General features: G+C 46.3%; 1 protein-coding gene across 3 annotated transcripts; it reads left to right on the top strand.

Moving 5' to 3' along the window:
• Nucleotides 1-2887: 2887 nt before the first annotated feature.
• Nucleotides 2888-61434, top strand: FBXW11 (F-box and WD repeat domain containing 11). Of its 3 annotated transcripts, XM_042024610.1 has the most exons (15): nt 2890-2989; nt 5327-5434; nt 10816-10917; nt 31750-31812; nt 32874-33099; nt 38568-38754; nt 39521-39611; nt 50167-50304; nt 50862-50980; nt 51506-51755; nt 52816-52934; nt 53457-53567; nt 54100-54178; nt 55608-55796; nt 59104-61434. In XM_042024610.1, the coding sequence occupies exons 3-14, from the start codon at nt 10867-10869 to the stop codon at nt 55767-55769; spliced, it is 1596 nt and encodes a 531-aa protein (XP_041880544.1). In that variant the 5' UTR covers nt 2890-2989; nt 5327-5434; nt 10816-10866; the 3' UTR covers nt 55770-55796; nt 59104-61434. The 3 variants fall into 3 exon arrangements, with proteins under 3 accessions (XP_041880552.1, XP_041880544.1, XP_041880560.1); XM_042024618.1 differs by lacking the exon at nt 5327-5434 and having other exon boundaries at nt 2888-2989; XM_042024626.1 differs by lacking the exons at nt 5327-5434; nt 10816-10917.
• The last annotated feature ends 1866 nt before the right edge of the window (nt 61435-63300 follow it).

Here is a 63300-nt window from a genome sequence, read left to right as displayed (position 1 = left end):
CATTTCATTTCATTTCATTTCATTTCATTTCATTTCATTTCATTTCATTTCATGTTTTCTAAAACACCTCTGCTGCTTGTTAAATCATCTTGCTGTGTGTCTCTTGGTGTGCTGGGTTTATTGCCATGCAGTTTAGAGGTCACTGGTGCTTTGGCATTTCCAGTTGCCCGTCCCTGGGCAGCTCGGAGTGCTCAGGGAGATTGCTGATGGCTTTCAAATGAAATGGATGTTGCAGCAAATGTGCCAATGCGAGAGGAATGATGTGTGGGAGAGAACAAGAGACTGTGCTTATGAGAGGGCTGCTCCGTGACAAGGATTTTTTTTTTTGTTGCAAGGCAGAAAATGAATTGAGGGGAAATGAGAATATTGACTGAGTTGTTTAAATTAATGCTGATGGGTAACAATCCTTTCCTTCCAGCTTTTTTCTTGGGCGACGTCTTCTTTATATGAATGCCACTGTTTATGTTGTTACATAATCTGATTTTGTGGTTTGATTTTTATGGCATCATTATTCACGGAAAATCCACTTTTTCTGGAAAATCCCTTGCTTCCCCAGTTTATTGATGTATTTATGAGCTCAGTGGTGTGACATCTGACAGCCTACTCCGTTTTCCTGTACCACTTCCACTCGTTTCCCAATATGAGTAATGCATGACTGAGAGCAGATAATGCAAAAATAACGCAATGCCATTGGTGTTTTAACAACGAAAAGCACTGGCTCTTTCTGAAAACTTAATTTGCTTCTCATGCAGGCTAAATTAACAACGGGAACGTTTGAAGGCATGTCGTTTCTTTGGTGCTTTGTTAATCCACATCCCTGCAGGACTTGCATCCTTGTACTTCCACCCCAGGAAATTAACAGTTTTGTTTAGGATCAAAGAGTAGTTCAGCTTCCTGGGCCTGTTTGTAGGATGAATACAGATGGAAATTTGTAAGATGTAGGTAGGGACCTACTTGCTAGGAATAGGGAGTGATGTGCTTTCTGGGTAAAATGGTGAAAAAAGCTTTTTGGGTCAACTTTAAGCTGTGGCAACACTACAGAATTTTGGTAGAATTTTCTTATTGACTTAGAGGAAAGAGGATAATCACTCTGTGTGTGTATGTAATTATATCTGTATTCAGTGTTGCAAGTTTGTTCTTAGTTTCATTCTATTGAGGAGTTCCTGAGTGTGGAGTTTTGGTACAGAAGTTGTGACAGTGTGCACTGTTTGCCTTTTTGAGAGGTGTGATATTGTATTTCAGCGTGGTTTGCACGATGGGGCTGTTTTCAAGTCTTCCAACCTTTGCAGTGGAGCCAATTTTTGGTTTTCAGACAAAAATGCCTCAAGCTTTTTGAAAACATATACTCAGAATTTGCAAAACTTAGTAAGTTCCAGCTTGGACTTGACAGAGAATCTTGTAGGCAATTCTCTTAGGGCAGGGGAGGACTAGCTAGGGAAACTTGTTATTCAGGCTGTCTGCAGAACACCTGTCCCTCTGGAGACAAAAATCAGACCTGTGCTGTTACACTTGCAAATAGTGTTAAGGTTTGGCTTCATGGAGAAGTGCCTCTCCTTCCAGCACCCTGCTGGCTCTGCAGTGACTTAGCAAATCGGTACATTTATATAATTTGATAGCTGGCTTCTTGCTGAGCTATAATGTACTCTGAAAATTCTGAGTCATATGCCTTGACATCTTAGCACTTTCCTTGGCAGCCTTAAAAATCATGCATTGGTCATGGTACTGGGCCTACAGCGCTGCTTTGTCCTTGAAACGCTGCCCTAGAATTGACCGGCTTTGCCAGTGGCTGAAAAGCAGGAGATCGCCCCACCATGAAGATGCTGCTTTCTTTGGGGAGCTGTGGGCAGTGAGGGACAGTCCTGTCCTCATGGAGATGGTTTCTTGGCAGAGCTGGGGACAGTGGCAGTTTCTCCACCCTTCTGTGAGTTGCTGGAGCTTGAGACTTGGGGCACAGCAGTGGAGGCTGAGGTTCAGCTCTCTGGAGGGGCTGGAGAGCAGAGGAGAGAGAGGGTGAGAGGTGGTGGTGGCGTGTTCCTCTGGGGATGTTGTAGCATTTTGCTCTTACTGCTGGCAGGGGAAGTTCTGCAGGCCATGGCCCAAACTTTTTGAAGATCTTGGTGGAAGTTGGATGTTTTGGTCTCTGTAGGCTGAGCTTTCTGTTGCACGTGTAGCGTGAGTTTTCTGCAGACCCCATCTTCTCTGAGGTGTCACTGTTCCAGCTGCTTTAAATTAGTCACACTCACTGTGCTGCTGACAGGACTGGCTTGGAGGCCTTTTATCTCCCTGCTTAGCAAGAGGTGACTGTTTCTTGTCTCAGGAGTACAGTGTCTTACACTCTTCTGGTTCTAGAGTGTTTTCCAGAGACACAGCAGTACTGAAAATGTACTGAATTCAGTGCTGTTGTTCAGATCAGGAGTGTCTTGACAACTCCATCTTTGTGCTGCAGACATGTAAGGCAAATGAGCCTGGAAAAAGGGAAATAATCAGTGTAATAAAATGCTTTAGTGGATGTTTATGGCAGACTAGGAGAACTGCATTGAGTTCTGTTGTGCAAACCTGTGTTCCTGGAGCAGGCCTGCGAGGTGTGAGCTGGTGGTTGAAGCTTTAGGACTTGCTTTGTTATTTGCTTTGTAGCTTTTTCTCATCTTCCTTAATCTTGGCAAGGTGAGCTGTACCCCAAAACACTTGTTTGGGTGACCCAGGGTAGGGGAAGGAGCAATTTCTTGTCTGTAAATGCGTTTCTCTGTCTTAGATCCACCAATCCGACGACCCCACTAACGTAGTTGGTCCTGGGCTGGGCAGGTGCCTGGGCTGCCTTGTCTCTAACAGCATTAGCAGTAATTGGGATTTCGTTCAAGAAAGAAGTAGATACACCAAGCTGAAGATGATTGGCTGCTCTCTTTTAACAGACAAGTCTGAGAAGGAAAACCCATTCGAATCCCCTTTCATTCTGGATTGGTGGATCTGAAGCCCAGAAACAAAGTTTCAGGTAAGAAGTCACCCTGTACTATGTCTTGCTGCTTCTGCTTAGATGAGTTTGTCCGCACATTCAGTCTCTTGCTTTAACTGCTTCATGTCCCCCAAGTGTGAGGGCACAGGGAATCAGCTGCTGAGCTTACAGTCAGACAGGGCATGGCCAGGAAATACAGGAGCTGTACTGGAGAGAATTGCCGGTCTGCTGTGAAACACAGGCCTGGGAACACGAGGGGAACTGGTGTGTGCAGGAATGGGCACGGAGCCACTGGCTGCCACATCCTGCTTGTGGAAGCAGAGAGCAGCCTTGCCAGTGACTGCCTTGGGCTCTCCATGGAGTTCAGGGAGGTCACAGCCCTGAGTTCTGTCCCTGTCCTCTGATGGGTCCATCAGAACTGGAGAGAACTTCTCTGGCTGTTCCTAGGACAAATTCCTGTAGCTTTTCCTGCTGAAATGCCATTTGAAAGTCTGTTGTGGGCAGCACTTGGAGTCAGCGTCTTAAATCCTTCCTGAGATGTCAGTGTGAAGGTCTGGCTGCAGCTGTTTTGGGACAGGTGTAGGGCGGGGCTGGCAGGAGGAGCCTCACAGTGATAATAGGTTTATTTCAGAGTAGGGGAGAGTGGTTGTACTTTGAGTCACAATCATCTGAGGTTTGGGAAGCCTGCGAAAGGCTACAACAGGTCATCTTGGAGATGGGTTTGGAAGGTGTTTGTGTGCCTCAGGAAGGCAAGCTGGGTCCCTGGCTGGCAGAAAAATAAAGTTATGTAAGTTCAGTATCGTATCTGGTGTGAATGGGAGAGCTGCACCTCCCAGTGCCCAGCTTTACTGTAAGTTGGTGCCAATGTACCTGGATTCCTTTGGACAGTAACAGCAGTAATGCTAAGCCTTTGTGTGTTCTCCTTTGTAGGCAGTTACAGTAGTGAATGGTGAGGCCTCAGTATTTACCCTCCTGTAGCAGAAACTCCTGTAGGTGCTGTTGATCTCATGCATTGTTTTAGTTCTGCGTTTGTTTTGCTGGTGTGGTATTTTGTGCCGAAGTTACATTTGAATTCAATCGATAAGTAATTTATAATGAATTACTTGTGCAAAGGGTGCTGTTGTTTCCTGGTTTGATTTTTCAAGTAGTTGAGTTTTATTTGGTTAGGGTGGAGAAATCTGTTTTAGTGTAACTCTTTAAAAGAAACCAGAGGGAGAATCTAAGGGAAATACTTATTAACCTTAGACTGACACATTTCTTGCATTCTCATCTAGTATCAAATTGAATTTGTTCCACACACCCATCAGACTCACTTTGGAGTTAAAACTGTAAAATAACATCTTTCTGTGGAATATTTGCTGTTCAGGGTGTGCCTTCTTCTAAAATGAGAGAACAGGGAGGCAGAAGTGAACTTGGCTTCTTTAGTGATGAAAACTGAAAAGAGGAAATAATTTAAAATACACTGAGCAGGGAAAAAAAGGGGAAGCATAAATGAGTGCCCCTGCTGATCAAGATCCTCAATGCTATTTAATATTGCTTAACTTTTGGAAACATGCACCAGCCCTACAAAGGCTGCAGTGGAGCTGAGCAGGTTGGAGGCTTTGCTCTTGCCCGTGTTTTGAATGTTACATTTCAGAAAGTACAATGTGAGGCAGCTCTCAGAGCTGTGGCAGTGTTCCTCTGCATCCCCTGCCTGTGCATCCCCTGCCTGGGAATCCATGGTTTGTTCCTGGCAGCCCAGGCTCCACAGGCATCAGAAGTTGTCAAGTGCTTGTACCCTGCCTTGGCCATAGTAGGATTTACTGTTAGCTGTGTTAGGCCTCACCCTTAAAAACTTAATACAGAGGAGTCTGAGACAGCTTTTAACATGTTAGACAAGTTTCAGCCACATTTTTCTACGTGTTTGACTCCCTGCAAGTTTCTCCTGTGTGATTGGCAATGCTGGGTCTGTGTTTCCCAGTCAGGATGTGCCCTGAGCTGCTGGCTGGAGATGTCTGTAAACCCCTGTCCTGCTGCAGGAGAGCAGAAGAAAGTGTTTGCTTTAGAAATGGCCTTTTCAGTGTAACACAGGGGATGTTAGTGCAGAAAGGTGTATCACACTTAACTGTGGCAGTTGGGGTGAATGTACTTGAAGGAAGCAAGGGCTAATCTAAATGCTGTGTATTTTGGAAAATTTAGGTTATTTCAGTTAATGTTCAGAGTGACTTAGGCAAACATCTGAGGATTTTCTTCCCAGTCCTTTGTATCTTCCTGAAAACGAGGTGCTGCATCTCATGAGTCTTATCCTGATGAATAAATTATAATGGAGTAAGATGGTTATTCTGTTCAAAGAAAGCATTTAATCTTCTCTCCACTGAACCCATATTCCTTTTGTAGCATTGAGTGTGTGTAGCAAACACACACTTTGATCTTCAGGAGCAGAGTGGGACAGCGTTATCCATCAGCCTCCTGTGAATTCAGTGTCCTATCTAGAGCATCGCTGTGGTAATGAGGAGAATTTCTCTGATCAATTCTTTTCCCTTGTCTTGCTTTAAATTTCCCGATTCCTCACTTAGTGTTTTTCCCCAAATGCAAGAACTTAATGCAGGTCTTGAATGGCTGTTGGAGGGTTGTTCCATTGAGCAGTCTTTATTGTGAATGGCCATCATTTGGCTAAATTGATTTTCCTAATGGCACTGTGACTCAGCTATTGGTCCTGTATTTTTAGAATGATCTGATGGCAGTAAAAGAATAATCAAAAAATTTTCACAAGTTAAATGTTTGCCACTCTGTGGATATTTATTTTTGAGAAATTCACTTTTGCATTTGTAGTTCATAGAAGGACAGAAATAAGTGCAAGAGTAAATTACATCTAAAACAACTTTGTTGACCTGGGAGTACAGTTCTGCTAAAGCTGAAGCAGATTGCTGGAATGCACAAGTAAAACTCCACGGAGTGTGGAAATCTGTTGTGTGGATGGTACTCCAACAGCCTTCCAAGTCACCCAGGCCCAGTGAGGTTGCATTTGGCCATGGAAAAGGCGGTGATGTGATGGCACCAATTCCAACAGACTTGTGTGGAGCATGTGAGCACAGGGCACCTCCCAGGGCACAGCCTGGCTGTGGAATGGCAGTAGGAGGAGTCCAGAGTGCTTCTGTTGGTCAGACAGTTGTGTCTGTGCCTCCAGAGCTGTGCAGTGTTGTACCACAGGTGCAGGGACTGTCCCCTGCCAGCCGGGCTGTCCCTGGGGAACTTGTGTCACTGCTCCCTGCATGTCCCACAGAGTGTTCACACACAGACACTTGGATGTTCTGCTTTCCCACCTGTGCACACACTCGGGGCACTCACTCCCAGCCCAGGGATCCACCCCTGCCCTGCTTGGCACTGTTTGAGTAAAGCCCTTACGGGAAAAAGCACCAGGTAAGATCTGGAGGAAATCCCAGTCTGCAAACTGGGAGGGAGTTTGAGTTGGCTGCTGTTCCTGCCGAGTGTAAAATAACACTGAAGGCCTTGAAACAGTGTTACTGCTCATATTTTTTATGTCTTATTGTGGTTAATGCTGATTTTTGAGGAGATCTAAGTTTGACGTTGAGTTGGAGGTGGGAGCATAAGGCTTTCCCAGACTGTCAGACTGCCCTCGAATCCAAGTTGGCTTTTCAGAGCACCCCTTGGGCTGCATTAAACTGAGTCCCCAGCCATGGGAGGAGTTTAAGTAGCACCACTTACCCATAAAATCATCAATATTAAGTGATGATGGAAATAAAGAAATACCAGTTGTGTTGGTCCAGGCCTAAATCGATGTAAACTAACCAGGAAATCACCAATGTTAAGTAGCATGTGAGTTTCTTATAGTTAAAAACCTGAAAAAATTCACAGTGAAGGTTAAAGTTCTTTGGTTGTACCTTTTTTGCCAGTTGAAATATCTGTTTATAGCCTCATGGACATCCAGAGCATGAACTAACCTTACGGAGGAGCTTCCAGCTTTGCTGTCACAAGAAAGCTGGAAAAAGTATTTAGAATTTATAAACTTGAATGATTTTTTAGGTTTTAATGTTCAAGTTAGTTTTGTAATAAACTGCATAAGAAAAAAGGTGTTGCAGGAGGAGTGAATTAATATAATTAGCCATGCTCCTTGGAAAAAAATTGAGTGAATTAGCTCTTTCATTTATTTTACTCTACTTTCCTTTGAAATTCTAAAGAGCCTCTCCTTGCCAGTCTTTTTTGGACTCTGTCTAGAAACTGATTTTCAAAAACAAGGATATTTTTGCCTTACGACCAGAATTTCCCAAGCTGTAAACACACCAATAAATTTGGATTCCTTAAGTTATCTTGTATAAATAAAATGAAAGCGGTGAAAAATTCCGAGGTCATAATTTTAATATTTTATAAAACTTGCAGCATAAATCTGGGTTATGTAAACGTTGTCATTCTTGATTATGACACTGCAATATTGCCATGCCTGGCTTGCAGAGTGTTCTAATTCCATCAGGAATACAGGCTATAGGCATTTTTTGAGCAGTTTAATGGGCTTTAGAGGATAAACGGGTGATGGTTTTTCTAAGGGATAGAGAAGTGTGAGGATTTCTGTGTGACAGTATCAGATGTGCTGAGAGAAACCATTTCTGGGAATTTTGCACTGCTTTAACCAGACTGTGCTGTAACCTGGGAGAAGTCCAGAGTGAAGGAAAACTTTGGATGGTTCAGGGCCTGAGAGAGTGTTTTTAATACCTCCATCCTAAAAGTTCCCACCTACAAAGTTGGTTTATTGGATGCACACTGCTGTGTGCTTTGCTATTAACATAAGAAGTCCTTTACATCTAAGCCTTAAAGACATTGAAGCATCTTCCCTTGTTACTGGGGATTTACAGGTTTCACTGGGAATGCAGCGTTTTGTATAGGCTGCTTAAATTTGAGATTTAAGATTGAAACCTAAAGCTTGAGATGCAATTCCTGGGGTAGACCACCAAAGCAGCTCTTTGTGTATGGAATTAACATCAGTAATCTAATAATAAAATTAGAGTACGACTCTTTCCAAGCACAAAGCATTGAAGAGATCAGAATAAGGGTTTCTGTGTCTGTTCCCTCCTTGCCCTGGAGCTCAGAGCCCCTCTCAGCTCTGCAAACTGGGCCTCCAGGTGATCCACAGCCCTCAGAATGTGAGGCAGTTAAAGCTCTGCATTACTAGTTAACCTTATTCCTTAAAATCTGAGTTTCAGTTGGCTTTCCCTTAACCTGTGCAGTTCTGTTCTCTGTGTTCTCATTTAATTCTGTGCCTGTTGGCCACTGGCGTTTTCCCCTTCCCAGACTAGTGCTGCATCTCCCTGGGCTGCTGGCGAAAGCAGGGCCAGTGCAAAGTGAAGGCCTGAGCTGAGGCTCCTGCTATGCTAAGTGGAGTCTTTGGAAACCTGTTAAGCTTTTATTCATGGCAGGGTCAAGCAATAACATGTCAGGGAAGCACACAAATATTTGCACGTTCCTGTTTTGGTGTGAAGTGGGATGCAGTATTGAATTTGTAGTGTTGTGCAATATCAGTGCTGCAGCTGAGTGTCCAGGGAGTTTTATAAACCCTTTCATGCAGGGTTTCGTAATATTGTGAAAAGGTTTTTGTGTGGCTTAACTAACCTTGGCATGGAAATGGCCTCGGTGTCTAATGCATTTTGAATAAAATTTTTAAAAAATGTTTTCAAGTTACCCATTTTTCTCTTAAGTGCTTAAAATTCAGTTTATTTAGCTAGAGTAGTTCCTAAAATGCCCACACATAATAACCTCGAAACCAGTGATTTTTAGCTTACAATTTGTGGACACCTGTAGATTCATTATAAACATTGTACTCAGCTTTGTACACCTGAGCTGAACATCTCAGGAGAGGAGTTTGCTGTGCTTTTTGTCAATGACTTTTATTAAGTCATGTGAGCAAAGTGACTTTTTTTTACCAGGCCTAAATATTTAAAAATGTGTTTGGGCTTTAATCAACACCTGAAGCAATACCTTGAATTTTGATGGTTCAGTGTTGCAGACACCCCATGCAGATATTGTCCTAAATAGGAGTAAAGAATGAAACAGATTGGAAAAGAAGTTTCTTGAATCATACACTCTTGTTTTGAAAAACAGACCTGTAAAAAGTGTGTATCTTCAGTCAGTGGGTTTTAACAGTACATCCCATCTTTTTTGAAAATATGAAAACCTCTTTTTTTTTTTTTTTTTTTTTTGGTGCCTTGCTGAAGTTAATGTAGTTCCCCTGTTGTCACTGGTTGACTTGTCTTAGAAGAGTCTTGGGAACTAAATTTCAAGTGTTAGTATGAGGACCTGTCAAAGTAAATTACTGAAAAGGAGTTGCAGATATACTGGATTAATTACTTTATAGCTAAATCCCATTTCTCTAAACTTGAAATAAACTTTAAAAAACTTCTAATAATTGAAAACTATGGTTTTATTTTGCTATTAAAGAAAGAACAATACAATAAAAAACATAAATATGACTATTTTTACCCCGTCTGTAAGATATATGCTCCCACTCTTCCCATGCCAAGTGCATAGCACAGGACATCCCTATGGAATCAGCACCTTCCTGCTGGGTAAGAGAGGAAATTTCAATGCGTTTTGATGCTGCTAGGGGCATTCTTGTGCTGGTTTTCCTTTAATTTCTCTCCTTAGCATGGAGAGGAAAAGATTGTTTTATTCGTAAGATATGAAACCAAAAAAAGAGTTTTTATCCCCTTCAGGTGCTCTGGGCTCTCTCCCCCTCCTTGATCCTGGCACAAACTGCTTTCTGTGAGGCTTCACCTCTGGTTATTCCACTTTCAGCTTTGACCTGTGTGGGGCTTTTCTTTTAAAATTTTGATGTTTGTTGTAACTAAATTGGAACCTTGTGTGGAAAATAGTGAAAGCTCAGTCTGTGCCAATTATTGGAGCTGGGTTTATGCACTGCTTCATGCTGAGGAATTGAATCCTTTCCCCTAGCCTTATCTGGTATATGTACTACTCTGTCCTTAAAAGGAACTGGGAAATAGTATTGGGGAGCTACAAAAGTTTTGGAGAGTCTGTCTGCATCAAATTTCTTCAGCTTCAGAAAAGAAACAAAAGGGATCTCCAGACTTTTCCTAGCTTCTTGTGTCAGCAATGGGGAATTTGGTAGTTAAGCTTGGGAGGCAGGTTGAGTAACAAATGTAGCCAGGGGATAATTTGTCTTTAGGATATCTTCAACTATAATTTCAGCATGTCCCCCCAGTTTATTAGGATACCTTGACTATGACTAAGCAGAACTTGGTCATGCAGTTTGAACTTAGCTAAGTGTGGTTCCTCTCTAAAACATGCTCCCATTGTCAGGTTGTGTGTCCCAGTGCAGACTGGGACCTCACATTTAACACCAGCTTTGCCGTGGGAATGAAGAACCACAATTTGTTTGAGAAAGCTGAGGGAGTGGGGAGTACCAAACCTTAATTCCCAAAGCTCCTCCAGGTGGATCCTAAAGCCTTGCCACCCCAATGGCACCTCCTGGTCTCCTGTGTAGGGGACAGCTGGGCAGGGATTTTGGCCAGGCCTGTTTGCTGGGTGAGGCCTCTGCCTCAGAACGTCTGCCGTGGGCAGCAGTGTGTGGGTGAACTAAAACTCTCCTGCTGCTGGGAGTAAGTTAAAATGTTCAGCTGGCACTAAAGCCACGAGGTTACAGATATGGGGAAAAGGAGCTCAGGCCAGAGGGATGGCTTGTCCTTGTTTGCTGCGCAGGCTCTTCAGTGGTTATTTTACCCTTGGCCGCTAACATGTGATGAATGTAGAAGTAACATAGATAAGTACCCACGATAACATACTAATGAGTTGCCTGCCTTGAGTGATTTGTTGTGGCATCTAACTGCTTCTTCTCTTCCTTCCTTTTTGTCACCCTGCAGTGTTCTGTGCCAAGGTCTTTGTGGCTAGGCTGCTCCAACCTGGTAGAGAGCATGTGCGCACTGAGATGCCTGCAGAGCATGCCCAGTGTCAGATGTCTCCAGGTGCCTTTCTTCTTTCTTGTTGTAAATGTTATGCTGTTGAACTTGTGTTAAACTCTCAGGACTCTGTTTAATCAAATTGTTAAGTCTGCTAAATGTTTTTTTGTGCATCCTTTTCTGAAATCTTCTACTTAACTGCATTGTAGGAGTGACTCTTTAAGGGCTTTCTGTGCAGTAGGGCTGGGGGTTGAGCTGTTGTGTTTTATTGCCTGTTTACTGAAGTTGTGATACCAGTAGCATAGTTCTGCATGTTGCCTGCTACGTTTTGCTTTCTCGTTTAACTTAAAAAATAACATAATGAGCTTTGCCATTTCTCTTAAATTTGCAATGAACTGACCAGCCTGTGATATTTGTGTGATTTAATTTAGAAAGGATAAGCTTTTTATTTGCTCCTGAGCGTGGTACTGGGTGTAGCCTTACCGCACGTGTTTTAATGCAGAATAGTGAGCATGGAGTCCTGGGGTCTTTGGGTTGCCCTGTTAACTCAGTTTTTTAACTGTTAAGAAGTGAAGAACAAGGGATGGGGGGGGGGGGGGGGGTGTTGCTCTGCATAGAAAACCACTAAATCCTAAGTTCTCTGTTGTTTTTCTTCTAGTAAGCTGTTGGAGCTGAGCCTGCATAATTTATAGATGGGGAATTGCTGCTTCACTGGTTTGAGAGGGATTGAAAATGATGAAAAGGGAGCTTCTGGGACCAGTTAACAATTTTGAACTCCCAGGGTATTTACCTTGGAGGGAAAATGCTGGACATGTGTAGTAACTGTGTGGCACTTCCTGAAATGTTTCTGAATGTAACATTTTTTAGCAGAACACAAGGATTATTTAACATTAGTCTGTTTTGTAACATAAGAGCATTATTCAGTGATTCAGTCTTTCATGTGTATGAGTACTTAAAAAAAATTGCTTTTTTGTCAATGAAAATGAACAACTGAGTTTTGTGTGTCACTCCATTTGAGGTCAGCCACTGGACAACATCAGTGTCTTACCTTAGAGAGTAACCAGTTATTTCAAAACATCTCTCACCTGCAAAATGTGGCCACTTGAAATCCAGCAAATCTGAATTTCAGAACCAGAAATTCCTTCAAAATTTCTGTTAAAATACAAATCTGTTTTTCCATTTGAATGCTTTGTTTCCAGGTTTGAAATACTATTCGAAGAAAGGACAAAAACTCATGTCCAAGACAAACTCATAGATGGATAATTCAGTTTTATAGAAATGAACAGTCTAATGGCCAAATAATGCTTACAGAACATGCCTACAGTCATGTCAGGGTGGAGTCCCAGAGGTTTGGTGTCTGTCTTGGGAATATTTGCAAGCTCCTTCTAATGTGAGATCTCCCTGCTCCCTTTCCTGGTCCTCAGCATTGACCCTCTCACTGGAAAAAAACCTTTATTTCAGTGGGAATTCTGAATTTCCTTTTCTCCCAGGATCTGTTCTGTCAATGGCCAAAGAGCATCTCAGAAGATGTTAGCGAGTGGTTGTGGTTGGTTTTAAGGTGGCTGGTGATGTTGGGAATGTGGTAGGAAGGGCCAGGGTGGTTTCGAGGCTGCTTCCCCAGCCCTGCTGAGGGTGAGCAGTGGCTGTGGCACAGCTGCTCCTGGGGCTGTTCTGTGCAGAGCCAGGGCTGCCATCCCACCTTGAGAACTATTTCAAGCCAGGAGCAGTTGTGCTGTCACTGATGTATTTTGTGTGGTTGGGATAGATCTTGCTTTCCTGGAGCGCAGCCTTGGGCAGGGCTGGCTACTGGACCTCCCCAGTGGTTTCCAAAAAGCCTCTTCAGGCCAGGGAGCTCCTTAGCAAGTTCAGGCCCTGCAGGGCAAATTCCTGGTTTGGGAATTGCCCAGACTCCTTAGTGTTAGATCTGAGAACTTGGATTATCCCCGATTTCTTACAAATCAACTCCACTAGGTGCATAAACTGTGAATTGAACAGGGGAGAGCTCAGCCCAGGCTGGGATTTGGTTAATTGGTGCAGAGTATGTTGTATTACAAACTTCTGTTGGTAATACTGATGACAGGATAAAGTACAAACTAGTTTGTTCATCAGTGTGCTGCTTTATAGATGAGATTTGGGGGAACCTGTTGCCACACAGTTATGGTGTCATATAGTTAAAATGCAGGGCCAAGGCAGCTCTCGTGTAAGAATGTGACACTTGGAAAAATTTCTCAGACCTGTTTTGTTTTCAGGAATTGTTACAGCTCCGTCAGCTTTCATGAGAGCCCCACTGAAGTACCAGTTAATTTCTGTAAGGCTTTTCTGCTCCGTGTGCTGGTGGGAATTTCACAATCTCAGAACATCTGTAGCCCTATAATAGTAGCACTTAGGTTAACAAATTATGAAGTACATCCCTGCAAAGGCAAGCACAGTGTTCAGGCAGGTGGAGTTGCTTTGAGGCTGTGGGAGCTCAGGGTGTGGAAGGAAACAGTGCTGAGTGTCCAGCCTGTTGCACTTCAGGAGTGACTGAGGAGGATTCCACCAGGCCTTGGCTCTCTGGTGTTGCTGGGCTTGTGCTTTGCTGCTGGTGCACCCTCCTGATGGATTGTCCAGGGAACAAGAGGGAGGAATGTCCTGAGCAGGAGAGACCTGGGACACCTGTGCTCCAGGGGACAGCACTCTCAGGGACAGGGTGGGATTGCTGGGGTGTTTGCAGGGCCAGGGGTTGGACTTTGATCATCCTTGTGGGTCCCTTCCAGCTCAGGACATTCTATGGTTCTATGAAATATTGTGCCAAAATAAAAGCTTTTTCTTTTTATTAAGGTTTGATTGTTTTTGTAGAGCTGCAACCAGAAGAGGCTTTGAGACTTTTGGAAGTGTCTGTGAAGGATTATTTTTTTAAAAAAGTTCTCCTTTTGGGTGTGTGACTCAGTGATGCCTGAAGGGGAACTTGGAAGCAAAAGTGGCACCAGCTGCTTTCCCCATTTATTATTTCTGGCACTGTGACTTGCCCTTCATTGTTTCCTGAGCTCAAAGCCCACAGAGAAATCAGGTGGGGCAGACACCAGGAGCTCTTGGTTCTGTAGCACACATGTGGTTAGGGTGAAATGGTTAAAAGGAAGTGCAGGGGGGGAAATTCAGAAGCTCTTGGGTGATTCACAGAAGTTACCTGGGAGTTGTATCTGTTGTGTGTGGTGTGTGTAGAGTAACCAGTGAACAGGCCAGAGAGAGGGAAGAGCAGTCTTCAGTGTGGAGCCTTGGACAATCTCTTCAGGAAGCTCTTACTCAGTCCTGGGGCTTTTTCAAACCTTTAGGCTTCAGCAGTCACCTGCCATCCACCTAAAGGAAGAAAGCTCTGCCTTTCTGTGATGTTGTTAACAATCATCAAACCTAACAAGGCTGTTTAAAATCAAGCTGTAGCATTTCAGCTACCATGGATGGGGAGGTGTTCCCGTTCTCAGTGTGGGTGTGTATTCTGTGCTTTTCCTCATGCAGTACAATTCCTTCATAGTGCCTGCAGTTTACTGGAGAAGTATTTGCTTTCTCCTTTCTGTGAGCTGTTGGTGAATGCAGAAGAGAGACAACTAATTTATTAAAAAATACTTATTCCTATTTGTGGTACTTGTGGTTTGCTCTCATCTACTCTGGCTTTTGGTTTAATTGATATTATTAGGAAATAAAGTCCCTGACACTTAACACTTGTTTCTGTTGCATGGAGAAGCACATACTAAATGCCAGTTCATAATACTTGAAACTGCTACAAGGCCTTAGTTTTAACTGCTTAATTATCTTTAATGATGTTTTTGTACATGAATGCACTGGTATCTAATAGCTCCTGTTTTCATTTGCTTTGATACGGATTTCTCTGCAAGATTAAAACCAAAACTCTTGTTTAGGTCTTTAGAGAAACTGGTTCTGTTACCAGTTAAGTGATGCAACCCTGTGGATACAGCACCTTCCATGGCCTCATCCTTGGAGCACTGCAGGGTTTTGAGTGTGTTTTGTGGTGCTGATTTGGGAAGTGGCTCCAGCAGGGCTGCCAGGCAGAGACACGTCCAGGATTCTGGGCTCTGTGAGTAAACATCTCCAGTGTGGAGTGAACACTGCTCATTAAGCAGCAGAAGATAAGAGCCCAGGCATCACTTTGAATTATTGCATAATGTAGGAGGTGATGAAATAAGTCTTGGGAAATGAATTATTAGAGAGATGTAATGAAATTAACCCAGTAACCAAATACTGCCCCACCAAGTTTCTTCCCTGTCTTCAGTTACACTTTTCTTTCACTTCTTTTTTAAAAGAATAATTTTATCCCTCTTCTAAAACTCTGCTTAGGTTTCCTCATGCTTATTTACGTCCTCCCAAGGTCTTTGGGGTTATTAGAAAAAGTTTTTTCCTACACCTTTCCATCTATTCTTAAAGTTTTCAGCTTAATTGCATATAGTGCCCTGCTCCTCTTTCCCTTTGTGTTCGCACATGGCGTGTGTGGCCTGGAAGCTTTACCAGTGTTCACTGACTGCAGGAACAAGAAATGTCTCACTTCCTGAGCTGCCGGTGGGAGATGTCAGCTCCCTCCTGTGTTCCTCCACAGGCCAGATCTTAAAACTCATGCAGTGGCTTTTTCAGACTTGAGTCTCCCCTGACTCCTCCCAGCCTGTTCTCCCAGTACTCCAGAGGCTGGGGATAGCACCCTTGGCTTTACCTGTCCTTTGTACTTGGCTCCTGCCCAGCGGGATGTCCGGCTCTGTAGGCACTCCTGGATCTGCATTTTCCTTTTCATGGAGTCCCCATCCCTGGAGGTGGCACTCAGTGCTCTGGGCTGGTGACACGGTGGGCATTGGGCACAGGCTGGACTTGATGGTCTGGGAGGACTTTTTCAGCCTTACTGACCCTGTGATTCTCACAGCACATGTCCTGGAGGTGGACAAGCAGTAGGAATGTGACATTGACTTGGTTCTTGCTGCTGTCATTCCTGCTTATGGTTGACAGGAGTCTATCAATTGATCCTCCATAAGTGGAAGCTGTCTTCACAAAAATGGGGCTCTTAAAATCCATTTCAGTTGGGCAATTTGTAATTTATTACTGTTCTGGAGAACCTATTTGCCAGTGGCAGGTGGAGTTCTGGAGCATCAGGGTGTAGATGTTTATTCCCTGCTCCAGCACTCACTGCAAAGGCAGTTATTTGTTAGCAGAAGGGAATCTCGGTGCTATCACAGCTGAGCTGGGGCACAAGGAGTCCCCGAAGGGTTTGGGTTGGAAGGACCTTAAAGCCCATCTCGTTCCACCCCCTGCCATGGGCAGGGACACCTCCCACTGTCCCAGGCTGCTCCAAGCCCCAATGTCCAAGCTGGCCTGGAACACTTGCAGGGATCCAGGGGCAGCCACAGCGTCTCTGGGCACCCTGTGCCAGGGCCTGCCCACCCTAACAGGGAAGAATTTGTTCCGTGTATCTAACATGAATTTCCCTTCTTTCAGTTTAAACACAGAAGTTTCCAGAAGGAAGTGTATCTTTCTATTTATTGATGTTACAATTTAGCCTTAACTTGCTTAAGCTTCTGTTTGTTTTTCTTTACTAATTTTGAGCTGCTGTTGATGTTTCTATTCTGATACCAGAAGGAAGCACAACAACAGAAAGTGTAGTTGGAAAAACTTGTAGTTGAAAGCTAAGAACTGAACATGAAAACTTCTTCATCCTCTTTCCCCAGTACAAATTCAGGCACAGACACGATGCAGTTTTCTTGGAACGACAGCGAGTGCCAGAGATGGGCTCTGCTCAAACCTTCTCCTCTAGAGCATGAAATCACAAATGGGAAATGATGAGTGGCCTGTCGCTCTGGAGCCTGCATCCCTTTGGAAATGTTATTCTCTGCAGCTGTTAAAATGAGTTGTCATAACCAGACAACTGCCTTGCTGCTTCTGTTAGGTCTGAAGTCATTTACAAATACCTCTTTGACATGTTTTCTGGGATTTTGCCTCAAAACAGTGGAACTGTTACCATTGCTTTTTGGAAACAGTCCAAGAGATCCATTAAAAAGAAATACAGATTTGATTCCATTTCTTTAAAGGAACAGAATGTTCTCTCCAATATCTGAAATATTTGTGCTTGTCCCTGTGTTTAAACAGACTTTTCAGAGACGGAGCTTTCAGACCGAGGCCAGCAGTGTAGAAGCAATTAAAGCTACCCGTGGTAGGTCTGGGGGCAGTGTGGGCAGGGGAATGGCCTGGATTCCCCAGTCCCTAAATCCAAGGTAAAAATGGCCAATTTTCCCTCTGGTAATCGGCAGCAGTGCTTTCCAGTGTTGTTCCTTCTGGCTGGAGTCTCCTCTCAGTGAAAAGTAATATCAGTTTGGGGTTTGTTTTCAGCAGTTCCTTGTAATAACTTTTTTTTTTTTAGTTCTCAGTGTGGGTGTTACAGCTTTTGAGGCCTGATCCGACAGCTCAGTTTTTGGTAGTTGCACACACTGCAGCTATTTTGCAAAGGGTAGCATTGCATTTTATTCCCCGCGGTGTTCCTGTGCTTGGCCATCCTGGTCATCCCCACCATACCCCAGCCTATTTTCTTTGGAGTGCCCAGACTGGGGTGAGCACTCTGGATGCAGTCTGGGAGGCCCTTACAGTCACAGCAGCTTCTTGTGGTGCTCCCTGATGGTGTGGCTTGGTGCTGGATCCAGGCTCCTGGAGGATGGGGAAATGTGAAATGCAGGGATTGCTTTTGTGAAGCATGATGTATTCTCTGAAGGGAGGGGTTCTGATAAGCACTCCTCTGTTGTCCTTTGTGTATCTGAGTGCTTCTGGCTTTATGACTTTAATTATTAACTGAGCCTGTTCATTCTTAGGGGCAGGAAGAGACTTTCTCTGTATTGGGTCAGTTCCTAGTGTTTGTTTGGAAGTGGAAGTGAGTGGTTACTCACTGGAGCAAATCCCAGGACTGAGCTCTGAGTCGGAGCTCTGCTCTTTACTTTCCTCAGCTGAGGAGCAGAAATGTGTCCCTGATGTGTGAGAACCAGCAAATGGGGTAAATATCTGTGAGTTTTGGTTCCTCATTTGCCTGGCACATGATGTACATCTGTCACTTGTAGCTGGCTGTAGCTTGTGCTGAGGATTCCAGCTGTATTCCCTGTGGTCAGCAAAAGGGGGGAGCAGCCTGTGAAACCATGTGGCAGGCTGGGGTCTCCTGTGGTGGCCACCCCTGGCTGGCACCATTTGGGCGCTGCCAACCACTGACCTTTCTGCTTGTGGGGAAAGGGTTTTGCTGCTACAAACAACTTGATACACACGAGTGCTTATTTTGGACTTTGTTGTTTTCAGTGGTTTTTGGAGAGCACTGAAGGTCATACACTTCATCCTCAGGCTGCCAAGTGTGCTTGAACAGAAGAGTGGCCCTTTTCAGAAGCCTGATCCTCTTGGTGGGCAGTTCTCTCATCTTGGTCTTCTCTTCAGAAGTTGTCAGTATTCAGCAGTTAGTAATTGACTTAATCACTGATCTTTATGAGCGAGATGAGGAGGAAGTGGTGATATGAGTTCCTCTTGGATATGCCACTAAGCTGCTGCTGCAGGAGGGACTTGAGAACACAGAAAAAGTCATGGGAGCTTAGAGATCCAGTCCTTTCTCCTTTGGGTGCCTTGCTGGCCTGCCTTTTGCTAGTGTTTCTCGCCTGTTCCATGCAGAGATCCCAATCTATGCTCTCCACACTGGGAAGGATATGTCCCTGTGGAGGCAGGTTCTCCATGGTGAATTCATGGATCACCACGAGGTACTGCACCTTGCCTCAGCAAATGCGGTGCCCGTTGCTCAGAGCTGCAACAGTGAGTGTAATGTCAGACATAGATTGTGTCCCTCAGAAAGCTTAACACAGTCCCACTAAGCCTGAGAGATTTCACAAGTGGTGGGCAGGAGCTGTTATTCCTGATGGCTCTTCTGAAGCATCTGCAGAAGGGATGGTGTTAGCCTCAGCCTCGTGTTGATGCTTTCTCAGCCTTCTTTGGAGAGAGGATTTTTTCTCTGTCTGATCCTGTTACGGTGAAAAGAAATGTGTTAGGAAACGTGCCTTGCTCCCTGCCTGCCTTCTGGCAGTGCCATGCTCATGCTGGCAGGGATGGAGGAGGGAAATCTGACTGAGGAGAGGAGGAGCTGCAAAGGCAGTCTGTTCTGGGTGTATGTGACACAGTCCTCTTCCTTGCAGGTGTTGTCTCTTTCCCATAGAGGAATTTTCTAGGAAACAGAAATCTATAATCAAGTATTTCCCACCAAGGTTGAAACTCCATTTGTGCAGTGTCTTTGCGCTGCAGGCTCCTCATCAGACCCCCCTGGCAGGAGGGTGGGTCCCTTGTCCGGGGGAATTCAGCTGCTGTTTGGTACCTGTGTTGATGGTTTTGCTGATTCTGATGGTGCCACTCTGAGTCATCATCAAAAGGACACTTATCCTTTCCATGTGACAGACTCCTGGGTGCTTAGCAGGCTGCCCATTCCCAGCTTTCCCTGAGCCTCTGTGATTTGCATCTGATGAGTTGTTTTGTAGGTCTTCAAGACTGACATTTAAGAGTCTTCACAGAGGTGGTTGGTTTCTTGTGGTCCTTTGAAATGGTGGGAGAGTCCAAATGCATCAAGGGAGGCACGAGAGTCAAGGGTAGCACAGCTGGCTACAGCCGCAGCAGGGGATTGAGCAAATTGTACCAGTCCCCATCTGGCAGGGCTGGAGGAAGTGGTACAGCAGAGAAAGAAGGAACTGTAAACTGAGCTTTTTACTCCTCTGTGTAATATTTTTGTGGCAAAATAGTCCTGTTTGGGAAGCCTCCCTGCGGGAAGGCTCAGCTTTCTCTCTGGGACTGTCCCTGTGTTCAGAAGTGAGGGCAGCAGCTTTCCTTCCTCAGTGCCATCCTGCCCAGGCCTGGGGAAAAGGATGCTGCTGGCACTGCCACGGGCGCAGAGCTGGGGCTGGGCTGCACCAGGGGTTGGTGCCAGCTGGCCCTGGCTTTGGTTTGCCGTGCCACAGCTCTGCCACCTTTCTGTCACACAAGAAGCTGTGCTGTGACATCAGGCACTGATGAGTACGGACAGAAAATAATCTTCCAAACGCAGGAACCTGAGACTTGGGGCAACTGTTCCTGTTGTTCTCAAACCCTGTTCTGTAGAGTCTTACAGTGAGGTGCTTTTTGTATTCATCAACTGGATCTTGAAGTTGTGGAGAGAGAAGTGGTGCCGACCTTCCAGGTCAGGAACATTTACCATCCATTATATAAATCATGTGAAATCTAAATTACGCAATTGCACATGCCTTTGAATAGCCAGATAAAATCAGCACTCGAGTGCAGAGTGTCTGCCTAACCCCAGGCAAGGCTGGGTGGATATTTAAAAAACTGATTTGAGTATTTTTTTACATCTTGTATTACTGAAGGCTTTTTGCTTTAGCTGCAGTTAGGCTGCAGCCTTCATGGAGATAAGGTTTTCTCCAGGTTCTGGGTTGCTTGGATATCAGCAGTTCCAAACCCACACTGAACTTGTGCATAAACAAAAGCTTGTGTTCCAGACAATTAGTGAGTGATTAGAATTTCCCGAGCAGTTGTGAAGATTGATACACTTTCATGAGCTCCCAAGTCTGGAGTACAATGCCGTACATCTCTGGAGAAACAGAGGTGAGCTTCGAACAGGACAGGATTCTTCCTTGGGGTAGCTCACTGGTTCTAGGCTTCAGTTCTACTGAATTTTCATTGCAGTGGCTACTTTTTCTGTATTTCTTTTGCGTGCAAATACCTTCTATTTTGCAAAAGATCAATAATTGAGGGTTGCTGCATGTTTAGTATTTCATACTGTTCAGTGGCTTTGAGTAACCTTTGTGTAGCTTTTACTGTAAAAGTTTGTATAAAAGCCTGTTCAAAACCTGCTTAAAGTTTTGCTGATCCTTGGGGAAGAAGAGCAAAACCCAAAGAATGAGAATAAATTCTTGAATAGTCCTGGTGCCAGGGCAAAGCAAGAAGGGATGTAAAAGAAAGTACTGGATGTTTAATTGAAGTAAATAACTGGTTTTGGTTCTCCAGTCCTAGTGTCTTAGTATTTAATGGCAATGAATTTGTGGCTGTGGGCTTGTAGTTGTTTGGAGCTCCTTATTTTTTAATTATTCTTCATTTATCTGTGCTTTGCTATGTGCTATTTGTTGTTCAGCCACTTCCTCAGGCTGCAGGTTCATGCCCACTGCTTCTCTTCCTTCAGTTCCATGTTGTTTTCCTTGAGGGTTAGAGGGCTGCAGGGCTTTTCATGGAATGGTTTGGGTGAAAGGACCTTAGAGCTCATCTTGGTCCGTCCACCCTCTGCCATGGGCAGGGACAACTTCCACAATCCCAGCTTGCTCCAAGCCCTGTCCAACCTGGCCTTGGACACTGCCAGGGACTTTCTGGACCTCGGAAAAACAGAAGTACTGAGCAGTAGTGGATATGAGGAAAAAACAAGATCAATCAGGTTTGGAAAAAATGGCTTTAAGGATTGGGATCTTTCCCTGGCTGCAGTGTCTGAGGCTCTTGAGTGTCCCCTCCCTCTCACAGCTCTTCAAACCCCTCGTGCTGAGGGTTGTGCTTTGGGCTGGCACTTCGAGGTAACTCCCTTTGGTTTGATATGGAAACAGCAGGAGAGATCTGAACCTAAATTCCCTCTGGGAAACCAGGAATAACCTTTGAAGTATTTTAACTTTGCACCAGGCAGCCAAGTTGCAAATGTGTAGTTCATCTTAGCAGAGGCTGATTTATTTTTGATGAATTTGAACTGATCTAATTACTAGCTTAGCCTGAAATTTGCTTCCCAGATGTTACTTATCCTACCTTTAATCTGGAATACTGTTAACACTTATTAATTGTGTGGGGAAGAGTGGTGTTTTCTGCCTTGTTTACCCATGAATGTGGTGCAGAGAAAAATGTCCAACTTTTGGAGCTTTTGGAATTTGATTTTGCCTTGCCCTGGAGTGAGGGTGTCCACACAGCACCTGGGGTTTTTCAAGGATGCTCCATGGGAGATGCAGGGCTGTAGGAGGTGATGGGGCAGGTTCTGGGCTGTGAAACAGCAGTGCTGATGGAGCAGTTGGGTGTTGCAGGGATGCATCAGCTGGCTCTGGAGTGTCTTGGCTGCTCCTGGAGCCCTGGAATTCAGCTGCTGTTCTGTGCTCAACCCTCCGTCAGATGTGCTAATTTGAGCAGTCAGCACTGAAATGCAACTTTAAATAGTTTGTTTTCCTTTTGCAAGTCCTATAAATGATGAGATGAGTGGATCTGAAGAGGTCTCTTTGCATCTGCTCTAAAAGGAAGAAAAGCAATGATAATCTCGAGCCAGTATTTCCCTTCAAGTTTTCTGTTTTGGATGCTTCTTAAATACAGGAAATAAAAGCTAAAGGGGCTCTTTACTAAGCATTGAGACAGTTTCTAAGGTAGTAAATACTACTTAATGTTTTCATTATAACAACAAAAAAAAAAAAAAAAACCAAAAGCTTGACATACATAATCTCCTAACTACCTAACCAAATCCGGTTATTTAGAGTAGCTTCTGATACAGTTGTAGGTGCAGATGTTCTGAACAAGTAACATGGTGTAGTCAAAGCTTTAGAAACTTAAGCTCTGCTTTTCCTTCAGAACTTTCAGTGAGCTCACGGTGTAAGTAACATAGTTTGAAGTTTCCCATGAGTCTTAGACACAGGAAAAACTGTTCTACTTTGGGATGGATTAAGATTAAAAGTACAGATTCCACATAAACGAATTCATGTGGAAAACAGATGAACTGTTAGTGCAAAACCTACTGCTAATGATTGTAGCTGAGAACGTGGGGTAACTTCTCTTAATTTAAAAAATAAATTGAAAAAGCAAACCAACACCTTGCTCCTAATATCTGTACCTTCCTACAGCTAGTTTGTCAGGGCCGTGTTTCTGGTTTAAACATTTTGCTGTTAAAAAAAGTTATTCACAGGCAGAAAGGATTTCTCTTTTGAGGTATTTGGCCTCTAGAGTAGTGAAAGGTAATTGAGAAATGTTTTAGGCAAGTGACTGCAACTGTTAGCAGTGGTATCAGTAATAAGCTCAATGACTGCTTTGATACACAGTTTGAGTACTGAGGTTTTGCTGCTCTGGCAGGAATGTGGGGTGGGATTCCTGCACACATCCGTGTCTGCCAAGGAAGGCTGAGTGACTGGACAGTGAAAGGCATGAACCTGAAAAACAAACACCACTTGTAGGCCGAAGGTGGAATTAAAGCTCCTCTTGGGCTGGGCAGGGGCTGCAGAGTGCAGGGGTGGGAAAAGGAAGCCAGTTTTCATCTGAGTGAGCCTCAGGTGAGGCTTTGCAGGGAGCCTTGCTGGCTCCTCTTGCTGCTGGCTGCTCTTGCACCAGCTGGGGGAGTGTTACGATTATTATTAGTAGCAGTGTTTTATTGACTGAAAATTTCCCCCTGGCAGCTCAAGCTCAGCACTGGGCACCTTAACATAGCCCCCAGCTCTGGCCTGGCTGAAGCGCCAAGTGCTTTTGCCATTTCTCCTGCATCCGCGGTGCTCTCTGTTTGAGGGGCAGGTGGACAGAGAGTGGTTTCTGTGTATTTGGGCTCTGGTTTTCCATCCAGCACAGGCGTTTGCACCATGTGCAAGTGTTGCGAGCCGTGCTTTGGTGCTGGAGTGGTGCAGGGATGAGTCATCAAATTGCTACAATTACACAATTCGCTACTCATTGTCCTTGTAAATACAACGTGTTTTTATAGGATGGATACAGGCAGGTTTGGGTTACCGACTTTCTTTACTCCAGACACTCAGAACATTAAATGAGAGTTTAGGGTGTCTTTGGGACAGTTGCGCAAGGAAGGTGCTATTAGATGTCATCCTGCAGTACCTGTTGGGGTAAGGCTGCCCTTAGGAGCTAACCAGTTACTGCATATTTAAAACCCAACAAAACCAAACAAACCCCCACTGGATGTCTCTTGGGATTGCAGTAATTACGTTGTTTTTCTGGTGACATCAGCTTGCTGTGTGGAAATGGAGGCATGCTGGAAAATAGCTCTGAACTTGGACAGAAGTGGAATTGGTTTGTTTCTTACGACGACCTAAATTGAACTAACAGTCAGTGAATATTTTTGATGTAAATCTTTCTGAGAGTGTGTAATACATTATTGCAGAAGTTCTAAAAGCCACAGAGTGATTTTGATATTATGGTTTTCCATCAGCTGTAGTCCTTCACAGGCTGGGGTAAGGATTAAAGTCCTGCCCTGCCAGGCAGGCTCAGGCTGCACTTTGGGCACATTTATATATGTATATATATATGTACAAGAGATCAGCAGCTAATTTATAATGTGTTTAAGGTGAGGACTGATACTCTAGAAACAAAGTTAAAATAGTGGTACTAATTGCCAATCATCAAGGCATTGGTGATTAAGCAGAATGACCTGGTTAGTAACTGCTTGTAGTCTTTGGAACCTGCAAAAATAACTGTTCTGGAACATTTAGGTGAGGAGTGGCTGGAGATTTTCCTTCTCTTAACAGAGGCAAGAGCAAGCAGTTTTAGTTTTGGGGAATTTATTGCTCTGGCCAAAACCTCCTGCAGAACAAACCCTTGAGACGTGTCAAACTGGGTATGGAAGAGCATTTGGTATCTTTTAAAAACTTCCCATCTATAACTTGTGGTCAAACTTTGGAGTTTGTTTGTAGCAGCTTGAAACACAAACTGGGGCACTGTGGTGCTGAATTCAGCATGTCTTCTAAACTTTCTGGTGGTTAGTCAGAGGCCAAATAAAAATTGATGCCCTATTTTCAGTATGAGGGGTTTTTTTCTAATTTTGCCGTCAGCTGTTGGCTCTTGGTAGACTCTTTAAATATTTTGAGTATATTTTTTGTTTGAACTTCCAGCAATAGCTGCACTAAAATAAAACCTGGCAACTGAGAGAGCAGCAAGCTAGGTAAGAATTGAAGCATGTTCAGCTTAATTCGTGCAGATCCCCAGTGCTTACATAAATAGTTCAGTTTAAGCTGAAACAAGCAGTTACTAATATAGACATCAAATATAGACATGGCCATGGTCAGTGGAGTGAACTTTTATGTTTGGTGGACAACCAGCTGTCCCTGGAGGCCAAGGAGCCCGGTGGGATTCTGGAGGCAGCAGGCAGAGCATTCCCAGCAGGTCAGGGAGGGATCCTGCCCCTGTGCCCAGCCCTGGGGGCACCTCTGGGGTGCCGTGCCCAGCTCTGGCTCCTCAGCCCAGCAGGGCCAGGGAGCTCCTGGAGCGGGGCCGGCGGAGGCTGCGCAGCTGAGGAAGGGCCTGGAGCAGCTCCGTGCCCAGCACAGGCTGAGGGAGCCGGGGCTGCTCAGCCTCGAGAGGAGCCCCAGCTGAGAGGGGCCCTCAGCCCTGGCTGTCCCTGGCTGCAGGGAGGGCTCAGGGCAGGGCCCGGGCTCTGCTCCGGGGCCCGGCAGCGGCCCCAGAGCACCGGGCAGGGCCTGAGCGCAGCAATTCCCCCGCCCAGGAGGCAGAACTGCTGCCCTGGGCAGGGCCCGGCCCCGAGCAGATTGTGCAGAGAGGCTGTGCAGTGTCCCTCGCTGGGGATATTGCAGAGCTGTGTGGGCACACTGCTGTGCCCTGGGCTCTGCCATGGCCCTGCTGGGGCAGGGAGGTGCCGCCGGCTGAGCCCCTGTGGGCCCTTCAGCCTCACCCACTCTGGGGTTCTGGGAGTCATCCTGGGATTCATACGGAATCTCAGACTGGAGGGGATCCATAAAGATTGTCCAGTCCACCTTCTTGCTCCTCACAGGACTGCTGAAAACTAAATCAAGTTTAACTTGATGAACCTCAGAGTTTTGCTTTTCCAAGTGGCTGTGGACAGTGGATTAAGTTTGTCTAATATCAGCTATTTTCAGAAACTCTTTTTGTGGACAATCATGTGACTGTGGGCTCTATTTTCTGCTTTTCTGAATGAAATTAGTATTTATTTTTGTGTAAAGCTATGATGGGATTATCTCACTATATTAAAAATACAAAATTAGTGGGAAAATATTGCAAGGAACCATTTTCTGTAGGCAATGGAGTGAGGTTAAACCTGTAGCTGAAGGTGTGTTGGTGCTGGTGCTGCCTCCTCTGTGTTACTCATCATCTTTTTTGACCAGATTTGAATTACTGTCCATACCTTTTTGATGCTTTCATGTGAGCTTTGATGCCATTGTTCCATCCACAGGCCATGGCTGTGCTCCCAAAGAAATGTTTTGTGGTGATGAATTTGCAGTGGATGGGATGAGCACCCTTTGTCAGTGACTGCCTGTTCCTGACCTGGCGTTTTGAAGCACTGCGGGATTTTTTCATTTCTTCACAGATCTTGAGGAGGGTGAGAAGGAAGGGATTTGGTCCTTGGTGTGAGGGGAGGTTGATTCCCATTTTGTGCAGTCTGGGTTAGGGGTTCTCCAAATTAATTTCACATTTGTGCTACAGGTTATTTTTACTAAGAGCCTCTCCATAGTTAAAAGAGGAAAATGCCCTCTTATCCCTGATCAAGTATGAAGATGTTAATAAACATTGTTTAACAGGTTCCTGGGTTAGCAAATGCTGCCCATTTCTCCCCAAGGAGAGGCTCACATTCATTTGGAAATGCTTTGAAGCATTTGGCAGTTTCTGGCTCTATTGAAAGCAGGAAGCCATGAGGGGCACGTTCTCATCACTTTTAGCTGGTGCAGATGGCTGCCCAGCTTCCTCCCTTTCTGCTGGCTCCAGCTGTCCTGGAGGATGGTGGATTCCTCCCTTTCCCTGGGAAATGTGTGCTGGGACCTCCAGCAGTCCCTGTGTGGCAGAGCTGGGTTCAGGAGGGGATTGAAGCTCCAGCTCTGTGTACTCAACCTGCAGAGTTTGACTCCACGGTATCCATGTATGTACTAGTTGTTTTGTATTGGTCCTTCAACTTCTTCAAAGTCAGATGTCGTTTGTTAAAGGACATCAATCAGAGCCTGTTTAGCTGGATTGTTTTAATTGGTTTTGCTTCTTTTGTTAATTTTCACTGAAATTTCCTGGTGTTTTTTCCAGAGAGTGGGAATCTTGTGAGAAGTTAGACTCTTGAAGAATTAGCTTGGTCTTTAACTGAGATGGGAATTAATGGTGTCATCTCAAGGGTAGTGGGAAACAGAAGTTCCTGTTTCCTATCCCTTTCCCTTTCACTAAAGCCCAAATATAAGACTCTTCTTTTTTTCAAGGTAACACAGCCGTTGTCTTGTTTTGTCCATACATCCTCTGTATCCTGTGAATCCCTTCTTTGTCAGGGAAGACTTTATCATCAAAGAAACTTGGCAGTGCTGTCTGCCTTGCTTGGTGCTGCTCCTGAAACTTGTGTGTCCTGCCCCAGTTCCCAGGATTTCCTGCTATCACTTCCATAATTGCTGTCCCGATACTGGAGCTCCAAGTGGGTTAAGAACAAAGCTGCACTGGGCTGTTCCCCTGCCCAGGCAATTAAGTGACTCAAGGCACTCCCAGCTCCTGGAGCCGGGTGCAAACCCAGGCTAAGAGCAGCCTGCTGGAAATCTGGAGCAGCCTGTCCAGGTTTGGTGGATTTCTGCTGGAAAAGGTGCAGCTTTTCCTGCACCTGCTGATGGAGGGGAGCCTTGCAGTGCCAGTCACCTGCAGGGAAACACGGGATGCTTTTGCACCTCACTGCCTCGCATCCATGGAACTGCTGTGCTTGAGACATCAGTTACTACCTGGTATCCAAGGATCTTAATTGAAACTGTGATTTATGGAGTTTTATAATACCTACAATTTCTGTGCCTTTGGGGATCATTCACAGTTGGTTCTATTTCAGAAGCTCTCATAATCTCCAAAGGGAATTAGCTTGATGTAATTAGGCTTGTCAGAACCTCTTTCTCTCCAAGTAACTCGTGAACCTGTTTTTGCCATGGTTATCTGCACCCCATAGAAATCCCAGAAACTTGAGGTACTGTGGAGCAGAAAGACTAAAGAAAGCCTAAAGTTTCTGCAGGACTAAGCAAGGAATGTGGGATGCAAATCTCCAGGAAATGAGCTTTTAAACTTGCCCAGCTTGTGGAGCAATGTGTAAATTTTACTGCCGTTTCTGGTTACAGTCAGTGGAAATAGAGACTGGGGCTTTGCTCAGTGTAACTCGATTCAGTCAGGTTTTAACAACTGTAAGGCAGCAACAAAACATCCCAGCTTGGACCCATTGTTATCTCTTGGCTGTCGCTGCCATTCCCCGTAGGGATGGAGAGCACTTACTCCAGGCTGACTAATTAAGGAATGACAGCTGCTTGGAAATAATCATTCTACTTTGCAAGAGCTGTGAGCAACTTCACAAGAATCTCTGGAAAAAATGAATGTATAAACAAGATGAATTGACAATATTTAGAAGCCCTGCTTCCACTGTGAGGAGCTGCAAGGCTCTTGTGGGGGTCGAAATCATGCCGGGGAATCTCTGCAAGGGCAGCTTGGCCTTGCTGGGATCACTGGGATGGGACACCACTGCTTCCATCAGCCCGTGGAGCTGTTCATCAGCAGAGCTGCAGACAGTTGGGGTGAATTCCATGGTGATGCCACTTCAAAGCCACTTGGGAAACCGGCTTTATGTGGAGGTGGGTGGGGTGAACAAGAGGTGCTGGCTGAGGGAAGAGTTGAACTTGGAGATGCTGATCTGTGTTCTTGCACAAGCACTGGAGCCCAGGAGCCAGGACTGGTGACACCAGCTGTTAGGAATTTTGAAGTCCTTCTTCTGCCAAGTGCTGGGAATGGGCAGGACAGATCAGAGTTGTCTAATTGCTTCTTCCAGACAACAGGGCAGGATCTACCCATCATCTCTTGGTCTCCAATTAGTAGGCTTAAGTGCTGGAGAGAGAGATTGGAGTCTGAATTGGGATGTGTGCGATGGGGGGAATAACCCCAAAATGAAGTGTTTTAAAAGAGAAGCAGAGCAAGTTTATTAGAAAGAGAAGATGTAATAGCAAAAACATGTATTTGGGAGCAGAAAGGGAAAGGATGAAGGATTTAAAAGCTCTAAAATACAGTAAGAAAGTGTGGAATGAGTCAGGATGGGAAAAGAGAGAACACAAGAAGCTGTAGTAGTAGATACCATTAAATTAATGCAGCTGCCAACTTCCTGGTGAAATATCTGAATACAGTATTCATTTCCAGGCTAAGAATCAAGCTGTGTTACCTGCCCCCACAGTCACGGCTCAGATGGCGACAGGACATGGGAGCATCTCTATCGCGGTATCCCGCAGTGGTAGGGAGGAGAAGAGAGATCCAGCAGGCAGGAATTGTGCAGCAAGATTCCTTTAATTATTTTACAACTCCTTTATAGACTTTTTTCTTCATAGTCTAATTGGTCAAAGGATCAGGATCAGCCACTCTTTGGGGTGATTGGCTAAAATCCTAAAACATCCATTGTCAAAATATTTTTCTACTGTACTATAAACAAAGGTTTTGCAAGGTCGCAGGTGTTCATAGTTTATACAACTCTACAAATATCTTCTGTGAGAGAAAAATATCTCACGGGACTGGAAAGAAGCAAGAAAAATTCTTGCTAGCAGCATATTTGAATCCACACATCTCTGGGCAGCAGTGCTGCCTGTACCAGGGCATCCATTTGTGGATCTAAGACGTTGTCTTAGCCAAGGCTGTGCTCTGCTGCTCTGAAGAAAGAGGGAAAAGCGGAGACAGGCAGGGAAAATGCAAGAGTCCTTCGTCTTCTCCTTTGGATCAGTGGATGTGGGAGTGGATGGTGCTGCACCCCGTTGGCAGCTGGTCACTGCTGGAGTTCCCCTGGGCTCAGCAGTGGCGCTGGTCCTGTTTAGTGTCTCTGTTGGTGACCTGGATGAGGGGATCGAGGGCACCTTCAGTAAATGCACGGACAGCACCAACCACCCTGTGCCACACTGCTGCTGTGTTTAGTTCTGTTGTATGTTCCCAGGATGACATCGTGTTTTGGAGGCAGTTCTTAGTCTCCATCCCTGGGAAAGCTGGCAAAGATTTCTGAGATATTTTCTGATAAAAGGAGAAATGCAGTGGCAGAGTCTCACTGTGCCCTGCTGAAGGAAAGTTAGGGGGGATAAATGGATAAAAATGTGGGGTTTCTGCTAAATTTGCTGACCCAAGCCACCTGTGTTAGATATTCTCAGTGTTCCTTGCTCGTAGCTCCCAGGATCCATGGGTTTATTTAGCCTTCAGCTGCCAAAGGAGAGGAGATGTTCCTTACTCATTTAAGGACACACTAATTGGATGTACCCTTAACAACATATAATCACTCTAATGAGTATTTTTACATATTCATACAGAAATAAAATAAAATCAAAGGAAGTGCATGGTTCCCTAGTGGCGTGTTTGCTTTCCGGAATGGTGTGGGCTGGCTGGGTCCCAGTCAGTGAGGGGCTGCTGTGTGTTCCCTGCTGGGGGAGAGCCCCCCTTGCACTGGTTTGCCCCCAGTGAGCGGGGCTGCGTGGGAGCAGGGTGTGGTTATGTATAACTCCAGAGGCCATGACCATGGAAGGTGTGGTTGTCTGTTCTATGTATGTCCAGAAACACTAAAATCCATGTATTTTGGAGTCACCCCAAACATCTCCTGCCTTTATCCCTTTCTGGATTCCCCTCCAGCCACCTCCTGGGCTTGTACATGTCATTATCACGTGTGTGATAACCAGGTAGTTGAGTCTTTCCATCACCTGTGGCCACAGTTTTATTCTGCTGTCCAAAGTCCGTGTGCCACATGTTTTTCCACACCTTCAGGGAGGGCTCAGGTAAGCTTGAGCCAAGGCAGCTGGGTGGGGGACGAAGGGTTGTTATAGATGGGATACTGTTCATTTTCCAAGTTTTCTGGGTTTGTGCAGCACGTCCTTATGGAAAAAGAGGAGGAGATGAATGCTTTTGAGATGGAATTGTGTTTTGAGTGGGGGTGGATGTATTTTCTAAGGAGTTATCCATAATCCAAGATGGCAGGAGTACGGGAATTGTGTGGCTTTACTCCATTGTGTGTTTTACTTGAGCCTCTTGTTCCTGTTTCTGCTGAGACAGAAGGGAAGAAGGCTGAAATAAATACAGACAGTGTTTGAGGACACTCAGTTTGTCCTGCTAACCCTCTGCCTGTCTCCTGGGCACAGGGATGGGGAGGGCAGGGCTGGGGGAAGCAGGAACTGCCTGGGAATGAGGGACTTGGGAGCAGGGAGGAGGAGATGAGATGGTGGGTGTGCCATGGACAGCAACAGGGAGCAGCTCATCAACAACAGGGGCAGAAAGAAGGGGAAGATTGGGGGAGACAGAGGTGAGCTCAGAGAAACAGTAGCAGCTGAAGGTTTATAGAAATCCTTCCATCTTTTGTTGGTGAAGGAAAGGGAGGGAAGCAGTGATGAGGAGCAGTTCTGATGTGGGGAGAGCACTGCAATAAAGGCAGGGGTGACTGCCAAGCGTTGTAGACACAGCCTGGGCAGTGAATTGCAGAGATGTTCTGCAGAGAATGATCCCTGTTCCTAGAGCTGGGGAAAAAGCATATTCTGTTGTATGTAAGTAGTGTATAGTGATTTTTTTTTTTTTTTTTTTTTTTTTTGCCTAGCTGTATGCAATTTAACTTTGGCAGAAAGTGCTGGTTGAATACATTGACAGGTTTAATTGCTTTGGCTTGAGTAGGATGAAAGTGAATTTATTTCCCAGTGAGAAAAGCGTTGAAAGGCTGCATGAAAACCTGTCAAAGGAAATTGAAGCGGGGTTGGGGAGTTATCTTTACAGTAAATGGAATTGATAAACATGTCAGTTAAAAGTGGAATTTATTTATAATACTCAGGTTTTGTGGCCAGAAGTCTTTGAGAATTCCGTTCACTGGGAAAATGAATTTTATCTGTTCAACTGATTTGCTTTTTTGTAATGCTTGTAGAGCAAGAAATTGTCACAGAGTAAAAAGCTGAAGTAATGTTTGTTCTTTTTTTCCAGAACACGTCAGTAATGGAGGATCAGAATGAAGATGAGTCTCCAAAGAAAAATACCCTGTGGCAGGTAGGACTAACATGAATGTAGAAGGAGAGGTGCCAGGAGTTTGTGTGTTCCCGCTTTTGAGAAATGTCCAAATCTCGGGTCTGCATAATCATCCTTGGATGTTGTTGGCTGTATCCTCCTAAAATTAGCTCAGCCTTCGAGTGAAGGATGATGCCAGTGGATAATCCTTGAGAAATTACCAGTTCTGCTCTGATTCTGTAGTTTGTGCTGACCTTGGAAGGACAATGCTGCGTCAAAGGATCCTTGGGAATAAAGTTCGTTTGTATTTCTGAGCATGTGACTGTTGTTTAAGAAGAGACGTTCAGCATGGCAAGGAGTCACAACCCGTTTGCTTTGAAGAAGTTTGGGAATATTTCAGAGCTGCCAATTGCTCCCCAGCAGCCCCTTGGCCTCCTGAGGGGCTCAGAGGAGCTGGCATCACTCTGAGCCTGTTCTCACTAATTAGCAGTGACTCCTGCCGGGGCATTCTTGGGGCATCCTGATGTGGAGCTGCAGCTCCCAGGATTTTAATGAGGGGTTTATGTGGATGTCCCAAACATTGACAGGAGCTGTTCCTCAAGAACAAACCAAGCCCTTGATTCTCAGTTGTCGTTTATGGACAACCAGTGCAACACTGACATAAGAGTCTCGAATTCTTGTGTTGATTAGCGTATTCATATCCGACTTTATCTCTTATTTTAACTGCCAGAACCTGAGCAAAACATTTGTGGAGACAAACTCCAGTGTGCCCAGAAACCACTGTTTTGAGCTGGGAAAGGCAGTTGTAAAAACAGTTAAGTTCCTTGCAGTTTAAATGGTAAGAGGTGTAAGGGAAGAATTCAAGACTTGCAGAGTAATTTAGGAGCAGTCTATGAAAGACTTCGAAAAGTCTTTGAAATTTATCTGATGTAGCTCGTATCTTGAAGAACGTGTTTTAAAATTTAGCTTTGATTATTTCTTTGCATCTTCTTACACTTTCTTCCTTGAGAGAGTTTTTATTAAGCTGTTCCTATTGTTTATGTATAATTACCAATATTTAAATATATACTAACATATCAATAATGTTCCTTTTCCAACCCCAGATAAGTAATGGAACTTCATCTGTGATTGTCTCGAGAAAAAGACCATCGGAAGGAAACTACGAAAAGGAAAAAGACTTGTGTATAAAATATTTTGACCAGTGGTCTGAATCAGATCAAGTGGAATTTGTGGAACACCTCATTTCCCGAATGTGTCACTATCAGCATGGACATATTAACTCTTACCTGAAGCCCATGTTACAGCGGGACTTCATCACTGCGCTGCCAGGTAAATGAAGGGCACGGAGCAAGGGTTTGCTCTGGGCTCTGGGAGCATCCTCCAGATTTCCATTGTCCCTTACAGATACAGTGCTGCTTCTGGTGCAGAGAGGGGCAGCAGGGTGGCTGAATCCCTTCTGTGATTAATTGAATTGGCCACTGGATGCCAGTGTTGTTCCACGTTAAAATAGTTGGACTGGTGTATCCCAAAGAATTTCTGCTGGAATTGGAACTGAGTTGTCACAGAAGTTGTGTATCTGCAGGCTTTGGTCTAAACTCCTTTTTCATACAAACCCCATAGGTACAGAAAATACTGCCAGAGGTATTGTAGTTTAGGAAGTCTTACATTTTAATGTCGTTCTGAGTTTCTGCTTAGGTGAGTGCATCTAGTTTGTCTACTCTTGTTGCTGACCTAAGAGCAAAAACACTTGGGGATTTTTATTGTGCTGTCCAGCCCTGATTCCTCCTTTCAGTTACTCAAAACAACTTCTGACACCCAGAAGTGTCACCCTGTGTTGGTATGTTCAGATATGAAATCTGTTTTTACACTTGCTGTATGCATTTTTTCACAAGTGGATATATGGAATCTCTAGGTTGTAATCTGCTGCTAAGTTGTATTTATTTTTCCATTAATTTTTGGAAGAAAATGTATCTCTGGATTTTTGCTGCTGGGAACAGTGATTCATTGGATTCTTGGAAAGGGAGGTGTGTGGACATTGTTTGCAGAGTGGGAAATAAGCCTGGGATAAGGGGTCAGTGTGTTCTGTGTGCCACTGGCAGCACAGGGGCACAGCTTCACCCTGCAGTGTGTGAGCAGCCTGGGGTGTTGTCCCAGGAATGCCAGGACAACGCTGAGCACTGAGGGTGGAAGAGGAGGCAATGCAAATCCTGAAAGGAGTTGGAAACTGATAGTTTTTTGTGCACAGGGAATATTGAAGTAAAGTCTCTGTAAAGGTTGGTGGTACTGATGCTCTTGTAGCCTTGGTGTGTTTGGGTGGGGGCCTTCCTGGTGTGTGGGACAGGATCTGCCTCCATGTCAGGGGGTCCTGGTCTCTGTGCTGCTGCAGTTTCACAAAACCTGGAGAATTCAACTTTTGGAGGTGCTGGGGGGGGATTTTGGCTCTTCTTTCAAACATGGTTAAAAAGGGCAAAGTCCATGGAGGGCAATGAAGAACATAGAGCAGGGCAGAGGAAGTGATAGGGAATTTATATGTGCTCTGTTTTCTTAAAAAAGAAGCTTATAAAATGTGCAAGAGGGCTCTGAAAGGGAGGAGTGTCCTTTCTCGCACATCTCTGGCTCACAGGAGTGGCTTTCGAGAACACTGAGCTTGTCTGGCCACACAGGAAAACGTGCTCCTCGTTTCCTGGGCAGAGCTGTTTCCTGCAGGGACTGTGGCTGTTCCTTCCAGCTTGATCTCAAAATACTGAATGCTGATTTCTCTGGGGAGTACCTGGGATTTACTGAAAATCAAGTCATGGGGATCACATTAGGTTTGTCATTAGGGTTGGAAAAGCCCTCCCAGCCCATCGAGTCCAAGCTGTGCCCCATCCCCACCTTGTCCCCAGCCCAGAGCACCGAGTGCCACCTCCAGCCCTTCCTTGGACACCTCCAGGGATGGGCACTCCAAACCTCCCTGGGCAGCCCCTGCCAAGGCCTGAGCACCCTTTCCATGGGGAAATTCCTGCTGCTGTCCACCCTGAGCCTGCCCTGGCCCAGCCTGAGGCCGTTCCCTCTCCTCCTGTCCCTGTTCCCTGGCAGCAGAGCCCGACCCCCCCCGGCTGCCCCCTCCTGTCAGGGACTTGTGCAGAGCCACAAGGTCCCCCCTGAGCCTCCTTTGCTCCAGCCTGAGCCCCTTTCCAGCTCCCTCAGCTGCTCCTCCTAGGACTGACTCTCCAGACCCTTCATGTACAAGTCTGATCTTCAAGTATAATTTTATTTTATTTGCTTTTATACCTCAGGGCTGATACAGAGTTGTACAGATCTTTCATGTTATGTATTTCTGCCTAAGAAAATTTTGGGAGCTTTATAAGATGACAGGCGTTTACACCACGTTTGTATATATCGAAATACATCTTTACAACTTCTGGTGCTTTTTTCCAATGTAAATACTGGGAATTGTTCCCATATTCAGCCTTCCTTGAAGGTGCTGTGGCGTGCGAAGAACATCTGTCTAAATTTATCCAGGAACTTAATCTGAGCTGATTGAAATCAATCCCGTGTTGGGCTGCAATCACATTAAAGGGTAGCAGTGAAGTACCACTCTGAGGCACATGGAGGGATTTTTGGGGTCATCCTCTGCAGGGCCAGGAGCTGGAATTGATGATCCTGGTGGGTCCCTTCCAGCTCAGGATGTTCCATGATGCCTTTTTAAAAGATGGGTTCACTTGTCTTAAAGAAATCAAATTCTTTTGTTTTAAACAGAAGTAGTTCTTGCTCGCTGCTGTCCTGACCAATTTTACACCTGTGAGAATGTAGGAAAAATGGAAGAAGAGTTGATGGACTCTGACTTCCCTTGTTTCCAGTGACAGAGTGGTAGCTGTGGTGTGTTTCCTGATCTAAGTGACTGTTTTGTATCTAATGTTGATCACATTTAGAGAGCTGACATCTCACATTTGGGTTTTATTTTCATACAAAGTGATATTTATACATGGACCTTTGAAATTCCTGTGAATTTTAACTGTTCAAATTTATTATTGAAATTCAACCAAACCTTCAGCTGGTCTCTCTAATCAGCAACAGCTCTTTTCCACCATTTTCTGTAAAACTGCAAAGAGAACCCAAAGAGATGGGTGTCATGTTTTCCTTTGAAAAGTCTACCAGTTGATGTCAAATTCATTTTGCTTCAGAAAATGAATAGATTTTAGTACCTAGTTCAGAAACTTTCTGAAACAAATCACTGTCTTTTAATGTAAAATAGGGATATGCAGCTATTTCAGGCCTTAATGTGTCTTAAACTTAGTCCTGCATTTTGTCTGACATAAATCTAGTGGGCCTGTCCTTTGTATCTGTGCTTTGGACCTGTTCTTGCTATGTTAATTAGGGTAAATATTTCACTTGACATCTCTTTTGAATGTAGCAATTTAAATCTGTGCACTTCTGCTAGCAGTGGAACTCTTAAGAATAGATTCGATGGCAGAACAAAACATTTGTGTGTTCTCAGTGTGGGACTTTGGAGGCGCTCTGTGTGTTCATAGAAGATGAGATTGGCAGATTGTAACATCAGAAAAGAGTTTGTGACTCATTAAAAATCTGGTTTTAACTGTGGTCAGTGTTACACAGCATTGTGACAGTTGGGCATCTTGATAAAGGAAGGGCTTTTGCCTAATAATTCCCAGTTGATGCTTAAGGCTCAGTGAGATCCTGGATCACAGTGGGCAGGCTGTGTGTGCCAGGAGGGCATGGCGGGCACAGCCCCACAGTGACAGCACACGAGTGCTCTGGGGTGTGGGAGCTGAGTGCAGTGAAATGAGTAAGACTTACATGTATTGGTTTCTGCTTTCTGCTGCTGTTCAGTTTTATGAAGGCCATGTGAAATTCAGTGTGCAGTGGAGGACTGTATGAAGAGTTTCTTAATGCTTTAAAAAAATAACAGTAGTTCCTTTGATTTGTCAGGACTATTTGAAGCCTAAAGTGGGCTGTCATGAGATAAAGTGGAAAATTTAAAAGGTCGTCATCTCCTGGTTTGAAAGATTTTTTTCATGCTTGGCCAAGGGGTGTATGTTACTCATGAAAATGAAGTTATTCAGCATCTCAGATTCAGGGGAGTTTTGTGGAAAGCAAAATTGCAGGTCCTTTGAAATCAGGAACAGACTTAGCAGTGACTTTTCATGGGACCGATGATGCAGTGGTTGGAATGTGAATAAGGAAAGTTTGGTTGCTATTTTAAATTCAGTTCAAGTTCATTATCTAAGTGGTTTCTGTGTATGGACCTTTACTCAACAGCAATCCCATTTTTAAGTCAGGCCCCCTGAGTAGGAGACGAGGTCTGGGCAAGGGGCTAACCTTGTGCAGTGTCCCACCTGCTTTGTGTCCTGAGAGGTCTGTGCTGGCAGCTCAGCAGGTTTGTTGTGGTACTTACTCATCCTCCAAGCTCCTGAATGAGTGCCCAGTGCTTTGGAGAAGTATTGACTGAGTTAGGAAATCAGATACTGCAGCACAGAGTCCTGGATCAGTGGGCCACACCCCAATCCTGAGGGGTTTCAGGGGTGGTGAGTGCATTTCAGACATAAATCCAACCCTACTGTGATCTAAAAGGATCACAGGGGTTATCAAGCTGCTTCTGGGGTCTTCATAGGGGATGTCTGTGTGTCCCCAGTCCCCTGATAATGGGCTCTGAGCACCTGGTCTGGAGGCGCAGATTATGGAAAGGATTAAATAGGAAAGATGTCCTTGCAGGAAAGTGTCTGCATAATCTCTGCTCACACTTTCCCTGCTCTGTCTGTACTTCTGTGGAGTCCTGTCTGTGCCGAGTTGAATTCTCTATTGTTACATGTGAGGGAAGAGTCAAAGAATCATTATTTTAACCTTTTATTGCTGCTGCTTAGTAAAGCAGTGCTTGAAGACAACCATCTTTTGGGATTGTGTGCTCAGGAGGAAAAGGATTCTGTGCCCACAAGTAGCAAAATACTTTCTCCTGCTTGTACATTCTGTTGAATTTTGGTTTTATAGACCCACACAGAATGGTTTGGGTTGGAAGGGACCTTAAAGCCCATCTTTCTCCCCCCTGCTATGGGCAGGGACACCTTCCACCATCCCAGGCTGCTCCAAGCCCCAATGCCCAGCCTGGCCTTGGACACTGCCAGGGATCCAGGGGCAGCCCCAGCTGCTCTGGGCACCCTGTGCCAGGGCCTGCCCACCCTCCCAGGGAACAATTTCTCTCCAATATTCCGTCTAACTGTGCCCTCTGGCAGTGAAGCCATTCCCCCTTGTCCTGGCACTCGAAGTTCCTGATGCAGAGGAACCCCCTTCAGACGATGGAAGGGGCTCTGAGGTCTCCACACAACCTTCCCCTCTCCAGGCTGAACATGCCCAGCTCTCCCAGCCTGGCTCCGTAGGGGATCTGCTCCAGTCCCTGTAGCAACTCCATGGCCTCCTCTGGACTTGCTCCAACAGTTCCATGTCCTTATGTTGGAGGCACCAGAGCTGTGATCCCTGCTCCAGGTGGGATCTCAGGAGAGCAGAGTGCAGGGGACAATCCCCTCCCTGGGCCTACCCACTCTGCTTTTGCTGCCTTGTTGTGCTGATTGTCCTTCCAAGGCAGAAGGAAGGTCCAACAGCCAGAGCAGAGCAGGAAAGGCCCAAAACCTTGGAGATATTTTGGTGTATCTGTGTGCACTCACCTGTAACCAGTGCCTTTACCAATGACAGTGTTCTCATGTTCCTGCAGTGCCTTGAAACTCTGGATTGTCAATGTCTCACAGGGCTGGTTTGCTTGTTCTCTGTGCCCCGACTGACTGGTTGCCTTCATTTCTTTGTAGAGCAAGGCTTAGATCACATAGCAGAAAACATCCTTTCGTATCTCGATGCCAGATCCCTGTGTGCAGCAGAGCTGGTGTGCAAGGAATGGCAGAGAGTCATCTCGGAGGGAATGCTATGGAAAAAGCTCATTGAGAGAATGGTACGCACAGACCCGCTCTGGAAGGGGCTCTCAGAGAGGAGGGGTTGGTAAGTACCTGAACTCACCTTGTGCACTGCTCTCCTTACAAATTCCCTCAGAATGAGCTCTGCCCAAAGCAAGTTTATAGTGAGTGGGTATTGCTGAGCTCCTGGTCTCTGCTGGGACTGGGGGCCAGAGCTGTCAGCTCCCCTTTCTGCTCTGGCTTTGTCCCCTTTTGTGCTCCCATGTCTGTCACCGTTTTTTCTTGCTTGAGTGTGTGCAAATTTGGAATTTCAGGTTTGCAGGGAGAACTAACAGTTCCATCAAGTCTCAAAAAACATCTGCAGGGCTTTTTCTCAAGTGAAATATTTCCAATTCAACTTTTTTTTCTTTTTTTCCCCCCTTAAAATGTAAAGTAGCAGCTTGGGCTGCAGAAGGCTCTCGAAGAGAAACCATTGCTTTTTGTGGCAGTGGAGTTTTCCTGTCCTTCCCGAGATTCTGGAGGGCTGTTCTGCTTCAGAAACCTGTTTCCCTGTGCTCTCTAGTGGTGTGCCTGAGCAAAGGCACGTACAGAGCAAGGGGATGGCACCCTGCTGCCTGAAGAAGTTGTGGAGCAGGGAATCAGAACTGGAAAACACGGTTATCTTTTTAACCTTGGACAGCTTAAATATTTGTCAAATCGCAAAGTCACAAGGGTTGTAATAGTGATACTAAAAATTCTTCCAAGTGTTTCTGAGAATATGTGCGCAGGGTTTGTTCTGGGCAGGCTTTGCATTCCTGTGAAGTTTGGATTCTTTGTGGTACTCTGAAAACTGTGTTTTTTCTTCTTTCTAGGGATCAGTACCTGTTTAAAAACAGACCAACAGATGGGCCCCCCAATTCATTTTACAGGTCCTTATACCCAAAGATAATCCAGGATATAGAGGTAGGTGTTCTGATCTGTCCTATCTGCAGGACACATAATGGTGCTGATTTTGGAGTTCCACAGGTGGTGATTGTTGGAGCAATGAATCTGTGTCACTGCTGCTCTTGGGATGATGTAAAAAACACCCTCAGCAACTCCCTGCCGCAGGAGGTGCAGTGGTTTAGGTGTTAACACCATCCTTTTTGCATTTGAAGAGTTTTGGAACTCTTCTGAGACTCTGGATTTTAATACAATAGCAGGTTTAGGACACAGTACTCCAAGATAATTCCAGGTATTGCTGAATGTTCAATGTATTGGCCACACTCACTTGGAAGGTGATCTGAGGTTGATCCCTTAAACACCAATTATTTAAAATGTGACTTACTACTTCTACAGCAGTGACTGACTGTTGTAAATACAGCTTTGGTCCCCATATGGGGTTTTTCCTCTCTCCAGTGGTTTGATGGGAACAATAATCAGTCCTATGATGATGAACCCACAGGGGCATCACTGGTGAAGAAGCTTCAGATGTAAAATTTTGCTTATCTTGTTTTGAGGTTTACAGAGCTGAGCTTGCTTGGTGGTTTTGAAATATTTCTGATAAATCAGGATCATCCCAGTGTTCTGCCAGCAGGAGAAAATGTGTCTTTATGTGTTTGCTGTACCCACCACAAAGCTCTGAAGTTACACCACAGACTGTCATGGATTTATTTCAGGATGGGAAGTTATTGGTCTGAAATTCATTAGTGGGGAAATGTGTTCTGATGTTGAAGACAGATGTGAACTAATGGAATCACTGCAGAATGGCTAATGGCAATTTGTGTTGCATGGCACTCAGGAAACAAAATTATCCCGAACTCTGAACCCAGCTGTAAAATGGTTCTGCTGGCAGCCATAATGTACTTTCCAAATACCTTTTAATAAAGCTTGCTACATCATTTATAGACATTTAAAGATAAAGAACTGAGCATGAAATGCACCCTAGGCAAAATATGACCAAACTTGATATTCACCTGTGAGCTGAATGATCTGCTTTGTTGTTTGAGGGAAGATGTATTTTCCCTGTAGGGAAGGAGAGTGATACTGTGGTGATAAGAAGCCTGTAGGATTAAGAGCTTTTAGGGTGATATTTTCTTGCTTTCTGCACAGTTCTGGTCTAGTTCTGTAAAGAAAATGGGCAAAAAGCAGCATGAAAACCTTTGCATAGAACACTAGAACAGTTTGGTGTTACTGTAACTCACACTTTCAGTGTTACTTTTCTGAATCTCATTTGCGTAAGTGGAACATTTGTGTAGACATTGTTGTCACTGAAGATGGAAGGACTCCTTGAAGGTGTTCTGAGGGCTTTCTAAGGCCTTTTGAATTATCCCAATCTGCTCTTTAATGCTTTGATTCTTTACTTGCTGTAGATTTGCTTTCCAGTGCACAGAAACAGAGCTTCTGAACTGAATACTTCTTGCTAGGATGAAACAAGTAGGAAAAAACCAAAGCCCTTGTGCTTCTCTCATCTCCAATATCAATAATAAATATAAAAAAATTATCAGTCTTTGAATAGCTGAGAGTGGGAAAAGAGTAGGTCATTAAAAATGTAGTAATGAGCATGTTTCTTAAAAAGAAATCCTAAATTTCATTACATCAACAATAAATTTATTAAACCTCAAATTAAGAGACAAATTTGCACTGTGCAGCCTGATAGCAAGAGCTCATCCATTCAAAATGGATACGGAACACATTGGTGCTTGCAAGTCAAGAGACCCAGACTTTCAAGCCTCCTTTGAACCTTAAGTTTCTCTGAGTTTTAGCTCGTGGCTGTTTATTTTCCATTCAGTGAGGCTCAGGTGGCTGCTTGTGGGGCTGTAGGGTGTGCAGTCAGGGCTTGTGGGGTGGAGCTGGAGCCCAACCTCAGGCATTAAAAACCACCCTGAGGTATGAGCCTGGGAATGAGCACACGGTAAACTGGGAGCTGTTGCTGTGGTTTCTGCCCATTCCAGGCTGCCTGGCAATCCAGCTGCTGCTGCCTGTGCTTCCTGTGCTTTCTATCTCATGCCTGTGTCCTTAAGGCTGTTAAATATTCCTGGCCATGCCGGGAGCTCCGGGGTGGCTCAGGCTCAGGTGGAGCAGGGAAGCAGAATCAGGGCTGTGAGGGAAAATCCCCTGTAGTTCTCTACCTTCCCTTCCATGCTTGGCTACAGACCATGAACAGCAGCTTGAGCCCTCAGTGGCTGTCAGTCCCTTGGGGTAGAATTGAGGGTGGTGGCATGACCTTCCCAGCATCCACGGCCCACGCGCGCTTGGGAAGGGCAGGAAACCCGGGATCAGCCAGCACCTGTTGGCTCTGGGCTCCTGCCTCTGCACTTCCCTGGGGCAGGAGGAAGGGGAGCTTCTCTTTGCCCAAATCCAGGAAAGAAATGCGTCTCTTTCCAGAGTGGAGAAATGTGTGTTTGAAAAGCAGTTGTTAATTCCAGAGTCACCAGTGCTCCGTTGGCGTGGGCAGTGCATTTCCTGCTCCCGGTTCCTCGGAGCTGCTGGGCTGGAGGGAAGGCAGGAGAGCAGGACAGGGGGATTGTGCCACAGCAGGTGTTTCCCTGCTTACATATTCCCTCCAAGTCCTCTGAAATATTGCTGTTTGCAGAGGGGTTGGTGTTTGTGCTAATAGTCAAGGGCCCAATAATTCTTCCACTTCCAAAAGTCTATTAGAATTTTTCAAATAAATCACCCTTTAAAGTACTTTTCACAAATTGGTTCCCTAAAGGGCGGTCAAAAGAAGCTTTTAACACTGTTTAAAATGTAGAGAGTGAGTACCAATAACAACCAAACTTAGCTTTAAGATTAACTTTTTCCTCCTCTTCCTGTTTTGAAGCCTGAAGTTGCTCTCTACAGTTTTGTACTTTCCCCATTCTCCCATGTTTCACAGCAATGTGCAGAAGCTCTTAAATAAGACTTTCATCTTAGCTGTGATGAAGAATATTTTGTCTCTGAATACCAAAATATTTTTTCTTCAAATATTTGCCTGGATCTTTAATAAGATCTTCCTGTTTCTTTCAGAGGTCAGAGTTCAGGGAGCCATATTAGCATTTATAGAATTATATACCTGTTGTTAAAAACAAATCCAAAGGATTTCATTTTTTTTAATACAGTAAAATATATTTGATGTAGCACAAAAATCTTGTCAGTTGGTATTTTACCACAAAGATTAACCAAATTCTGCTAGATTGTTTCCAAGGGTGAGAGTTAGGAATTTACTGCAGCTGGTGCTAAATTGGGTTGTGGGCAGAGATAAACTCAAAGCAGAATGTGCTCTCCGACTGTCAGAATTTGAAAAATAATCCCAAACCTGAATTAACAATTGGAAGGAAAAATGAGGAATGATAAACAGCAAATTTGAATTCTTTCCCTTGGGCTCTACTTGTGGGTCAAAAGTTCATGCAACCACAGAGTGGTGGTAGCTGAAGGTAACACAGGCAGGGATTTGGCAGAGGGAGCTTCCCTTGCCTCTCCAGAAATGTTGTGGTGCCAGTGTGTGTTTATTTCATGCCAAACACATTTTAGGAACATAATGTCACTTCTGAAGTCACCGGATTTGAAATTAAGAGGACATTCAGAGATCTGAAACCAAATTCTTGGAAAGAGATGGTTACTCCCCACCTCCACTGTGAAGCCAAATATTTAATTAGATTTAGTTTCACAAGAGGTGGTCCAGTTCCTCCAAACGTCTCCAAGTCACATGTTGAACTGCCAGGGTTCTTTAGGAGCTTTTTTAAAGGGAAAATCTTTTTGGATTTGGATTTGGGGGGGGTTATCCTAGAAAACTGGACTTGGTTTGAGAGCTTGTTTGTGGAGAGCCCCTGGCTGGAGCGGGGTGTCCTGTGTGGGGTCGGCTGTTCCACAGGCACAGTGCCAGGCTGGGAAGTTTAATCCTGCTGATTCCAGAGTCCCAAGTCCCTGGAATTTTTCCATATTATTTGTGAAGCTCGGCCAACTATTGTGTTGTCCCCTCAGGATTAGCACAGGTATCTATTTCTGGTGATGAGTTGAGAAGACTTTATTTCATAAATGTTCCCCTTATCTTTGAGGCACATGGTGAGTGCCCTCAGCTTGTTTCCATGGAGACTTGGGTCCACCTAATTAAGATGAGAATTAAAATGTGGTTTTTCTGAAGACTTGAGGAAAATGTGGTGCCAGGCCATCAGATAAACACTCTGTGTTCTTCTGATTTCTGAAAAAGTTCAGGTTTTAGGACTGGAACTGAAATTTTAAAGCCTTGGAACAGTTTGAAAAGGGGAAAAAGTCAGTTCTTGCCCTAAGTCCCTGCCTGCATTGGGAGATGATTGTTTATGAAAGTTGCAGGGTATAATTTCTGAGGGAAATGGGTTTGTTTAGTACTGCTCTAGTTATGATGCTGGAGAAATTCTATGTGCATGTGTGGGGAGGATCTGGTCAGCATTATATGCCTTGAAATTTTTTCAGCCAGCCTTTGAGATCTCTATTCCACAGGCACTTTCCAAAAAGCATTTCTTAAAAATGAAGCTGGCCAAGGAAAGGGGAGGCTTTGGAGCAGGAGGGACCAAGTTCTTGTGGTGCATGGCACAGATTTCAGCTCTCTCCTCTGAACTCCCCTTTCAGCTGCCCCAACCACGGGGTGGGGCCCTGGCTTGGCTCCTTTGGTTGCCTTTGCCCACATTACTCCTGTTTTTTAACACAAATGGGCTGGAGAGCAGCCCCTGGAAAGGGACTTGGGGGTGCTGGTCCATGGCCAGTTGGATGTGAGTCAGCAGTGCCCTGGAGCCAGGAGGGACATCCCTGTCCTGGGGACATCAGGCTGGGCCAGGGAGGGATTGTCCCGCTCTGCTCTGGGCTGGGGCAGCCTCACCTCCAGTGCTGGGGCACTTTGGGTGCCACAACATCAGAGAGATCCAAAGCTGCTCCAGAGTGTCCAAAGGAGGGAGCCGGGGCTGGGGAAGGGTCTGGAGGGGCCGCCCGAGGAGCGGCTGAGGGCACTGGGCTGGTCCAGCTGCAGCAGAGGAGCTGAGGGCAGAGCTCCCCGGGGCTGCAGCTCCTGCCCAGGGCAGCGCAGGGACAGCTCCGAGCTCTGCTCCTGGGCCAGGGACAGCACCCAGGGAGCGGCTGCAGCTGGGCCAGGGCGGGCTCAGGCTGGAGAGCAGGGAAAGGTTCTTCCCCAGAGGGTGCCGGGCACTGCCCAGGCTCCCCAGGGAATGGGCACGGCCCCGCGGCTGCCAGAGCTGCCAGGGGTGCACAGGGTGGGGTTGCTGGGGTGCCTGTGCAGGGCCAGGAGCTGGATTGATGATCCATTTGGGTCCCTTCTAACTGAGGATACTCAGTGACTGTGTGAACTTTGTACTTTCCATGGTGTTGTGCATAAACCGAGTTACTGTCTCCAATGAAACTAAAAAGGTACAATAATTTTGGTTTTCAGCAGCATTACTGTGGTCAGGTGAGGTATACATGTGTCACTAAAGTGCCTCAGAGGACCCCCAGCTCTTTTCGTTGTTACTGGCTTGTATTTTTAAGATTCCCTCTCCAGGTCTGGCAGTTACAGCAGTTACTTCTCCATTGCCTTGGTGTAAGCAGGAATGCATTTAAGGTCTGTATGCATTGATGTTGCACCTGTAACATAAAAGCTTGACATTTTAGTCTTAAGTGTGGTGGAAATCAGTGGAAATGAAGATCTTCTGAGAGAAAACCAGGCAGAGCCATCAGGGTGTGTTACTGTGATCATGGCAGCTGCAGGGATGGAAAAGATGCTGCCCTGGAATCCCTTTGGGCTCCTCTGCTTGGAGGCTGTGTTTGCAGAGGGGCTTGGTGCCCAGGACAGACCTTTCAGGGACGAGCAGCTTGGTCCTTCTGCATCCTCCTGTTCCAGGACTCCTCAGTGGGAGTTGAGTGGATTCTTTACTCGTTACCCGGGCAAGCAGAACAGCTCATGTCAGCTCAGGCTGGCCAGCACAGCCTCCAGAGACAGAAGCACAGGGACGAGGTGCAGCTGCGCTTGGGGTCATCCCTGTCTCTCATGCCCTTCCTCAGTGGTGTGTTGTGCCTCCCTCAGCACATCAGGCATTCCCAGCACCCTGGGCAGTGAGACAGTCCCAATGCTGTTGACAGTCCCTGAGTGACTGTTCTTTGGGTCTGAGAGTGCAGTTCATGTTGCCTTTTTTATCTGGTTCGCCTAAGGTGTCTAACAGCATTTTGACACTTGGAGAACCCAACTGCCTTTTCCTCAGGCTTGGTTCCACGGGTCAGTATTACACTGTCAGCTTTCTCCCAGAGTCACTTCTATATCCTTGCTTGTCAGTGGGCTTTGATGCAGTTTCTCCAAGCCTGCTCTTCCTCTGTAAGGCATCAGCATATTCCACTGCCCAGACTGATCTCACTCAGCACAGCAAGGTCGATCTGTGCTTTTAAAATGGGGCTTTAGAAGAGGATCAGCAAAGCTGCAGCAAGGGACAGAGCACAGGGATGGTTGTACCTGGTGGCCTTTGGGCAGCTCCGTACTTAGAGCATCAGTCCCATGCAGAGAGGGGTCATACTCCTCAGTTTGTATTGTCACATCTGGATCTTACCTAAGCAGCTGCAAACATCAGGAACTTTTGGTCTTGAATTCTGCTGAGAAACTTGCTAGGAAAAGCTTCTGTTTCCTTTTGGTCTAGAGTAGTTTGGATTTCTGGACTTCGCTGTTTATGCTTTGCTGAGTCCAGCCAGAAAGCCACTTCTCTGCAGAGTCCTGGGGAGCAGCCCGAGCCCTCGAGGAAATTAACATCTCACAGCCTTTCTTCTTCAGGCTGATGCAGACACTATGAAAACTCTTTGCCCCTCACTGTCTCTCAGCAGTTTGGAGCCCCAGCAGTGAATTCCAGAGTCAAGCCAGGATCTGGGGAATCCTTCTTCAAGAGCTTGATGCTGCTTTTTCATCCGAATAGACTTCAGAGTGTCCAAGAGAGGAAAGACCTCGAGGGTGCAGAGAACCTCGTGCCATGGCCAATCTGTCATTTTCTCTTTGCTTATCAAACCCTCTTAACTTCAACATGAATTAATTATTAAGCCCTCTCTACCCTGGTGACACAAGTTCATTTATTTGTGCCTTCCCTCTGCCACAGTCAGGAGGGATTTTCCTTTTTCCCTTTGAAGAAAGCATGAGAAGAACAAAGGGTTGGATTTTCATGGCCTAATGCGTCAGGAGAAATCCCTACATATGTAACAAATGTGGATGTTCCTTTTGCTTTTCCCTGCCCCCCTTGTCCTGTAGGAGAATTGTGTATTCAGAGGGAACAGAAACCCCTTGGTTTATGGGATTAAGATAAACCCACTTACTCTGCAATAACATTCACAAGGATAAAAATGCAATTGTTAGCCAAGGAGCTGAACATAGTGTACATTATCCAATGGGAAAAAAACCCCCTGTTCCTAGTAGATTATACTTAACACTTCCAATGTATAGTTAGTGTTCCAGCTGTTAATCCAGATGAATTGCATTTTTTTCACTGTGCATCTTTGCACCAGTGAATGTATTCTGGCATGGTCAAGGCTTGGCTATACCTCTACATCTTGGACTATTTTCTATTTGTACTTTTCTCACGAAATGCTTTCTTTTCCTTCAGTCCATTTGTGCACCACTTCAGCTGCCAAATGGCTCTCCTGCTGTGGCAAATGCTTTGGCAAATGCTCGGTATTTATCCCTTATATGTCCAGATTTTGTTGGTTGTGCAGCATTTGTGAGCTCCTCGCTGCTGTTGCTCCGGTGAGCTTTTAGGAGAGTGTGAGAAACTGGGGGTGTGAACTCGGGAGACTGTTCTACTTTTAACTGGGAAACCTGAGTTCAGAGGCAGAGGAGACTTTTGAAGGGATCTGTAGAAAATGCAGTAGTGGGTGTTGGATATATTGGTGTTGGTGTGGAACCACAGATACGCAAATAAACTGTGGGATTCTTCAGCCCTCACCCCCTGGTGCTTTAAGGGTCCATAAGCACAGTGATCTCACCCCTCATACCTGCTGTCCTCCCTGCTCGGTGTATCCAGTTAGGATATCTCCTGGCAGGAGGGTGCAGATGAAGACTTTCTCTCACTGCACCATGGAGCAACAACCAGAAATGCCCTACAGCAGAAGCTTTTGTGTGGTTGCCAGTTCTGCATTAACCATGTTCCTCTCGGAGGGTCCTCCAGTTGCCCACCCACTCAGTCTGTTCAGTCATCTCAAATGTTATTTCTCTGGATGTGCACATCTGGTTTCACTCTGCTGCCCAGGGAAGTGCTGCTGTACATTCTGTGTGTCGTGGCTGCTTTCCCAGCATCCCAGGAATTAAGGCAGCGTGAGGGGATTTTACAAGTTCTCCAAAAACAGGCACTGTTTTCCCACAGTAGCCACAGCACATAATGGCTACATGGAATGACATCTACTCACAGAAGTGAAGTGTGCACCTGTATGTGACTTACTGCCCTCACAGAGATACACACGAGACTTGAGTTGCCTTTATCTGAAGCCAGCATTTTCTTGTGGGGAGCAGCTGAAGTAGCTTCCTATAGTGAACCTGTGAGAATTGAGCCAGCTCGTGTCCCGAGTGCCTGGTGAGCACACTTCCGCTGCGGGCTGCTCTGTGTGGGAAGCTGTGACCAGCAGCATTTGTGATTTGTGGGGTTCCCAAGGTGTTCTGGAGCTGTTGGCAGTGGTTGTCACAGGAAGCTGAAGTGTGGAAGTGCTCCTGGGGAGTTTGAGCACTCCCGGCTCCTCTGGCACATGCTTGGTGCAACTGCTTAGTGCAGAGCTGTCCAAGAACAGGGCTTTGGGGAAGCTCTCCCTTAAGACTGTTCAGAACATAAATAGTTTCTAAAACTATTGAAATTGGCCAACTGGGATCTCTGATGCTTTATCTCCTCTGTCTCCAGTGTTACTGTTGCACATTTAAATCTGCTGCCTTCAGATCTGTAATTATACTGGCTCCTGCTGTTAATGCCTGCAGTCCTCTCCTGTTTCTGAGGGTCAGAGCAGTTGATGAGCTGCAGTCCTGCTCTCCTAGCCCAGATGAGATAAAGCTTGGGAATTGCCTGTCCTTCCCCCTCCAAGCCTGCATTCCATGCTGAGCAAGGAAGGTGATGAGCTGGGCTGTTCCCTCCAAGGCTGACCCAGAGCAGTGTCAGGTTTGAGCCCAGGTCCCAGTGTGACCATCAGCAGGGCACTGGCTGGCCGGGACAGCTTATCCCAAACCGACACCCTCACTGTCCTGATTCCATCGGCTTCCCCACCAGATTGGAAGGGAATGAGAGGGGATGAGTGACCTGTCAGCTGCTCCTCTAGAAGGATCTCTTAGCATTTATGATTTAGACGAATTCCTGGGGCACATCAGGTTTGTATTAGGACTGGGTATAATTCTCTCCAAATTTCATAATGGGAGACAATTGAAGGAGCACACATATGGAAAACAAAGTGGAAAGACAGTTTTCCCTTGAAGCAGACATGTTTTCCTAGAATTGGGATGTCACAGTCACACTCCACTTCTGTCTTTACTGAGGGTTCAGTCAATTTTAGTCTTGGAGGAGCTGCAGAGGTGCCTGCTACTGCTTTGGAAGTTAGGATTATGTAATAAATATGCTTTTCCAAGCAAATTGACAGTCTGTCAGCTTCTGCCCAGGTTTCCATGCAGTGTTTGGGAAGAATCTCAGGGAAACAACTAAACAGATGGCCTGTTCTGGTGCCTGTACTGGAAGGTGAAAGCATCCCAGCATGCCCAGGTGCTGCAGGTGTTGGCCTGGGGTTCTGGGCACAGATTCTCTTATGGTTGAGTTAGGATCTTCCTGTCCAAACCCCTACATTTCTTTGAACCCAGCATCGGTTTTCCAACAAGGAATAAAGCTGATTAAGACCTGAAAATCATGCTGGTTCTGCTGTGAAATAGTTTGCAGCTTTTTAAGGCACGTCAGGTCTCTTTCCTTAAAAATATCTCTCAGAATCAAAATGTTGAGAATTACCCTTCCACAGATTTTAACTGGGGGGAGGAAAGCAGGTTTGGGTTATTTGAAACCTTATAGTTCCTGTGAGCTTTATTTTTATCGAGGTTTTAGGTACTTTCAGGAGGGTTTCATCTGTCAAACCCCTTTCCAAGGTGTGTAACTACAATTTATGGGTGATATGGCTGGGTAGGGGAAGGGAAGGCCCAGGAAATCCCTTCACCCACGTGTTGGACTCAGCAGTTCTGTAATGTTGGTCACTCAGGTGAGGCTGGATATGTGAGCTCCTGGTTTCATCTTTGCTGCTTTTGTTGGTTGGTCGCCTAAATATGGGGGGAACCAAAGGGTTCTGGAATGTATCTCTGTAATGGCTCCTTGGGAAATTCTCATTAGGGTTGGTTGACCATGATTTCCTCCATAAACACAGCCTTTGTCATGACAAATTACACAAGTGCTAATTCTAATTCATTGTGGTTTGTGTGTATTTATTGGGAGCAGGAGAAGATATTTGTTGTATATCCTTCAAATTCAAGGATGGTGTGTGCAAAAGTGGGAAGCTGGTGGGGTGTGGGACAGTCCTGCTCCAGCCTCAGGCCCAACTCCTGTTTTTGCCCTCTGGTCAGACTATAGAATCCAACTGGAGGTGTGGGAGGCACAACTTGCAAAGGATCCAGTGCCGCTCCGAGAACAGCAAAGGGGTCTACTGTTTACAGTATGATGATGAGAAGATCATCAGTGGCCTACGAGATAACTCCATTAAGGTGAGCACTTCTCTTTGTCCTTTCCCTGCAGGTGAGTGGGCTCTGCCCTGGGGAGCTGCCTGTGCTTCCTTGGTGTCTCTTGATGGGACCCTGTGTGTGTGCGTGTGGTTGGTGAGGGTGGGATGTCTGAGCCTGGCAAAGTCTTACCTGCACTGTGCTCTGGAAGCTTGGGGCACTGCCAGGGATCCCTTCCACTGACTGCAAAGATGTGCCTTGAAATCAGTGTTCCCACAGGAGGGGGGAGGTCTCTGTGCTGCTGTCTCTGGCTGTGGCTGTTTGATTGCCAGGAGTTTGCTTCCATGCTCATCCTCCCTGGCACTCCTTTGGCCAGACAGGATTTGATCTCCTCATGAGGGCTGGTTATTTTACTGTTCTCTCAAAAACTTACATCAAAACTTCCTTAAGCTAAAGGGAAGGACAAGACCCACTGATGGGACAGACTCACGACTCATGGAAGTCCCTGGTTTTCCTCCCTTCTTTGTAGCTGTGACGATGTTCAAGTCTTGGATCCATGTTCTTGATGTTGCTAAACCATTTACCCTTCTTGTTTCTAACAGATTTGGGACAAAACAAGCTTGGAATGTTTGAAAGTATTAACGGGACATACTGGCTCGGTTCTTTGTCTGCAATATGATGAAAGAGTTATTGTAACTGGATCTTCAGATTCTACAGTGAGGTGAATGTTCTTGCACAGAAATAATTTGAATATCAGGGCTGGGAATATTTTCAATAATCTCTAAATATCAGAAAACATCCCTAAGATAAAGGTGATATTTGTATTCCAGAAGCAAGATATTCATATTTGGCAAAGCATCATATTAAATAAATTTTATTTCCAAATCTATTTTGTTCTTTTAGCATTAGGAATTTTGAAGGAATATGACCTAAGGGATTCAAGGCATATCCTGAAGTTTTGGAGTGGCTGATGGCCAACTATACAATAATTTATTTAGTTAGGGTTTCCCTCTGACATCTTGTAGTTGTGACTGTTATTGAGAGGGTGTTCAGTACCCAGGAGCACTGCCTGACTGCAGTTCTGCTGGCACTGAGGACACTTCCAGCACCATCTTCCTGCCTTCCCCAAGCCCTGCCAGGGCTTAGCCAGCCAAAGCTCTCCCTTAGAGACCAGAGCAGGCTTGTGCATGTTCATACCCTGCAGAGCCATCAGCTTCCCTTGGGATAACGCTGTTCTCTCCCGCAGAGTCTGGGATGTAAATACAGGTGAAGTTCTGAACACGCTGATCCACCACAACGAGGCTGTGCTCCATTTGAGGTTCAGCAATGGGCTGATGGTGACGTGCTCCAAGGACAGGTCCATCGCCGTGTGGGACATGGCCTCCCCCACGGACATCACCCTGCGCCGCGTCCTGGTGGGACACCGGGCTGCGGTCAACGTGGTGGACTTCGATGACAAGTACATCGTGTCAGCCTCGGGGGACAGGACCATCAAGGCAAGTGGCACAGCTCTGCTCCAGGGCCGTGTGGCTCCCAAGGAAAGACTTGGAGCAGCTGAGGGGTTCAGGAGCAGTTCTGGCCCTGCGCCTTTCTGGTGTCTCTCAGTGAGCAGCATCCTCTCGCTGGCTGCTGGTGACTTTGGGCACACAGCTGCACTGGAATATTTTCATGGCTTCTGTTGTACAGCTGCAGAAAAGCAAAGCCCATTTGCTGTTTGAACTCTTAGTCTGGAGATCAGTTGCTCTGTTAAATGTGGCACATCCTGTGCCTTTTTGCAGTGGTATTTTTAATTTCACTTGGCAGTTCTGTCCAGACGTGAAATTCCTCAGCAGTGCCTTTCCTCACCACGCCTTCCCAGCAGCTCAGCCAGGCTGTGCCATGTCTGAAGGATTCAGAGGCTGGATTTGAAGGCTGTTACATACCAGAAGATTTGAGTTACCCAGAGTGCACTAATATAACAAAGGCATTTCCACCCTGCCCTCTGGGAACCAGAGCTGCCTTAGCCTGGGCCAAGAGGTTCTTGGCAGTTCCATGTCCAAATCTCTGCCAGAGATCCTGCTGCACTCTGTGTTGGAAAATGAGCCACTTGATATTCTGCATTACGACTTCAATTACAGTTCATTAAAAATGGGCAAAGTTGATTGAATCCTTTAATGTTAAGACCAAGCTTAAAGGCCACGTTCAGACCTTCTCTTACTAAAAGCTTCCTAGTAATTTCTTTGGTAAAAAACGTGAGAGTTTTGCATTTGATAACTCCATTCTTAAAAACGATTCTTAACTTACCAAGTGTAATCAAATTTTTGAAATCGTTTGGAGCAGTCTCTGCCACCTGAAAATATTTTATATACAGCCCCCAGCTCTTCTCAGTGTCGCTGCTGGGTCCCCACTGGGGCCCAGGCCCTGCTCTTTGCTTCTAAAGATGCTCTGTGGGTTTTCACTGCTCTGTCCAGCAGAGCTCAGCCTCAGGCCTTTCTGTCTGTGAATTCGTAGTGGCTTCTCCTGCACTGCAGAAGCCTTGTTTGGTGCAGCTCTCAGGGGTTTGTCCCGTGTCCCCAGGTGTGGAGCACCAGCACGTGCGAGTTTGTGCGGACCCTGAACGGGCACAAGCGCGGCATCGCCTGCCTGCAGTACCGGGACCGGCTCGTGGTCAGTGGCTCCTCGGACAACACCATCAGGTGGGTGCCACGAGCTGCTGGCCCTGTGTAACAGGGGCCTTCTCACCTGAGAACACGATTTCCCTGCACTTGGATGCTGGCAAAACTTCCTTGGCGTGGCTTGCCGTTGGAGCAGATGGTTTAGGAATGGGGCTCACCTCAGTGTGGGAGTAAACGTTTCACTACCCCGTGAAAGAGTGGGACACTCAGGTTTCAAAGTGAACAAAGCCTCTTATCTGCTGCTATATCACCGTGTCTTCTGCTGGGAGAGATGGGGAAGACATTGATCTCTGGCTTTCTTATTTTCTGAACTTCTAATCAGTGGTTTACAGAGAATAGAAAAAACTTGTTCGAATTTCTCAGAATAATGCTGAGCTTTACTTGCATGTGCTTTTGAATGTTTGCATTAATTTTGGTACATGTACTGCAGCTGCTCTGAATGACACACCTTTTTAAGCAAATTACATACCTCCCACAGCAAGCCAGGCAGGAGATGCTTAACCCTGGGTGTGGGAATCAGCCTTTCTCCTGTGTTCTCCCCAGGCTCTGGGACATTGAATGTGGTGCCTGTTTAAGAGTATTAGAAGGCCACGAAGAGCTGGTTCGGTGCATCAGGTTTGACAACAAGAGGATTGTTAGTGGAGCCTACGATGGGTAGGTTTGAAAGCAGTTCTGAAAAGTTTTGCTTTTCTCTTGCGGGGCTCTCAGGAGTCTTCAGACCATTTCTGTGGGGCTGAGGGCAGGACCCCCTTCCATGAGCACCTCTGGCTTGCTCAGTGTCTGCAGTGCATTGTGAATTCATGGCAGTTACATCCACATCCAGATTCTCCATTTCTTCCTCTGCCTGGAGAGTTAGTGAAAACAATTGTGGAACTGGGTTTGTCTGTAGCCTTTTATTTGGGGTCAGTGTCTGCCTGGGGTTGGTGGGCCCAGCTTCATTCCCACATTCCAGAGGGGTTTGTGTGTGCTTTGTCAGGTTGTCTGTCGCAGCCATCACAGAGCCATCACTGGAATGGCTGCTGCAAAGAAACACAAAACTACCTGGCTTTTACAAGCTTGAGCATTAGTATTTCTCACAATGTGCTTGATCCTGGGGAACTAGCTATAGGGAAAACCTGGCAAGCTTTCCAGGGCTTTGGATGTTATTTTCTATGCTTTCATAATGATTTTCTTATCTTACTTTCAGCAAAATTAAAGTTTGGGACTTGCAAGCTGCTCTTGACCCTCGTGCTCCAGCAAGTACATTATGCTTGCGTACGTTAGTGGTAAGTAAAAGTTAATTAATTGGGGGTTGTCTGGGGTGTTTAGTGCATTATTGTGGGACAGGTGGGAATGCCAGGATGGTTTATGAAGTCCGTAGTGCTTAAGAATGAAGAAAACTGTATTGTCATATCCTGAATGATTTGCATCTGACCTTAAATGAAAGATCAAATTTTTCTGGTTTGAGATTCTCAAATACTCTTAAAAGAAAAAGAAATCATCATGATACTTTATCAAATCACTCTGGGTATTGGTGTGTTTCCCTAGTATCTCTGTAGGGCTGGTTTTAAATTTCCTCTTATTAAAAAGGGGGCAAGAATATTGTGAGCCTTTCCCAAAGTTTTCTGGTAACCTTCACTTTGGAAGGAAGAGCTGGGAAGGGGGAGGAGGGGAGGCTGAGTCCAGCAGATTGCCACAGGAGCTCTCAGCCCTTCAGAGGACTGTCATTTAAGGCTTAAGTTGCTTAAGTTATATTTTTCTTTGTAATGAGGGGTTTGGCTTGTGACAGCAGACTTAATTAAAAATAGATGGGGGAAAGAATTCCTTGTTCTTTTCACCCAAATGTGTGTGGAATTCTACTTCAGGAGTCAGTTTGACAAGCCTGTAGCAACTCAGAGTCCTTGACTGTAGGTGATGCATGTGCTTGGTCTTTCCAACACCTGGGGAAGTGCTTATGTGGCTGGAAATGCTTCTCCTTTTTCTTTCTCTTCACTTGTCTTGATATAGAGATAAGATTTAACTATTCTTCTGTTTAGTTTCAGTGAAAAAGTTGTTTCTGTATTCTTTGGGTATCCTGTAGCTCAGGTTGGAGTTTGGGATCGCTCTGCCAGCTTGGGTTAGTTCTCCAATACAGGCAGAGTCCTCACTTTAAATTTAATGAGAATGGGTAAGCAGGACTAAGGGGAGAGCCTTTTCTGGGCTTCTTGGTGCCACTTTGAGATCTGTTGGAAGAGCTGCTGGAGCATGTACTCCCCTTCTTACGGCAGCGTTTGAACTCCTGGCTGGTGTGTGAGCCCTGAGGATCCTCTCAGCAGGGTGGAGCTGTGATGTGCTCTTTTGGGGCTGCACAAAAGCAGAATCCAGCAGAGAATTCTGCAGGAGAAGGAGCCCTGGCAGAGCATCAGTGCCAGCCAGGGGCAGAAATTGCTGCTCCTTGGTGGTTGGGCAGCTTCTGTCTGGAACAATCTCAGCCTGTGGCTGGGCTGGCCCCACCAAGGGAGGCTCAGGGTACAGCACTGGATTTGAGAGCCGTGTGTTTTCTGTGAAGAATTCTCATACAAAAGCAGCTTTCCTTAAATGTGTGTGTAATTATGAAGGTTTTTTAGTCAGCACAGCAGAGTTTGAACACACTTTGTGTGTCCAGATAGCTGTGTGATACCAGTGCTCTGCAGTGTTTCCCTCTTGCCTTGCTGACTGCTTGCCTCTTGCCCACAGGAACATTCAGGACGTGTCTTTAGGCTCCAGTTTGATGAATTTCAGATCATTAGTAGTTCCCATGATGATACAATTCTGATTTGGGATTTCTTAAATGTGCCACCGAGTGCCCAGAACGAGACCCGCTCTCCATCTAGAACATACACCTACATCTCCAGATAACAGTCTGCACTTTACTGCCCTCAGAAGGTAAGGCTCCCTCGTTTGTTGGATCTGGGAAATGTCTGAAATGTTCCCTCTGCCTGCAGCTTGGCTTAGTTAAACAAGCTGAGGTTCTCCTTAAGAAAATAAAACCTTTTTATGCCACTCCTTTCCCTATCTAGTCTTTGTGTGGTCATGCTCCAGCATGTCTTGTTGGCTTACCCCCTTCTGTAATCCCTCCTGGTTGTAACTGGGTGTTCAGGCATGTTAGAGAGCTGTCATGTATTCACAGCATTCCTGGGAATCGAGGAGGCTTGGTGTATGGCACAGGCATTCCAGCTGTGCCAGGAAATTGGAGCTGTTTGGAGCTCTCCGTGTACGTGCTGGCTGTGGGGAGCTGTGGAAGGAGCAGTGCAGGGCCTCTGCAGGGATCTGAGCCTTGGGCAGCAGCAGCAGCAGCTCCCTGAGAAGCACAAGTGGCAGGGGAAGCTCAGAGCTCACCAGCACTGCTCAGAGCCCTTTGTTGGGAGTGTGGATTCTTTTCCTCTCTATTGCTGCCAACAATTGCACTTCAAAATACACCTGTGAGTGCTGGGACTCAGAAACACAGGCACTGCCCTTCCAAAGCACAGCAGGCTCTGCCAGTGCTTCCAAGGAACTGGAGACACCACAACAAGAGGAGCTGGGAGTGACATGGCCCCAACAGGAAGGATTTATTTTATTTGAAGTAGATAATGAATACTTTGCTTAAACATGGTGTGGAAAGCCTTCCTGTAAGAAGGGATTCTCATTATCTCTCTGGATACATTTGTCCCTGCTGTGGCAATATGCTCCTCAGGTTTTTGCACTCCTGCAGGATCTCTGCATCTGGCTAGGAAGTCCCTTCCCCTGTGCAGACACACTTTGAGGTGCTCCTGCTTAAAGAAGAGTTTTCTTTCACCTCAGGAATTGTTGGCTGCCTTCCCTGCTACTGAACTCCTTTTAAAAACGCCAGGGCAGTGCCCTCTCTGGATCTGACACTTGAATCTGTTGGCATACAGCTTTGCAGGGAGGCTCTGAGCCAGCAGTTGGCCATTGCCAGGCTGAGCTGCCTCTCAGCATTCCTGTAATCAGGCCCTGGAATAAGGAAGAACTGATGCTGTGAACATGAGCCATGTGCAGAATCCCACTTAAACCTTCCCCTCACAGCAGGTTTTAAGAGCACTGCTGCAGGGGTGGCTTAGTGAAACTCAGGGACTGGCTCGTTCTTCCTGGGGCGGGACAGGGACAGCTGGGAAGGCTGAACTGCTGAGGATGCTGGTACAGGGTGGGAGTGGCTAAAAACAACTCCATAGGACATAATTCCTAAACTCCCCAAGGAGCCAGGGCCTCTAGCACTGCCTGCCTTGTGTGTTTGATCCCAGAGGATGTAAATGCATCCGTGTGGAAAGCTGGATGCTGTCACTGACACATCCCCAGGGACTGTGTCCTGCTCCTGGCACTGGCTTTGTGCCACTGGATCCAGACCTAAGTGAGCTGCTGCTGTGGGGCCTCCAAGGCTTGTTGAACCTGAATGATTTTCCCTCTCAATGGAAAACTTGTTTTCCTCCTTTCTGTGAGTAATTCTGTTTTTTATTTTTCTTGCCTTTTCAGGCAGGTAGAACAGGCTGCATTTTGTCAACAGTCTCCATCTACCTTCCAGTCCTGCATCAGTGCTTGGTTCTGTTGACTAAAATGATAATTTGAGATGGACAAATTCTGTTTTTAAATTACAGATTGGGCAGGCTTCTTTTATTAGTTTTGATTCATATAAAAGCCACACAGTGTGTTTTAAGGGCAAAAGAGACACAGAATCATACACTGTCCTGAGCTGGAAGGGACCCACAAGGATCATCCCTCCAGCTCCTGGCCCTGCACAGACACCCCAGCAACCCCACCCTGGGCATCCCTGGCAGCTCTGGCAGCCTCGGGGCCGTGCCCATTCCCTGGGGAGCCTGGGCAGTGCCCGGCACCCTCTGGGGAAGAACCTTTCCCTGCTCTCCAGCCTGAGCCTGCCCTGGCCCAGCTGCAGCCGCTCCCTCAGGTCAAGAACTCGGCACTGTGCTGGTGCCTCACGTGGCCCTCCCGGCTCTGTCTTTGGGATTGGCCAGGACAGTGTGAGAAGCCTTTGGCAGGGGGTTCTGCTGCTCACATCCTGCACACTTGGCACTTCTGCACAGCTCAGTCTGCCTGGCCTGGGAGGCACAGCTGGGACCACGCAGCCCCTCATCCTGGGAGCTGTTGGTGTTGGTAATGACATTCCCTGAACAGCTATTTCCTCTACTGCAGAGATGCTGTGATGTCACTTTTTGACAGGTTTGTCTGACTTCAGAATCCAAAAACCCTAAATCTATATAAAATTTTGGTCAAACAGCTAATATTTCATCATGACATTTAATGAAACAGTTTTATAAGCTTTCAAACATCACAGTCTTGTGAATTTTGAAGCAGCCCTGCACACGTTTTTACAGGCTTTGCAATGTGAGGCTCTTCAAAGTGGATCATTTTTGACAGTCCTGGCAGTTGGCTGTGAGAGTTTTATTGCTTTCTGTTGAATTCCTGTTGTTTATTGTAACATGATAAAAATTGTTCCCATATGATAGTCTAATATTCTGGTATTAAGCATTAGCCCTTGGGCTGAGGGAAGGGAAGCTGAGGGGAATTGCCTAAGGATGTTTTAACCTTTCATGGGAATTTCATATCAGAAGAGGGAAGTTCTCCCTAGTCCATAAAGATGGTTTTGGGAAGTGGCAGGTAAAACCAAAGCTCAGATTTAATTACAGTCAGACCTTACCCTGCCTCCAAGCTGATAATGGAGCTATCAGGCTGGAAAAGGTCATGGGAGTATCAAAGTATTTGAGGTTTTTGTGTGTTTTCCTAAAAGCTGCTCATGTATTAAAGCAGCTGAACTTGCCTCCTGTGCAGAACTCTTGCTCTGCAGTGTGAGGAATAAAGGACAGTCCCCATGGTCGCTGTTTCAGTGAACAGCACTGGGGTTTGGGGGCTGAGCTGGAGGGTCCCTGGCTGTGCCCACCAGGGCTGTGCCTCTGCCTCTGTGGAAGGGAACTGCCTGTGGGTCACTGCCAAGGCCCAGGAGAGCCTGGCTCTTGCTGCTGTGGAGCTCGGAGCACACCCCAGAGCCCCTGGGGGCAGCTCCCCTGCAGGAGGGGCTGCAGTGGGGAGTTCTGGCCAGCAGCCCTCCCTGTGCTGCACGAGTGTCACAGTGCTCTGCCCTTCCCTCTCAGCCTGGATGCAAAGGCTGCTGTGGGCCTGAGCACCTCTGGGTGCTGTTTGCTCTGTGCCTCCCCTCAGTTCACTTGTCTTTTGTCTTTTTCAGGGTTCCACAGTCTTGAACTACTGGATTTTTGGCTACTACATGCCTGAAGATGATTGACAGCTAAAGTCAGAATTGGTTCTAGATGCTGTGTAGATGCAAAGCAGCACAATTCTATATCTAAATTTCTTAATCTTTCCTGCTCTCAGTGGTCGTCTTTGAATTTGCTACAAATTCACTGACTTGGAGTAGATGAATTTCAGAAGCCTATCCTTCCCTGCTGTGAGAAATCCAAAGCTTCACATGTAAATTGTCCGTAGAAACTGAACTCTGATGGCTTGTTTTTCAGATATAAATCGGAAGTCAAGAAAGGACTTGGCCTAATTTATATTGCTTTGCACTTTTGTCTGACTTTAAAGAAAAAAAAAAACATTCTCCAATGAAATTTGGGTGCCAAACACATGCCCAGAATGTACAGAGCTTTGCTTTCCAGTCACCACTGTCCTTTAGGCGTTCCCCATGGCAGGTTCAGAGCCCGTTCTGTTCCATAGGTGTACGTTGGACTCTTAGAAATATTTCTGAATTGCTCAGTAATATTTTTGGATTACAGTTTACTTGTTTCTGCACCAATAATTTCTTTTAAATTAAAGATTCCCTGCAATTCAGGCTAGGTTATCTGAGCTAGTTGTATAGCACTGTCTTTTCCTTTGCCCTGTGCTCTGTACTCGCCGTCCTGCGCTTCCTGATGTTTGCTGTAGTCCCCCCTCCTTCCCTGTGTGCTTCCCTCATCTCGGATACTGTGTAAGCATGTAGATACCTTGTACATACAGCAGAGCCTCTGGTGCCAGGCTCGGGATGTCCTGACACTTCACACTAACACTCAGCGTGGTGGCACTTGGCAGCAGGACATCCTGACCCCTGGCACTGGTGGTGACATGATTACCTAGACATTGTCTCGCAAAAGGAGGTTTTCAGTATTCATTAGTTGGGTTTGTTTTTGTTTTTTTTGTTTCATTTTTGGTTTTTTTTTAATGGGAACTACATATTTTAAAATGTAATTTCTAAACTTTTTAAAAATTAAAAACTGTTTAATTTATGTTCTGTATCTTATATTTTTGTGCCGCGGGATTTGCAGCTGTGTGTCTCTAACACCAGTGGGGCCTCGCAGCCCCCGCTGATGTCCTCGGTAGCATTAGTGTGGCTGCTCAGTGGAGAAGAACCATGGGCCAAAGTTCCATTTATTTATGTTTGGTTTGTGACACTTCCTGACGGTGGAGAGGAGCTCCTTCCAGTCACCGCTCTGCTTCCTGTGCCCGTGCTGGGTTCCCGGGAGGATCGGCTGCCGTGTCCTGGCTCCTCCAGGCTTTTGTTAGGGAGCCTCCATAGCTGCTTCTTCAGTTCTCACAGTGTCCCCTTCCCTTTGTGTGGTCACACAACCCCCCTGCGCTGTCCTTGGGTCAGGAGGAGGCGTGGAGCAATGCAAAGTGAGTTTCCCATCGGCACCGGCCCCGTGGCTTTTCTGTCCCCGCCGCCCTGGGCGGGCGCGGCTGGCGCGGGCCGTGCCGCGCTTCCCCGGCTCTGTGTCCGTCCTGTGCTGTTCTGTGCTGGCAGCAGTGTTGGCTCTCTTGGGTTGTTGCCTTTCCCTGCGCGGTGCCGAGGGACAGCGGGGGAGCTCCAGGTGTCACCAGCCCAGCCCCTCCCCGGGGGCACTGCAGGGCTCCCCTCCCGCCCTTCCCGGGGAGCCCAGCTCCCATCCCCGTGTTACTCCAGCTATTTATTCATCGAGATGAGCGAATGTGGTGAAGTCCAGAAGAGTAAACTCGCTCCTGAGCGTCCATGAGGTCACTTTTTGGTAAGCTTGACAGTAGTTCGTGCAAGTGTCTTACTTTACCCTTCTCATCTAATAGCTTTAATATTAAAACTGTTTAAAAAAGAGACATCTGTTGCAGCCCTGAAGAAAAAGGTTCTTTGTTTCTGAAGAGCGGAGTCCTTTTTTTAAAAATGCATGTGTAAGATTTAAATTCCTGTTTTTCCTTGGGAGATAATGATATTTGAACATGCAGTCTAAACTTCTTTGTGCTTTGTGTAACATAGCAGTGGACTTTTGTGATTGGCACCCAAGGAACTCGACTCCTGGGATTCATGGTAGTGATCCTGGCTGCACTCTGGACTTTGTTTTGCTAACCATAATTGAGCAACTGTACATTACTGCGATATTAATGTTTCAAAGCACTGGGATAGTCTAATTCTAACTTGTAATTATGTTTGCCAATTATCTGTTTGGAAAGTTGGTGTATGAACAGCTTCTTGAAACTGTTAAATTGTACAGATATCGTTCATGATCTAAAGCTTTGTACTGTGGAATGTGCTTAATAAAAAAAAGTTTGAACTTAATTTGTCACATGAACGGATGAGTGATGTCACCTCAGCAGAGCTCGGTGTCGGGGTGGGTTAAGGATGGGCTGGAGCAGCCTGGGCTGATGGGAGGGGTCTCTGCCCTTCCAGCCCAGCCCCTGCTCTGACACGGGTGGTGGCAGCTGCTGTTCCACCCTTCCCTTTCTTGGGGCAGACTCTGGGAGGAGCAGTGAGAGCTGGAGCTGAGCTCACTCACCCATCACAGAGGTCTGAACCCCACTGCCTCTGCAGGAACATCACAAGGATCTTCTCTTCCTTTACCAAGGGCGCAGATAGAATTTTTACAGTATTACCCATCTCCTGGCTTGTTGAAGGAATCTCCATGTCTTGAGCAATGCAGTCTTCCAGAGCTTGCTCTGACTCAGGAAAAGCTTTGCCTTGGGCTTTCTTCAGCTGCTGTGCAGTGACTTGTTCAGTTTTTGGGTTTGGTGGGTGTCTGGGAGGCACTGACCTGAGATGGTTTTGGAGGTGTCATAAACTCTGTGCTAAGCAAATGAGCAGTTCTGGCTCAGCACTGGCAAAGCCAGGCCTCAGAATGTCTCCAGTGCAGATGACCTCTTGCTCTCCTTGCCCCACTCCTGATCCTGGGTAGGAGTGTTGGGAGCAGCGTTGCTGCTGCTCAGGCTGAGGCTGCCCTCGGGCAGTGAGTCCAGTGCCCTCTGTTTGGTGCCAGCAGTGCTCTGTGGAAGTGCAGCCTGGCAGAGCTCCTCACAGAGGTTCTGAAGGCCTTGCTGGGTATCATTATCCAAATAAGCCACAAAAGCTCTGGGATGGAGCTGCAGTGTAAACCTTGAGGTCAGGCTTTCCATTCCACCTCACCTGGGTGGCCTTTGGGTTCAGTTGTTCTGTGGGTTTCCCCTTGCAGCCTTTAGCAGCTGCCTGTTACCTCCCACCAGAGGACTTCCCAGGGAAGTTGTGGAGGCCCTGCTCCCCTGGGTGCTCCCACCCATCCTGGAGTGATTTGGGGCCCCTTTGGACTCTCCCCTCCCACCAGAGGATGGGAGCCACATGCTGTCCTGAGCATGGAGTGCCCGTGGTGCTGGGCAGTGCCCTGGGAGGGTGGGCAAGGAGGGCAGGGCTGGGTTTCAGGGGCCCCCACAGGCACCAGGGTCTCATTTAGGCCCAGCATCTCCTACCAAGCCCTTCCCAAACTCCCGGGGCTGCCTGTGGATGGGGTTAGAGCAGCAAAATTCCAGAGGAAAACTCCATCCAACCTGGCCTGGGACACTGCCAGGGATCCAGGGGCAGCCCCAGCTGCTCTGGGCACCCTGTGCCAGGGCCTGCCCACCCTCCCAGGGAACAATTCCTTCCCAATCTCCCATCCAGCCCTGCCCTCTGGCACTGGGAAGCCATTCCCTGTGTCCTGTCCCTCCATTCCCTTTCCCACAGTCTCTCTCCAGGTTTCCCGTAGCTCCTTCAGGCCCTGCAAGGCCCCAGTGAGGTCACCCCAAAGCTTCTCCTCTCCAGGCTCAACAATGCCAGCTCTCGCAGCCTTTCCTCCCAGCAGAGCTGCTCCATCCCTCGGATCATGCTGGAGCCTCCTCTGGCCTGGCTGCAGCAGCTCCAGGCCCTTCCTGTGCTGGGCCCCAGGGCTGGGGCAGCTCTGCAGCTGGGCTCTCACCTGACGGGGCACAGGGGCAGAATCCCCCCTCCCCTGCTGCCCACATGGGGGGGGATGAAGGGGAAAAAAGCATTGGAATAATATAAAAAATAAGTTTAGAAAAGACCCTTTTCTGCTCCCCATCCCAGCAGAGCTTTTGCTAAAAATCCCAGGCCAGGCCCAGTCTCCAGGAGCGCAGCCTCTCCCTGGATGTGCTGCCAGACACAGCTGCCATCCCTGCAGTG

Source organism: Corvus kubaryi, unplaced genomic scaffold (genome assembly GCF_017639235.1).
Source record: "Corvus kubaryi isolate FWS band 111438036 unplaced genomic scaffold, C.kubaryi_AGA036_p1.0 128, whole genome shotgun sequence".
Taxonomy (NCBI): Eukaryota; Metazoa; Chordata; class Aves; order Passeriformes; family Corvidae; genus Corvus; species Corvus kubaryi.
The sequence above is the reverse complement of the archived record's forward strand: the minus strand, read 5'-3'. Positions and strand labels throughout refer to the sequence as shown.

Excerpts from the sequence above, each read along its gene's own strand:
- FBXW11 (XM_042024618.1), top strand. The coding sequence starts at position 10,867 with ATGTGCGCACTGAGATGCCTGCAGAGCATGCCCAGTGTCAGATGTCTC. Across the intron at positions 52,935-53,456 it reads TCCTCGGACAACACCATCAG|GCTCTGGGACATTGAATGTG; the intron begins GTGGGTGCCACG and ends TGTTCTCCCCAG. Across the intron at positions 53,568-54,099 it reads GTTAGTGGAGCCTACGATGG|CAAAATTAAAGTTTGGGACT; the intron begins GTAGGTTTGAAA and ends TCTTACTTTCAG.